At 36.6% G+C, this 72,089-nt stretch overlaps 2 pseudogenes; both read right to left on the reverse strand.

Moving 5' to 3' along the window:
* Positions 1 to 32,780: 32,780 nt before the first annotated feature.
* LOC108388506 (olfactory receptor 6F1-like) lies at positions 32,781 to 33,740 on the reverse strand (annotated as a pseudogene).
* Positions 33,741 to 44,042: 10,302 nt separating this feature from the next.
* LOC108385570 (olfactory receptor 2T8-like) lies at positions 44,043 to 44,993 on the reverse strand (annotated as a pseudogene).
* Between the last annotated feature and the right edge of the window lie 27,096 nt (positions 44,994 to 72,089).

The raw sequence follows: 72,089 nt of genomic DNA on the forward strand, positions 1-72,089 counted from the left end.
TAAAACCCCCCCCTTTTATGCACAATGCTAGACAATCGCATACCTTTCTCCCACTCCTTCCTGGTTATGCCCCAGTGTCCCATCCCTTTACTAGGATGGGACATCCTTTCTCTCCTCCACGTTTCCATAACTATATCCACTCCCACAGCCCCCAGTACTCACTTTCTGATGGCCCTCATAGCCGACGACCCCCTCTACCCAAATGAAAGCTCCAGTTCCGCCCTCATACACCCTGTAAATCACAAAGTTTGGGACATTACAAGCCCCTCCGTGGCCCTATGTCCCCCTGCCTCTATCAAATTACGTGACCCCTCTCAGTATATCTCTCAGGCCCAATACCCCCTAACCACTTCAGCCCTCATAGGCCTCCAACCCATCATTCAAGATCTCTTAAACAAAAATTATCTCAGACCCACTCACTCCCCATTTAATACCCCCATATTAGCTGTTAAAAAAACCAACGGATCTTTCCACCTTGTCCAAGACCTTCGCCTCATCAACATAGCCGTTGTCCCTATCCATCCCTTAGTTCCAAATCCATACCGCATTTTATCACAGATCCCTGCCTCGGCATCCCACTTCTCAGTCCCAGATCTCAAGGACCCATTTTTCTATCCCTCTGGACCCCTGCTCCCAAGATTTTTTCATCTTCACCTGGACGGTCCCATACACAAGACATTCTGAACAACTCACTTGGACAGTTTTGTCACAAAGCTTCCGAGATAGTACCCATATTTTTAGACAGGTCCTTGCTCATGACCTCAAACAGTTTCATCATGATCACTCCAAGTCCACCTTATTACAATACATGGACAATCTTCTACTCTGCAGTCCATTGTGGGAACAGTCTCAACTTGACACTGCCTCCCTACTTAACCTTCTTGCTTCCAGAGGTTACCGAGTATCCCCCGTAAAAGCTCAAATCTCTTCCCCTCCTGTCACTTACCTCAGATTTCTTCAATCTCAACAAAGAAAGTCCATTACCTTAGACAGAAAATGGCTCCTCTCTGACCTGCCCATTCCCAAAACCAAGACAGAAATCCTTTCCTTTCTAGGCCTGGCTAGATATTTTAGAGCGTAGATCCCTAACTTCTCCCTGCTCCCTGTTGGCAAGACCCCTATACGACCTCAGCAAGAGCCCCCCCCTAAAAAACCATTATCCTCCTCACCCCGACACTCCTTCATTAAGCTCTGTCAAGCCCTTGTAGAAGCCCCAGCTCTCCATCTTCCTCATTTGTCAAAGCCCTTCTCATTATACATTCATGAGAGATGCAGTCAAGCTCTAGGAGTCCTAAGCCAATATTATGGCCCATCCTTTGCCCCAGTAGCTTATCTCTCCAAGCAATTAGACCCCACAGTTTGGAGATGGGCTCCCTGCCTATGAGCATTAGCCGCTAGACAGCTCTTGCAGAAGACAGCTCATACATAGACTGACATTCAGGGCGCCCCTTAACATTCTGTTCCCACATCACCTAAAAGATCTCTTAACCTACAAAAGTTTACAGACTCTCCCTCCCTCCAGACTCCTGACCTTACTGTCTTCTTTCCTCCAAAATCCCATTCACCCCCTTTGCCATCCATACCCGAATCATGACATTTTCCTCCTTTACTGTGCTCTCGCTTTTTTTCTCCTCATTCCTACTGTCTTCCCCACCACCCCAGCCTCCTTCGTATGGCGATTCAAAGTCAGACAGACTTACACACAGCATCAAACAAAAGTTACTGCCCTCATTGCCACACCAGACTGCCCTCTGAATACCTGCTCTGAGCCTTTATACCTCCACTTTCCTCCCTCCACTGAAGTGTTCACTAGCAGCTACCCTTATTCTCCCTACCTCTGCTTCCTCTATGACTAAAAACAAGCCTATTACAGGCAATGGCCAGACACCTACAGGAGATGTTCCTACTAGTCTTGCGCCATTCACTACATGGGTAACTTCCAGTACCCACACTGTTACTCCTCCAACCGTTTCATGAAATATCCCAGTGGCTCATTCTCCTTATCAATCCCAGATCCCTGTGACTCTCAATGGGCTGCTGGAGTCACAGCCTCAGTTTACTATGGGGGGTCCTCGACCCCCCACGGTACCCTCAAAAGTATATCTCTCAAAAGTATGTTCCCTCTCATTCCCAGATCTCTCAAGTTGCATCAGATATCAGACATTCCGAAAAAGTCATTATCCAAACTCTTGACGGCGCCTCTTCATCTTCTTATCCCCGCCCCTCTTCTCATTTCTCCTACTCTTCATTACAGCTCATTCAGGACACCACCATCTTTCTCAACCACACCCTTAACACCGCCAATTGTTTCTTGTGTGCATCACTATTGCACCTACTGCTGGCCGCCATGCCCCTTAATATTTCCAACTACTCTTTCCATGCAGAAAGACAACCCCTCTGCCCCCTGGCAGGCATACCCCTATGGGAACCAGAATATGCAGATAATCTCACCATCCACCACTGTGTAGGCCCAACTCCACCCCCCTCCAGCGCACTTCACTGCCTCTCTATCTACACCCCTACCTCTGGCTCTAAGGCTTTTACGCAACCGGGACACTTCTTTTGGTGTAATGGCAGTCTTCTCAAATCACTGCCTCTCAGCTCCAATACACCCTGCATTCTCGTCACCGTAATCCCACAGCTTACACTTTACAGCATGGCAGAATTTCTTGAGCTCCAAGCTCCCTTGCCCTTGTGCACAAAAAGAGCTGCTTTCCTTCCCATCATGGTCAGTATCTCTTTGATCACCTCAGCCATTGGGGCACGGTTTTCGGGAGAAGCCTTAGGTCACTCTCTATGGGCAGTTAGAGATCTCAATGCCAAACTTGAGGGAGCCCTGACATCCACTGCCAATTCCCTAGCCTCTCTCCAAAGACAGGTCACTTTGCTAGCTAAAGTCACCATTCAAAACCGGCGGGTCCTAGATCTGCTTACAGCCGAGAAGGGCGGCACCTGCGTCTTCCTCCGGGAAGAGTGCTGCTATTACATCAATGAATCCGGCATTGTAGAAACGGACATAACCAAACTCACCGACCTTGCCTCCAGTCTCCACTCTGCTTCCAATTCCAACCCATTCTCATCAATACTAACAAACCCGCTCCTCACCTGGCTCTGGCCCATTGCAGGCCCCATAATAATCATTCTTCTTGCCTGTCTCTTCTTACCCTGTATAATAAAGTTAATCTAATGCCAAGTCGGAAAAATCTCTAATCAAGCTTTCAACCAGCTTTTACTCAGGAACTACCAGCTTCTGGCCACAGAAGATCCCTCACCCTCACGTGACCTCCTTGCCACACACTGAGATGGACCCGTCTCTCCACTGGAAACTGTTCCTGGAAACAATGGCTGCAGACGCCTGGCTCCTGACACCCATATCCTCTTGGCACCATTGGAATCAACAGGTCCTCAACCTAAGGTTACAAGGAACCTTTATTGATTTCCAAACCTGAAGAAGTCCACATCTACTCATCCTTACTATGGGGAGTCCTATAAAACCTTTCCTCCCAATCCTCAAGCCCTCACTCCCTTCTCCACCCCTGTTCAGCAGGAAGCAGCCAGAGAGAAAGCAATGTCCACAACCCCATAGAGGAGAAAGGGGGGAATGAAGATCCCCCACCAGTAAGATGGCAAACTTCCTGCTTCTCTTCGGGGGCTCCTCGGTTACCTTCGGTGCCACCTGAAGCCCAATCACCTCTCGCTCCCCTCCCAATTCCAGTACCTAGCCAACAGTCAACAGCCCCGTAGAAGTGACACCTCAATCAATTCATGCCCCTTCCTATATAACCCAGCACCTTTCTCTAATAAAGCGGAATTCTCCAGTGAATTGCTGCTGTGTGTTGCTCCTTTCCTTTCACACCCCACCCCATTATGCATGCTAATCTTAATACTACCTTCATCTCCATCCCCCTTATCCCTCCCTACCCACCCCTCCTCCCCAATCCCTTTCCCTTTGGTACTCTTTGGTAAGAGTCCATTCTTGGGCTCTGTGATTCTGCTGCTGTTTTGTTCATTCAGTTTTTCCTTTGTTCTTATACTACACAGATGAGTCAAATCATTTGGTATTTCTCTTTCTCCACTTGGCTTATATCACTGAGAATAATACCCTCTAGCTCCATCCATGTTGTTGCAAATGGTAGGATTTGTTTTCTTCTTATGGCTGAGTAATATTCCATTGTGTATATGTACCACATCTTTATCTAATCATCTCTGATGGACACTTAGGTTGTTTCCAATTCTTGGCTATTGTAAATATTTATGTGATAAACATAGGGGTGCATCTGTTTTTTTCAAACTTGAGTGCTGCGTTCTTAGGGAAGATTCCTAGGAGTGGAATTCCTGGGTCAAATGGTAAGTATATTTTGAGCATTTTGAGGAACCTCCATACTGCTTTCCACAATGGTGAACTAATTTACATTCCCTCCAGCACTATAGGAGGGTGCCCCTTTCTCCACAACCTCGCCAACATTTGTTGTTTGTCTTTTGGATGGTAGCCATCCTTACTGGTGTGAGGTGATACCTCATTGTAATTTTAATTTGCATTTATCTGATAATTAGCGATGTGGAGCATCTTTTCATGTGTCTGTTGGCCATCTGTATTTCTTTTTTGGAGAACTGTCTGTTCAGTTCCTCTGCCCATTTTTTAATTGGATTGTTTGTTTTTTGTTTGTTGAGGTGGGTGAGCTCTTTATATATTTTGGATGTCAAGCCTTTATCAGATCTATCATTTTCAAATATATTCTCCCATACTGTAGGGGACCTTTTTGTTCTATTGATGGTGTCTTTTGCTGTACAGATGCTTTTCAGCTTAATATACTCCCACTTGTTCATTTTTACTGTTGCTTCCATTGCCTGGGGAGATATGATCAAGAAGAGGTCATTCATGTTTATGTCTAAAAGGTTTTTGCCTATGTTTTTTCTAAGAGTTTTATGTTTTCATGACTTACATTCAGGTCTTTGATCCATTTTGAATTTACTTTGTATATGGGGTTAGACAATGGTCCAGTTTCATTCTCCTACATGTAGCTGTCAAGTTTTGCCAGCATCATCTGTTGAAGAGACTGTCATTTCCCCATTGTATGTCCATGGCTCCTTTATCAAATATTAATTGACCATATATGTTTGGGTTAATGTCTGGAGACTCTAATCGGTTCCACTGGTCTGTGGCTCTGTTCTTGTGCCAGTACCAAATTGTCTTGATTACTATGGCTTTGTAGTAGGGCTTGAAGTTGGGGAGTGAGATCACCCCTACTTTATTCTTCTTTCTCAGAATTGTTTGGGCTAATCCGGCTCTTTGGTGTTTTCAGATGAATTTTTGAATTATTTGTTCCAATTCATTGAAGAATGTTGCTGGTAATTTGATAGGGATTGCATCAAATTGGTATATTGCTTTCCGCAGGATGGCCATTTTGACGATATTATTTCCTCCTAGCCAGTAGGATGGGATGAGTTTCCATTTGTTAGTGTCCCCTTTAATTTCTCTTAAGAGTGACTTGTATTTATCAGGGTAGAAGTCTTTCACTTCTTTGGTTAGGTTTATTCCTAGGTATTTTATTGTTTTTGATGCAATTGTGAATGGAATTGTTGTCGTGATTTCTCTTTCTATTGGTTCATTGTTAGTGTGTAGAAAAGCTGCAGATTTCTGTGTGTTAATTTTGTATCCTGCAACTGTGCTGTATTCTGCTATCAGTTCTAGTAGTTTTGGAGTGGAGTCTTTAGGGTTTTCTATATACAATATCATATCATCTGCAAATAGTTACAGTTTAACTTCTTCTTTACCAATCTGGATTCCTTGTATTTCTTTGATTGTCTGATTGCCCTGGCTACGACCTCCAGTGTTATTTTAAATAACAGGGGGGAGAGTGGGCATCCCTGTCTTGTTCCCAATCTCAGAGGAATAGCTTTCAGCTTCTCGCTGTTCAGTATAATGTTGGCTGTGGGTTTATCATATATGGCCTTTATTATGTTGAGATACTTGCCCTCAATTCCCATTGTAAGTGAAAGTTTTTTTCATGAATGGATGCTGAATTTTGTCAAATGCTTTTTCAGCATCTATAGAGATGATCATGTGGTTTTTATCTTTCTTTTTGTTGATGTGGTGGATGATGTTGATGGATTTTCAAATATTGTACCATCTTTGCATCCCTGTGATCAATCCCACTTGGTCATGGTGTACGATCCTTTTGATATACTTTTGAATTCTGTTTGCTAATATTTTATTGAGTATTTTAGCATCTACATTCATCACGGATATTGTCTGTAATTTTCTTTTTTTGATGGGGTCTTTGCCTTGTTTTGGTATTAAGTAATGTTGGCTTCATAGAATGAGTTTGGGAGTATTATCTCCTTTTCTGTTTTTTGGAAAACTTTAAGGAGAATTGGTATTATATCTTCTCTGTATGCACGATAAAATTCTGAGGTAAATCCATCTGTCCCGGGTGTCTTTTTCTTGGGTAGTTTTCTGATCACAGCTTCAATTACTTTGCTGGTAATTGGTTTGTTTAGATTTTGTGTTTCTTCCTTGGTCATTCGTGGAAGGTTGTATTTTTTTGAAGGATGTCCATTTCTTGTAGGTTTTCCAACTTGTTGGCATATAGGTTTTCATAGTAGTCTTTAATAATTCTTTGTATTTCTATGGAGTCTGTCGTGATTTTTCCTTTCTCATTTCTGATTCTATGATTTGTGTTGATTCTCTTTTTCTCTTAATAAGGTTGGCTAGGGTCTTATCTATTTTGTTTATTTTCTCAAAGAACCAGCTCGTGGTTTCATTGATTTGTGCTATTTTTTTGTTCTTCTCAGTTTTGTTTATTTCTTCTCTGATCTTTATTATGTCCCTCCTTCTGCTGACCTTAGGCATCATTTGTTCTTCTTTTTCCAGTTTCGATAATTGTGATGTTGTACTATTCATTTGTGATTGTTCTTCCTTCTTCAAGTGTGCCTGAAATGCTATATACTTTCCTCTTAAGACTGCTTTCACTGGTCCCACAGAAGTGGGTCTTTGTGTTTTTTGTTGTCATTTGTTTCCATATATTCCTTGATTTCTATTTTAATTTGTTCATTGACCCATTGATTATTTAGGAGCATGTTGTGAAGCCTCCATGTGTTTGTGAGCCTTTTTGTTTTCTTTCTAGAATTTATTTCTATTTTTATACCTTTGTGTTCTGAAAAATTAGTTGGTTGAATTTCAATATTTTCAAATTTCTGAGGTTCTTTTTGTGGGCTAGTATGTGGTCTATTCTGGAGAATGTTCCATGTGCACTTGAGAAGAATGTATATCCTGCAGCTTTTGGATGTAGAGTTCTATGGATGTCTATTTGGTCCATCTGTTCTAGTGTATTGTTCAGTGCCTCTTTGTCCTTACTTATTTTCTGCCTGGTGGATCTATTCTTTGGGGTGAGTGGTGTGTTGAAGTCTCCTAAAATGAATGCATTGCAGTCTATTTCCCCCTTTAGTTCTGTTAGCATTTTTTTCACTTACGCTGGTCCTCCTGTGTTGGGTGCATATATATTTAGAATGGTTATATCCTTTTGTTGTCCTGAGCCCTTTATCATTATGTAGTGTCCTTGTTTTTCTCTTGTTACTTTCTTTGATTTGAAATCTATTTTGTCTGATATTAGTACTCCAACCCCTGCTTTCTTATTGCTGTTGTTTGCCTGAAATATGTTCTTCCATTCCTTGACTTTTAGTCTGTGCATGTCTTTGGGTTTGAGGTGAGTTTCTTGTAAGCAGCATATAGATGGGTCTTACTTTTTTATCCATTTTATTTCTATGTGTCTTTTGATTGGTGCATTAAGTCCATTTACATTTAGGGTGACTATTGAGAGATATGTACTTATTGCCATTGCAGTCTTTAAATTCGTGGTTACCAAAGGTTCAAGGTTAGCCTTTTTAGTATCTTACTGCCTAACTTAGCTCTCTTATTGAGCTTTTATGTTCACTATCTGGAGATTATATTCTTCACTCCCTTCTTATTCCTCCTCCTCCATTCTTCATACGTTGGGTGTTTTGTTCTGTGCTCTTTGTAGGAGTGCTCCCATCTAGAGCAGTCCCTGTAGGATGTTCTGTAGAGGTGGTTTATGGGAAGGAAATTCCCTCAGCTTTTGCTTGTCTGGGAATTGTTTAATCTTGCCATCATATTTAAATGATAGTCGTCCTGAATACAGTATCCTTGTTTCAAGGCTCTTCTGTTTCATTGCATTAAATATATCATGCCATTCTTTTCTGGCCTGTAGGGATTCTGTCGAGAGGTCAGATGATAGCCTGATTGGTTTTCCTTAATAGGTGACCTTTTTCTCTCTAGCTGCCTGTAAAACTCTTTCCTTTTCCATGATCTTTGCCATTTTAATTATTATGTGTCTTGGTTGTCCTCCTTGGATCCTTTCTGTTGGGGGTTCTGTGTATTTCTGTCATCTGTTTGATTATTTTCTACCCCAGTTTGTGAAAATTATCAGCAATTATTTCTTCAGAGACACTTTCCATCCCTTTTCCTCTCTCTTCTTCTTCTGGTACCCCTTTAATACGGATATTGTTCCTTTTGGATTTGTCACACAGTTCTCAATATTGTTTCATTCCTGGAGATCCTTTTATCTCTCTCTATGTCAGCTTCTATGCGTCCTGTTCTCTGGTTTCTATTCCATCAATGGCCTCTTGCATCTTATCCATTCTGCTTATAAATCCTTCTAGAGTTTGTTTCACTTCAGTAATCTCCTTCCTGACATGTGTGATCTCCCTCCAGACTTCATCCCTTAGCTCTTGCATATTTCTCTGTATCTCTGTCAGCATGTTTATGATTTTTATTTTGAATTGTTTTTCAGGAAGACTGATTAGGTCTTCTCTGGCATTGCCTCTGTGATCTTAGTTTGCCTGTAATTTTGCCTTTTCATGGTGATAGAAATAGTTTGCAGAGCTGGAAAGAGTGATGGCTGGAAGAACTTCCCTTCTTGTTCGTTTGTGGCCTTCTCTCCTAGGAGAACAGCGACCTCTATTGGCTTGTTCTGGGCAGCTGCATGGAGACAGGGCTTCTGCTTCCTGCCCAGATGCTATGGATTTTATCTCCCCTGTTGGTGTGGGCATGACCTGGCTCAGGCTGCTACTCCAAAATGGTGGATCCGCATTGGAGGGGGAGCGGCCAGGAGGCTATTTATCTCTGTAAGGGGCTTCCGTGCTCGCTGCTGCCCAGAGGTTCCCATATTCCATACCTCTGGACTATGTGTCCCACCCTGCCCTTTTAAAACTTCCTAAAAGCACTCACCAAAACAAAACAATAACAAAATAATCAAATAAATAATTTAAAAAGAAAAAAAATTAAATAAATAATTAAGAAAATAAAAACCGCTCACTTTTCTTTGTCCTCAGATGCCAGCCTCAGGCACCCACTCACCAGTCTTGCTGCCCTGTTTCCCTACTATTGGGGTCCCTGTCCCTTTAAGACTTCCAAAAAGCACTCACCAAAAAAAAAAAATAGGCTGCTCGCTTTTCTTTATTCTCCATTGCCAGCCACCAGTACCCACTCCCTTGTCTTGCTGCCCTGTTTCCCTAGTATCCAGGACCCCACGCATGTATTTTGTCTGTGCTCTGGTCCAGATGACTGGGGCCTGGTGTTCAGCAGTCCTGGGCTCCCTCTCCCTCCCAGCTCTGACCCCACTTCTCACACTGGGAGCTGGAGGGAGGGGCGCTCGCATCCTGCAGGGCTGGGGCTTGTATCTTACCCCCTTCGCAAGGCACCAGGTTCTCGCAGGTGTGGATGTGGTCTGGATGTTGTCCTATGTCCTCTGGTCTCTATTCTAGGAAGAGTTGTCTTTGTTATATTTTCATAGATATATGTGGTTTGGGGAGGAGATTTCTGCTGCTCTACTCACGCCACCATCTTGGCTCCACTCTCCTAGACTGTTTTTTAAAGCAGTTTCGGTTCACAATAAAACTGTGCAGAAGATACAGAGATTTCCATCTACCTTCGGCTCCGACACATACATAGCCTCCCCCATTGTCAACATCCCCCATAAAAGAGGTGTGTTTGTTCCAAATGATGAAACTACATTAACACATAATTATCATCCAAAGTCCAAAGTTCACATTGTAAGTATCCTTTTATCATTTGACTTCAATGAATGTCCATGATAAATCATCAGCCTGCACATTTCTGTGTTATGTTTAATATATAGCTTAAGAAACATATCATCTGTGGTACCTACAGTCCATCATTTCCAAGGGAATTTTTTTGTCAGTATAGTTATATTTTTGACAAAGACTATGTATCTCACATCTTCAGAGACCATTTTTAGAATAAAAATTAATCACCTAAAGTAAATCTAGAACCAGAAACATTCAGTATATGATATAAGAAGAGATGTTTTATATGGGGGAAAAATAATGCTAGGAATATTGAGACATACCAGAGCTATTTCAGTGATGTATTCATTAGCAACTTTGAAAAAATACATAAATTATGACTTACCAAAAATTCCTGAGAACAGAGGTAAGAAGCTTATCTTCCTTAACAGGTATATTTATTTTGTGCAGTTGGAAGACAGTTGACTATTTGTGATTGTGCCTCTTTCTTCAATGAGTAAAATTCAAGTAGCAAATGTTCAGAGATGTTCACACTTATAAATCATGCAAACAATTCTGCTTCTGCATTATTTGTATGCGTGGTTATCCTTTAAGAAGCAAATATCAGAGTCATACCTCTGGCGAGCCCTGGGGAATACAGAATTTTAGCCCTCAAGGAGGCCAGCCTTCTTCAAATTCCTGGCTGTTAAATATTCTTTGACCACACCATTTTAGATCAATTAAATATGTAAAAGTGTTTCTTGGCAATGAAATTCTTATTTTTCTATGAGTGTGTGACACTTAAAAAGAGAATTATTTAAAAGTGTTTCCTAGGTCACTTGAGATCCAGTATATTTTCAAGTTGATGAATAATTAGAAAAGTTATTTATATACATTACAGGAAATCCATAAACTACATAACTCCTAATATAATTATATTTTCTTAAGGTTTTGGCTTTAAATTATGGCATAAGAAACCATATTCAATTAAAATTATTAAAAAAGGCATCAACATATTTACCTTAATTTAAAGAAACCTAAGTAACCATTCTCAATGGAATTTCAAAAGAAGGCAAGTACAAGAAAAATAAACCATGGCACCTATTGGGACGCATCTAACCAAATATGCTGGGAGCAGATTCTCACACAAGCAATACACGAGCCAGTAATAGCTCCCCTCAGAAGGCAGACACCACGCCTCAGAAGCGGTTCTTAAGAAAGAGTCCAATTTGTCAAAATTCAAATGGTCCTTATTAATAGCTGCCTTATGGAGAAAAGCAAAATGAAGTAAAGTTGGAGAAGCTACAATGAAATGAAGACTGAAGTAACACACTCTCTATTCCCCTACCACACAATGTGGACACAGCTGAGAAAATCCACAGAGATTCCCCAAAATTTATTGAGCATCAATAAAACTTAAGCCTGTTAGCAAAAATCCCTCTGATGCTACACATTTAGGCATCTCCAGAATAGGGAGCCTATAACTAGGGTGTCACAGAACTGTAGCAGACCATCATCTACCCTCCACCACTGCTGCTTGTGCTCAGTCTATGTCTGTGTATATTTGGGCAGAAAGCAGCACACTGGCGGCTTGTGCAACTTGATTATTTTATAAACTGTCCCTGAAATGTCAGTGGCAACTCATATGGTGTCACAGTGCAGAGGTGAACGAGGCTTTGATTTTGCTGATTCATGGTTTTGTAACATAAGGTTTTGACCACTTGAAATACATTGGCTCACAGAGTGGTATAAATCTTACAAACATTACATATTTCATTGTACAATGCCAGAATAAATCGCTGTTTTAAATATCACTTCTAATCTTATTAGGAAGGTCTTCACTCATTACAAAAATGTCAAGCTCATGTGGAGAATGTATTTTTATGTTCTTATTTCAAAATTCTAATTTTGACTTTAAGCTCAAATTTTATCATGAGCAGCTCAATTTATAAATTATTTTCACTTCACTTTTGAGACAATATAAAGCACAAAAGTCTGATTACTTGTATGCCTGTCAGGAACAACCCCTATTTTTACTAATATACCTATTTTTTTCCAAACTTTTTAAAGATATATTTAACATGCAACATTGGATAAATTTAAATTGTGCAATACGATAATTCAATGCATGTGCATATCATGAAATAATTACAATAAGGTTAATTAGCATATCCATCAACACATATTTACTGTAAATTTTTGTGGTAAAAACATTTAAGATCTGTTTCTTAGCAACTTTCAGTTATACAATGCAGTACTTAACTATGGTCCATGCTGTACATTAGATTCCCAGATCCTTAATTCATCTTGAAATTGGGAGCATATAATTTCTTTCTATCTCCTTTTCAATTAGTTTCTTAAAGAGAGTTTTGTCTACCTCAGCTGCTCCATTTTATCCGTAGTGCACAAAGCCAAGTGGAGATTTGGCGAATATTCGGTTAATAGGATAACAATAACAAGATGTTCCTTCAATAGTTACTTAACTTTTCTCCAGATTTCTTGGGATATAATTGACATAGATCACTGTATAAGTTTAAGGTGTACAGCATAATGGTTTGAGTTATATATATTGTGAAATTTCTACTAAAATGATTTTAGCTAGCATCCATTATCTCATACAGATAGAACAAAAAGGAAAAGCAAAGAAAAATTTCCTTGTCATGAAAACTGTAAGAATCTGCTCTCTTAATATATATGTGTGTATTATATAGTAGGGTTAAGTATAGTCATTATGTTGTACATTATATTATGTTTACATATTGCGCTTATTTATTTTGTAACTGGAAATTTGTGCCTTTTAATCATCTACTACCAGTTCCCTCTCTCTCCATCCCTTACCTCTGGTAAATCACAAATGTCGTAAATCTGATCGTTGTCTCTATGAGGGTTTCTCATTTTTTAGTTCCCACAATTAAGGGCAATCAAACATAATTTTCATTTGTCTGATTTTCTTCACTCAGCATAATGCTTTCAAGATCCATCAATGTTGTTGCAAATGTCAGGACTCCTCAATTTTATGACTGAAAATCTTATCTTGATCCTTTCATCTGTTTATGGTACTAGGATTTCTTTCTTATTTCCTGGTTACTGTAAAGAATGCTGCTATGAGCATGGGGTAAAGGTACCTGTTAAAGTCAGGGTGACTGTATCCATCAGTTACATGCCCAGAAGTGCAGTACCTGATTCAAAGTGCGGTTCTACTTTTAAGTTTTTGAGGATCCTCCACACTGTTTTCAAAGTGATTGTACCAATTTATAAGCCCAGCAACAGTGCACAAAATTTCTCTTTTCTCTGTATCCTCACTAGAATATTTTTTTGTAATTGATGATGACCATCCTAAAATGTTTGAGGTGATATTGTAATTTTGTTTTGCAGTTGCCTCACGACTAGTGCTGTTGGGTGTCGTTTCAGGTACCTGTTGGCCATTTATATATCTTCTTTAGAATGTCAATTCAGGTCTTATGCCTACTGAGATTGGACTATTTTTTTCTGCTACTCAGTTTGATGAGTGTCTTATGTATTTTTCATATTAATGCATTCTCAGATATCTGCATTGCAAATAGTGTCCCATGATATAGGCTATCTTTTCACTTTTGCTTGTTTCTTTTGCAGTGCATGAGCATTTTAATTTGATGTGTTTCCACTTGTTTACTTTTTATTTTTGTGCTTGTGCTTTAGGTGTCATAGGAAATCATTCTGTAGACATATCAAGGAATTTTTTTCCCACAGTTTTCCTCTAGTAACTTTATGGATTCAGGTCTTCCATTTAAATATTTAAAGCATCTTTTATTGAAGAATAGTTGACTTACAATATTATAAAAAGTGCAGGTGTATAGTAAAGAGATTTAGCAATTATCTGCATTGCAATATGCTCATCATGATAAGAGTAGATACCATGTGTCACCTTACAAACTTATTACAATATTATTGACTACTTATTTTTTCTTTTTTTTACTGTGGTATCATTGATATACAGTCACATGAGCAACATTGTGGTTACTACATTCCCCCCATTATCAAGTCCCCACCACATACCCCATTGTAGTCATTGTCCATAAGAGTAGTAAGATGCTACAGAGTCACTACTTGTCTTCTCTGTGCTATACTGCCTTCCACCTGTCCCCTTCTACATTAGGTGTGCTAATCATAATGCCCCTTATTCCACTTCTCCGTCCCTTACCATCAATCCTCCCCAGTCCCTTTCCCTTTGGTAACTGTTAGTCCATTCTTAGGTTCTGTGAGTCTGCTGCTGTTTTGTTCCTATAGACAAGTGAAGTTATTTGGTACATGTCTTTCTCCACCTGGCTTATTTCACTGAGCATAGTACCCTCTAACTTCATCCATGTTGTTGCAAATGGTAGGATTTGTTTTCTTCTCATGGCTGAATAGTATCCCATTGTGTATATGTACCACAACTTCCTTATCCATTCATCTTATCATGTACACTTAGGTTGCTTTCATATCTTGGCTATTGCAAGTAGTGCTCTGATAAACACAGGGGTTCACATGTCTTTTGGAATCTGAGATCTTGTTTCCTTTGCATAAATTCCTAGGAGTGGAATTCCTGGGGCAAATGGTATTTATATATTTAGTTTTTGAGGAACCTCCATATTGCTTTCCACAATGGTTGAACTAATTTACATTCCCACCAGCAGTATAGGAGGGTTCCCCTTTCTCCACATCCTCGCCAGCATTTGTTCTTTCTTGTTCAAGGCAATTCTTATCAAATTACCAACTGCATTTTTCAATGAACTAGTGCAAATAATGTTAAAATTCATATGGAAACAAAAAATAACCCAAATAGTCAAAGAAATATTTAGAAAGAGGAACAAAACTCGATATTATGCCTCCTGGCTTCAAGCTATACTGCAAAGTTATAGTAGTCAAAACAGTATAGTAGTGACACAAGGACCAGTTCATAGATCAATGGAAGAAAAGAGAAAGCGCCGAAATAAACCCAAACATATATAGTAAATAAATATATGATAAATGAAGGAAGAACAAACAACGGGGAAAAGAGAGTTTTTAAGTCTGTAAGTTCTTAATTAAGTTTTTAATTAAGAGCACTACTTGCAATAGCCAAAAGTGGACAACAACATGCAAGACAAGGAATCTGAATCACTCTCTAATCCCATACAAAAGTACAATCAAAATGGATTAAAGCTCTAAATATGACATGAATCCATAAAACTCTTAGAATAATAAATATGCAGAATGTTATTGAGTGCTAGCGTGAGTAACTTTTTTCTGGATATGTCTTCCTGGGCAAAGTAAAAAAATAGAAAACAAATAAGTGAGACTATATCAAACTAAAATTCTTATGCACAGCCAAGGAATCCATCAACAAAATAAATACACAACCCACAGTGTGGAATAATGTGTTTTTAAATGAAATATTCAATAAGGAGCTAACACCCAAAAATACATTGAGAACCCATATACCTCAACACCAAAAAATTAACCCAATTAAAAAATGAACAGAGGATGTGTGCAGATATTTTTCAAAAGAAATCATACAGATGGACAACAGACAGATGAAATGATTCTCCACATCACAAATCATCAGAGGAAGGCAAACAAAATGACAATGAGGTAACACCTCACAGTAGTTAGAATGGCCACTATCCAAAAGTCTAAAAACAAACAAAAGTGAATGGTTGTAGACTCATAGACACTGAGAAATGACAGGGGAGGGAGGGGTTAGGGTGGGTGGGTGAAATAAATGAAGGGGATAAAGAGGCTAAAATCTCAATCATAATATATATAAATTAGTCACAGGGATGAAAGTATAGAAACAGTAGCCAACAGTTCCATAACATTTGTCTTCATTGAGAGATAGTAACTATACAGTCTTTGGGGTGAGCACTTAATAAGGTATATAATGCTGAAGTGCTGTTGTATAATTGAAAACCAATATAATATTGTATGTCAACATTACTTCAATAAAAAGTTTAATTGAATAAAAACACACAAATATGCCTATTCTACTTGTTAGGTACTTGTTTAGATATTCAATTGATGTTGCTTTTTATTGCTCCACATCTAGGCATCCAGTAAGTGTTTGTTGGATCAGTGACTTCTAACTAAAGTTTTGAAAATCATTAAAAAACATCTTATTACACAACTTTCCTGTATATTAAACAAAATGGGCAAAGTAAAATTTAACCTGCTGTGCTTTTTGTCAAACTGAGGGGGAATTTATATGAAAATAATTGGCCAAAACGGCGTTTTTGCTTTTCTAACAAAATGCTCCTAAACATCAAAGGAACCATTTCCTTTTTTTAGAATTCTTGATTTATTTTGCACATTTTAATAATCATTTTAATGAAATACATTTTCTATACAATATTATATTGGTTTCAGACAAACAACACAGTGATTCAGCAATTAAATATATCAGTGATGCTCACCATGATCAGTGTAGTTGCCATCGGTCACTTAACAAGGATATTAAAATATTATGAGCTATGTCCCCTATGCTGTACTATTACCCCTGTGAACTATTATTTTATATGTGTATCTCTTCATCCCCCTCACTTATATCACACATCATCCCTCCCCCATGGTAATCAACCACCTGTTCTATGTGTTTATGAGTCGATTTCTGTTTGCATCCATCAGTAGATGAATGGATAAAGATGCGGTACACACATGCAATGGAATGTTCTTCAGTCATAGAAAAGAAAGAAGTCTTGCCATTTGTGACAAAATGGGGATAGACCTAGAGGATATGATGTTGAATGAAAAAGGTCAGTCAGAGAAAGATGAATACCATATAATTTCATTTGTATGAGGAATCTTAAAAAAAAACAAAATGTCTCACACATCTCTTTTGTAATGGCTTTATTAATATATAATTTATATACAAAGAATGATGTATATTTTAATGTGGGCAGTACGATGACTTTGGGCATATGTATGTGCCTGGTGAAACTATCATGACAATTAAAGTAATATATGTATCTGACACCCACCTTGTTTCACTCTATTTCTGGGGGTTAAAAACTCTTAATATCTACCCTCTAAACAAATTTTGAGGTAAACACAACTGCAATATTAAAATTAGCACTATATTGCACATCAGATCTCTGTCTTCCGTTATATATTAATACAGCATAGTTGAAACTTCATATCCTTTGAATAGAAACTCCCTAATTCTTCCACACACCAAGGCCCCAGCAACAACTATTCTATTTTCTGCTTCTATGAGCTTGATTGTCTTAGAAACTCCATATAAGTGTAATCATTCAGTAGGCGTACATCTATGACTGACTTGTTTCACTTAACACAATGTCCTCCAGATTAATTCACATTTGTATATATGCATGATTTTTTGCCTTTTCAAGGCTAAGCCATATTACATTGTGTATATAAACCACACTCTTTTCATCCATTCATCAGTCCATGGACACATGAGTTGTTTACAAATCTTGGCTACTGTGAATAATGCTGCAATAAACATGGGAGTATAGATATCTTTTCAGGATCCTGATTTTAGTATGACCTCCTCAATACAATACTATGCCCTCTGCATCTTAGATATTTCTCAGATAAAATCATGTTATGACTTAGCCCATCCTTTGTCTAAGACTGAAGACAAAGAGGTGATTTGACAAAGCAACAGTAGGTCTCCAATACCAACTGCTCAATATGTTCTCACAGCTTGGCAGTGTGCACCACCCTGAAGTTCTCTCAGAGAACAGCTATTGTTAATGTAGTAATAAACAAGGCGTGGCCTTCTCAGTAGGATGCCTTCTTTTGTTTAGCTAGAAACATAACATTTGTCCACAATAGTTCGGCAATGTGGGTCAGGCTTCTAATATTTCAAGAACTATGAACAAATTATACAAAACAGTATTGATCAAGAAATACAAAGACAGATTTGTAGCTTACTATCACAAAAAAAGACAACAATATATGTAGACAAACATAACTAACTAATGGGGATATATTAAAATATAAGAATATATATAAAATATAAATTTTTATAAATATAAATATAAATGCCAGCATCAATGTTGGCTTCTAACCAGGAAGTCAGGATAGGAAAAATAGATAAATTACCTTGAAATTAAATGAAAATATATATTTCTCTGGATTTTCTTTCCCAACTCTGCTGAGATAACATTAATTTAGACATTTGTAGGGTCAGAGAATCTAAGCGCATAACATATTAACAGTAAGATACATTCTCCCCAATGTTTACTTATTGAGTACATAACAGTATTATGTAAAGGCTTTAAAAATTCTTCCTAGATATATCCATGATTTTGTATATCACTTTTTAAGCATCACATAGTTGTCCTAGACATGTTTTAAGAGGAGTTTGATATTGATGTTTGAAACTTGCAGTTTTACTCATTCTCTCCAAGCACCAGGAATCAAAATGTCTTTTAATGAATCCTCTTCTGTGAGTAGCTGCTCTAGAGTTTCTCTCACAAATTTTTGAATGATAGATCTCCTCTGAAATGTTTCTAACACAAATGAGAAAAGATAAGTAATGCCAAATTTCTTTCACTGCAGTTTCTCAACAGAACTAGTATGTGAACCGTTTCTTTCTTCCTTAACAACACATAGTCCATAGTAGGTGTGGTTCAATTCATATTTGATTGATTCTGTTTTCCTCTTAGCAAGCATTTAGTCATTTCTCTTGCTGTACTCTACTTCACCTCTGCACCTGCACATTTTATCTCAGAAAAGCATCCTCCCTGAAATTATTCCTTCAACAAGCACCCCTCTTTCTGTGTAGCATGCATTCCAGTGTTTGATGTATTGCTAACTTTCTATGCCGTCCTCCCCACCTGCTTACATAGCTTTTGCTGAAATCTCCTAATTCTAAAGTAACTATTTTAAATTCATTTCAGTTACTTGTGCTTGCCTTGAGCATTTCAAATCATAAAGAAATCTCATTTATATCTTAATTGCTTTTAAATAATAATGTTAGTTAATAGTGGTGCAATTACAATATTATTTAATATTCATCTGTGAAAAATCTAAAGAATTATATCATTAAAAATGTCAGTGTTTGCATTTCTGTATCTTATTTATGTGTAATTCATGTCATAAATATTTTATAATTTTATTGTCATATTTTGGGAATAATATTGATAATATTGTAAACAGTAATAATTATATGCCTGCACTAGTGGCATTTATATGACCTTTCCAGTGCTTTAACAAATTATTTTATGTTAGTTTTTTCTATAACAACTCTCTGAATTATATGTGGTTTCTTTTATTAGTTTCATTTATCTAATGAAAAGAAAGTCCTTTCAGCAGAGAATGTCATCTTCCAAAACAACACTCATTGATTTAGTTGATACTATAGATTTATATTTTTAGTTATTGAAGGAAATCAGGCTAACAGCTAATTAATTAATTAATTAATTTTTATTAAGATATTATTGATATACTCTCTTAGGAACGTTTCACATGAAAAAACAATGTGGTTACTACAATCACCCCTGTTATTGTGTTCCACCCCACACCCCATTGCAGTCACTGCCCATCAGTGTAGTAAGATGTTACAGAGTCACTATTTGCCTTCTCTGGGCTACACTATCTTCCCCCTGGTCCCCCCACCCCATACCATGCATGTCAATCTTAATGCACCGCTAACAGCTATTTTCAACTGACTTCACTTAAAAAAAAACCAAATTTTAGCTGTAGGTCATTAGAAGTTTCATTTCCATCACCCTGTCTTCAGTTGCATCTTCTTTTTCCTCTATCTAAAATTCTCATGTTTCCCTCCGGCAACTTTGCCTTACATCTCGTGTCTCAGAGTGTATCTGCTGGCCTTCTGAATAGTCTTGTTCAGTAGAGAATGTTAAGGAAGTTTTCCCTTCTTATTATCTCAATTACATTTATAAATTATGTAGTTCACAAAACTTTCAAATGTGGACAACTGAAACAGTAGAACTGCTAAGTTCCCACAAATAATTACGCAGAGGAAATTAAATGACATACTAAAATAATTACTAGAACCATTTTAAGGGCTCATAAAATAAAACTGTCATCAAAAATTGATCATACTTATAAACATACAAGATGTTTAACATTTTATATTTTGTATTATAATATTTTGCTTATGTGGTTCAATTTCTATGAAACATTATTGCAACTCTTTTTGGCTGGTTGATTTTTTAGTTATTTTAAATTCAGATCAAGTGATATTTAACTCATGGGGCCTGCATTTCAATGGGCAGAGACTTTTTCTCTCACCTGTGTTTCAATACTTTGATATGTATCAAGCACAGATATTCAGACTATTTTAAATTAATCATTTAAAATAAACACTAGAATCAGAACCTTTTATCCTATTTTATAACAATACATAAATCATATAAAGCATAAACAATTAAATATGCTTAAGACACTCAAAGGTATCTTGGCTATGTCAGGGAATTATTCATTAGTAATTTTAAATAAACACATAAATTAATACATACAAAATACCTGAGAAGTGAATTCATAACTTTATCTTCCCTATCATGAATAATTACTTTAACACAATTTAAAGAAACAGCATAATCTTAGACCCTACCGCCATTGTGATTAATTAAATTTGTAAGAGCATTTCTTAGCAATAAAATGACAAAGTTTTTTGTGATGCTTAACAAATGAGAAGTACTCAATAAAGTTTCTGGTCCACTGAAGAGTCAGTTAAATTTCAAGTTCATGTCTGATTACAAAGGCAATTTATTTACTATTATAGTAACTTCATAAATATGTGCAAGTCCTATACAATTATATTTTCTTAAGGTCTGGACTCCAATATGGCATGAAAGAAATCAAATACAACTTGAAATTAATTTTAAAAATCTTTTACAAGCCAAATCAACAAGCAGATATTAAATTAAAGAAAAGTGGATATTTTAGAATGAATTATTAAAAGAAAGCAAGTAAACAGAAAAGTAATTCTGGCATGGAGTGGCATTCCTACTCACCCAAACTGACTGGAATACACCTTTGCACAGGAGACACAGCCAAAATTGTGATTATCATTGAGGTGTAAAGTATTATACATTAAAAGCAGTTATTAGAAAAAAAGGCCTTTTGTCAACATTATAAATGTTCTTAAGAGCCACCAATTAGGAAAGAAGAATAATGAAGGGGTGGTTATCAAGTTACAAGGAAATTCTGGGACATGAGCGCTCAAAATTCAAAGTTTCAGAAATAGACTCATAAATACAGAGAACAGACTTCTGTATGCCATAGAAAGGAGTGGTGGGGAGAAGAGTGAAGTAGGTGAGGGGGATAAAGAAGTACAAAATTCCAATGATAAGGTAAATTAGTCATCGCTATGGAAGTACAATGTATGGTATATTGTCGGCAATATTTTAATATCTTTGCCTGCTGACAGATGGCAACTACACTTACTGGGCAGAGTATAATTGCCAAATCACTACATTATATACCTGAAGCCAATATAATATTGTATATCTGCTATACTCAATTTAAAATATTGAAGTTTTTATTTCTCCAGTACACAATGTCACTACAGTCAGAAAAATCCAGAGGAAATCCTGCAAAGTGTGTTGAGAAGTCTCTAGAAGCAGGAATTGCCCTTGACTACATACAGGACATTTTCTACTTCAACAGAAAGGGGATTAGATCCCTCACCCAGAGTTTCAAAGTATCACAGGTCTTATCATTATTTCTTGTTCTCACACTATCCATGTGTGCATCTGGACAGAAAGCCGCTTTCTGAAGGATAACTCAGACTGATACAGTTTGCAAATTCTCTCTCGAATGCAATGACTGTATCAGGCTAGTTACATAACTGGGTAAGATTGGCAGTCTGAGATAAGAGGAAAATGACAACTTTTAACCTATAGTATTTCATGGCAACCAATAAGTTATGGTATTTTTATTTTCATGGAAACAGAGTACTCTGAAGAGAATAATGGTAGGAAAATTACCAAGTTTTCGTACAAAAGGTAAGAGCCACAAATAATATGGCATTTTAAAGAACACAATTGAAAATAACATGAAAATATGCCGCACACATATCACAAATATATAATGACAACTCTGGAGACATTTTTAAATTTATTGGAAGATATTTAAAAACCAAATGGAGCAATAGAGTATACTCATGGATTATAACACTCAGTATTATAAAGATGTCAATTATATTTATTTATCCTATGAAACCTAATTTTTGAATCTTGGTAATATTTTTTTTCTGTAGAAAATGTCATGTGCTCTAAAATAACCTAAACAGTTAGACTCAAGTAGTCTAAATAATTCTAAGGAATAAAAGGTTACAAGAACTGGATTATTAGGTCTTGAACTAAAACAATAGTAATCGAGTAGTGTGATTTGGGAGCATAATAAGCAAATCCTACAACAGGGCAGAACACAGTTACAGAGTTTTGCATAAAGGGAAACTCAGCAAATGGCAGGAACACTTTGACTCTGTGAACAACATGTGTACCTCAATAGTTTGTTCCAGGAAAACTGAGTAAGAAATATGGGACAAAGTGAATGGAATTGCTTTTTCCTGATCCGCTCTCATCAATTCTAAATAAATTAAATAATGAAATATGAAAACCAATATTACAATATTTTGGAATATGTATTCAGACCCTCAAAGTAGGATGTCATTTTAAAAAGCAGAGAAGGAATAAGAGAGGGGCTCAGAGAAGGCACAGGAGGAGAAGAGAGAAGAGCTGGGAAAAAACCACCAAATTCCCACAGTGGAAACATACCCCTGAATATAATTTCATTCCAATTAATATTTTTTTCTCAAGAGTCACCAGGTGAGTTCCAAAATGCACATTACAAATCAAAGCAAGTAAGTGCCACTCACAAAGCCCAAAAAGGAATTTCAGAGAAGAGGAGGAACAAATACATCGTTAACACATGGGAGTGTGTTGTGCACTATTTGTATTGAATTAAAATTAAAAATAAATCTCAGTGAGGTCTCACTGTATATCAGTAGATTGAAAATATAAAGTCTGAAAACACCAACTCTTGACTAGCATGCAGAGCAAAGGTAACACTTATGTAGTTAGTGTTAGTGAGTGCGCGAGTTGCTGTACCTGCTTTGGGAAACAGTGGGACATCCTGTCAGCCAATGAAGTTTAGGTGATGTGTTGGTACCAATTTAATTGAAATCCTGGTGACCAGTGCAACAAAGATTATTTCGCACTTATGCCCCTGAGTGTGGGCTATGGCTTTGGGGCTCAGCACCCACACTCTGGCAGGTATCAGAACAGCTTCTATGGGGGATGTTGCCAGGATGAAAAGAAATAGATGAAGAGGATATGTGGGTACAAAATTTAAATTATAAAATGTTTTAGTTACAGTGATAGAGGTATATCATAAGTAATATAGCTCAGAATATTGTAATATGTTTGTAGGGTGACCAATGGCAGCTATACTTAATTATGGAGAGCATTTATTTATATAATTGTTGAATCACTAAGCTGTTTATCTAAAACCAAAATAATATTGTGTATCAACTATATTTAAATTCAAATGAATGAAAAAGTTATTTTACTGTCTATTCCAAAATTTTGCAAAATATAAAATAAAAATAAAAATAATAAATTCAAAACACAATGCCTAATATTCTATGGGGGATAAAGTCATTCCATAGGGGTAAGGATTAAATGATTTATAATTGTTGTCATAAACAAAACTATAAATATAGAATAAGTCACTTAAATGAATTTTATTCCAGAACTCTAAATTGTTTCAATATAAAAATAGTGGAAGTACAGTGACTGCACAAAAGGAAGTCCATGCATTGTAGGAATGATTCAATATCTTCATTAAACTGATCATGAGTCTAACAATGGTGCACTTTACAAACATTATTGTGTAAGTCTTACACATAAATGCAAAATATGAGACAGGGAAATGTATTATTTCTATACTATATATAAAATAATGTAAATGTTAGTATATAAATAACTGTGTTTTATATTTCAATATTGTCAAATATGAAATGAAATTATCAGATAATCAGAACTTTTTTTAAAAACACCTATACATTGTAAAGAAGATGTGGTACATATACACAATGGAATATTACTCAGCCATAAGAAAAAACAGATCCTACCATTCACAACAACATGGATGGAGCTAGAGGGTATTATGCTCAGTGAAATAAGCCAGGCGGAGAAAAACAAGTACCAAATGATTTCACTCATATGTGGAGTATAAGAACAAAGGAAAAGTGAAGGAACAAAAGAGCAGAAGAATCACAGAACCCAAGAATGGACTAATAGCTACCAAAGGGAAAGAGACTGGGGAGGATGGGAGGGAAGGGAGGGATAAGGGCGGGGAAAAAGAAAGAGGGCATTATGATTAGCATGTATAGTGTGTGGGGGTCACAGGGAGGGCTGTGCAACACAGAGAAGACAAGTATTGATTTTACAGCATATTACTATGCAGATGGACAGTGACTGTGAAGGCGTATGTGGAGAGACTTGGTATAGGGGAGAGCCTAGTAAACATAATATTCTTCATGTAATTGTAGAATAATTATACCAAAATAAATAAAAAGCACCTATACATTGTTTATCAGAGAACCTTTTAATTGCTTCAGATGTTCCAATTTGTATTAGTCTAATATTACATGAGTTTCACTTTAAGGGTGTCAAAAATTTGTAATCCTAATTTATGAGGTTGCATATTTACGGTGCTTGGGAAACAGGTCTACACCCTGAAGATTTTCAAGCAGGATCTGGCTTGTTTTCAAAATTTGGTGTAGGGTGATGTTACACTCAATTTTTAGAAAACTTAATTTTTAACACTGATTTCTTAAAAAAATTCATATTTTACTTTGGATGAGGACTCAAATCACACATACGAAGCAATATTTTACATTAAAGGATGGTTTATGGAGGGTAGAAACACTACTGCTTTTATTTCACAGCATGTAGAAATTGAGCTTGAAATTTGCTGTTGAGTGTATATGAATTACGAAGACCTATATATCTTAAAGTTCCATCATTTACTTATTTATATTGAGGTACATAAATAAAATCCACAAATATTAGTGTATAGCCTGATGAATTTTGACATGTAAACACACTCATGAAACTTGCCATGACCAAGACGCCAATATTTGTTTTTAAGAGAAAGAAGGGACAACATTGTAGAAAACTCCTAAATCACCTTGGAGAAAACGTAATATATGTCATGTTGGCAGACTGATGCCAGAAATCCAACTGTGAGACTGCTTCTAGGTGAGTTTAGGTGGAAGTGGAATATGTTATTGGGTCCTGGAGTTAGTAGGCTCCATGGTATGCAGTCAAATAACTCTTAGTTAAATTGTGTCCTACAGTTTTGTGGGAAGCAGGACTCAGACATGTAAACTTGGATATTTCACTAAGGATATTTCCAAGGAATGGGTCGGACCTGCACCTAGGGTCCTCTCTTCTTATAATAAACTGGGGAAGTCATAAAATGAGAGAATTAAGGTTTAATAAAAGAACTAGAATTTGATTACATGAGAAATAGTCATGCTGTACCATACCCAGACAAAGAAAAAGAAGCGAAAATTCTGAAATATCTGCTGAAAGCATTGTCCAGAAAAAAGACTTAGTGGGTGGCTTTACTACATTCTTCTGAAAGCTTGGGAAGATAGAAACAGAGTATTTACTCTCAGAAGAGGAAGGGTACTCCCCACAAATCTTTACAAACTAGAGGCCATGTAGGGTAATTAAGAGCTTGTTACTCAGCCATTTCAACAAAAGCCAAACATAGGGAGGAATTATAGCAATTCTTTGTGTATCAATTTTATATCAATTTGGCTTTTGTGCAGAATATCCATGAAATTTATGTAATCTTCACTTTGTTCTTGACAATTTTGAATTAGGAAAAACTGCCTGCTAAGCTTGAACTGAAAGAGAGAAAGACTATTCTGGAGGCACATGAAATTTATACATATGCAAATTATGCTCTCTGTAGGCAAGATGGTAGAAAAATTCATTTTCAGTTCTTTATGAACATTTCAGAAAAAATAAGATAAATCTTGGTGGAGCCCAGAGGGCAGAACTATGAGCATAAAGTATAAAACCAAGAGCTCAAAGACAGAACTGAAAATGGAAGATTTTTAACAATACATGAAATCAAATTAAGAGATTTTTAATATTTCTAAATAAAGTTTACAAAAACAAAAACATAAATAATTTGTTCTAGTTACAGTTAATTTCAAAGCTAACAAACAGGTTTTCACTCAGCCTAACAATTTAAAGGACTAATAATAACCATCCCAAGTATCTATCTAAAGCTAGTCTCATGCCTACAGTTTGAAAGCCAAACTGATATAACATATTTGAAAGGCAGTTAAATTGTATCTTTAAGATACAAGGGGTGAATAATGAAATCACCTATTTTGATAATTCTACTATTTAATTCACTTAAAAATTTTTAAGGTTGTAGATTCACATGAATCTGTAGATTTATATAATACCACATACCCTTTCTGCACATCAAATAACATTTAACAAAACTGTAGTGCAGTGTCACAACCAACATATTGACATTGAAGATGCAGAACATTCCCAAGCCACAAGTATTCTTCATGTTGCCATTTAATAGCTACACCACCACCTAAATCCTGGCTAACACTAACATCTTCTATGTATCTATAATTTTGTCATTTTAAGAACGTTTTATGAATGGGATCATATAATATATAAACTTCTGAGACTGACCTTTTTCTATTCAGCATAATGCTCCCGATCAACCCAGGTTATTGCATGTATTGACAGTTTGTTGTTTTGTGTTGTGGAGTATTTCATATTATTCATATATCATTGTATTTTATTTCAATTATTTACCTGTACCAGGGCAAACGAGCTCTTCCCAGGTTTTGGTTGTTACAAATAAAGCTCCTATAAGTCTTCTTGATGAGATTTTTCTGTGAGCAAATGTAATTTCTCTAGGGTGAATGTCCCAGATGAAATTGCAGGATTGTGTGATAGTTGCTTGTTTATTTTATGGGACTTGCCAAACTACTCTCCAGGTTGACTGTCCCATTTTATTTTCACATCAACAACATGTAAGTTACTCGGTAACTCTGAATCATTGGCAATATTTGGGGTTGACATTCTTTTTATTTTAACCAGTCTGATAGATGTTTACTGATACTACGTTGTAGTTTAATTTTCTTCACATTTGATTATTTTAGGGCAATAGGCATTTCATAATATGGTTGACATAAAAAATAAAGAAGAAATTATAATTATTTGAATTCAAAATAAGAATGGGGTTCATATACAGTTTTGACATTATAGTGATCACAGATGGAAATTCTGTAACATTTTTGTATATTTGGAAAAACAATTAGCAGTTTAGTAATGCCATTCATACAAAACTATCTGAATTTAAAAAAGTGGAAGTAACTTTGGGGACACTATAAAATCAGACTGCATATGCAATACTCTGATTGAACAAACACAGCTAATAAGCAGTCCATGAAAATATATTTTCATCACTAAGAGTCAACTGGTCCTTTTAAAGTTTCTGCTTCTATAACCTGCCATCTTGGGTACGAGGCTGCCATGTGATCTCTATATATTCAGGTCCCTGCTGTGATCACAGATTGTGACTTACAAGTGCAGCTCTTCTTCAATAAGCTATAAATTTAACTTAATGAGCAGAAAACTAAAGTTGTTTTAAATGCCTCCTTTGGTACTTCATATGGAGGGTTATTAATTGTCTAAGGGACTGAATATCTCTTCTTAATACCTACTTGTGGCATGTATGATTATTTCATTGGTCATTTACAGTAGTAGGATTTACATCAGTGGGTCTCCATAATGGCTTTAGGGGATAATTTTATCCCCAGGGTACATTTCACAAGGTCAGAAGAGATTTTTCATTATTGTGACTGAAGGGAGAGGAGGATGACTAGAATCTAGTAGGTAGAGGATGGAATGGTGCTAAACATCCTAGAATATACTGGACATGCCCTCCACAGTGAAGAATTATACAACCAAAATATCAATAGCACTATGGCTGAGAAGCCCTGAAATCAACACATTGTGATTCTAATTTGCATTTCCTTACTGGGTAATAAATGAAATTTTTAAATCAATTTCTCATTGCCATGCGTACGTCTTCAGTGAAATAACACTTCATGTATTTTCCTTATGTCTTAATTGAATTTTTTTTGCTTTCTTATCGAGTTTAGATATTTATGCTAAAATACTCTGTTGACTACATGTTTTGCAATTGTTTTATACATTTGGTAGCTACTCATTTCATGCTCCTACCATTCCCTTTTAAAGAACATAAAATTTTGATGATTATCAAATTGGAGTGTATTTTCATGTGCCTGTTAGATATCTGTATTTCTTCTTTGAAAATGTCTGTTCATGACAGTCAAATCCACAATGAGTTATCACCTCACGCCAGTCAGAATAGTCACTCTCCAAGAGACAAGAAGTAACAAGTGTTGGCAGGGATGTGCAGAAATGGAAACCCTCCTGCACTTTAGGTGTTAGTGTAAATTAGTGCAGGTACGGTGAAAAGATGCATGGAGGTTCCTCAAAACACTAAAAATAGAAGTGTTCTATGAACCCTTATTTCTACTTCTAAGAATTTACCTGAAGAAAACAAAACCCTCTGATTCAAAAATATATGCACTCCTATGTTTATTTTCAGATTAACTGCAGTAGCCAAGATGTGGAAACAAAAAGTGTCCATCAATACATGAATGGATAATGATGCAGCCCATAAACACAGTGGAATATTACTCAGCCATAAAAACAGAAAGAATACTTGCTATTTTCATGGATATGGAAAGACCTTGAGAGTATTATTCTAAGTGAAATTAGGCAAAGAAATACATATTACATATGATTTCACTAATATGTGGAATCTAAAAAAAATGAGCAGAACAGAAGTAGTCTCATTCACACAGAGGTGACTGGTGGTTATTGTGGGGAAGGGGTCAGGGTGGGTCAGTGAAATAGGTGAAGTGGGTAAAGCACAAAATCTCAATTATAAATTAGTCATGGAAATGAAAGTGCATCGTATATAATGTTGTCAGTAACTCTAACATCTTATGATGACATAATAAACTCACTAGTTAGGTGAGCATTTAATACTATGTAGAGCTGTTGAATCACTATATTGTGTACTTGAAACCAATAAAATATTGTATGCCATTTATACTTAAATGAAAATGAATTAGTAAAATGTTTTTTTTAAGTGCATATGACCTTTTGATTCCACTTGCTTCTCTGGGTCTTCATTTTCCTTTAGAAAATTTCTATGTGGACATGAAAATATTTAATATAGCTAACATGCCATTTTCCTGTTAATATGTCTAGTGACTGCTTAATACTAAGGCTCATTCCCAATACCCAAAAAGGATGAAAGCCTTTTTTTCCCTCCCCTACAGTGGGATGGCATACAGAAGTAACTGTGCTGATACAGAATGTTTTGCTCATGTTGTGAACGTCTATATATAATCTTTCATATGCTGATAGAAATGGAAGATTTAGCAAAAAATATTGATTATGACTTCTTTCACATTTACATGTAAATGTAATTTTGACAAGTTTCCATGCACGCATACTGCTTTAAAAATGAAAAGTAATTAGGCATTCAGAAAATAACACAATTCTAATTTATACCAGAAAATAAGAGTTCAGATATAAACAAAGACATATTTAAACATTGCCATGTGAAGCAAGTTCTTTGTTTTTACATTAAATTTTTTGTTGTATATGCAATAAAATTCAAAATTTTAGTGTACAGCTTGAAGAATTTTGACATGCATATCCAATCATGTAAGCATCATCCAGATGAAGATACCAAATTTTTCTCCCTAATTTTTCCCCTTTCACATATTTTACCCATTCCCCCATCCCCCTCCACTATGGCATCTACCAGTCTATTCTATGATTTCTTTATATTCTCTTCCCATTAAAATTTAATTGTTTAGAATCTTGGGTGTTTAAAATAGTGTTTTTTGGGGGGAGGGCATCTCTCATATTTATTGATCAAATGGTTGTTAACAACAATAAAATTCTGCAAAGGGGACTCAATGCACAATCATTAATCCACCCCAAGCCTAATTCTCAACAGTCTCCAAACTTCTGAAGCATAACGAACAAGTTCTTACCTGGTGAACAAGTTCTTACATAGTGAATAAGTTCTTACATGGTGAACAGTGCAAAGGCAGCCATATCACAGAAACTTTAGGTTTTGATCATGCATCATGAACTATAAACAATCAGGTCAAATACGATTATTAATTTGATTTTTATACTTGATTTATATGTGAATCCCACATTTCTCCCTTTTTATTATTATTATTATTTTTTAAATAAAATGCTGAAGTGGTAGGTAGATGCAAGATAAAAGTAGAAAACATAATTTAGTGCTGTAAGAGAGCAAATGTAGATGATCAGGTCTGTGCCTATAGACTAAGTATTAATCCAAGCTAGACAAGGGAAACAAAACATCCACGGATGCAGAAGATTTCTCTCAAAACAGGGGGGTGAGGTTCGTTGATCCCCTATTTCTCTTCTGATGGCCCCCCTGTGACTGTGCCTGTCTTAGGTTGTTCCTTCCTTGAGGAATATTACCCATCTATGGCTAACCAGTCATCTTCCAGGGCCATGCAGGGAAATGTAAAGTTGGTAAGTGAGAGAGAAGCAGTATTGTTTGAAAAGGTTAACTTTTTACTTCTTTGCAGATTTATGCCCTGTGGCTTCTATGCCCAGCATTTGTCTTGAGATATCTTTACCACTTGGAAGAATTATGATACTCGGTAATTTCGATATGAGGCATGAATTCTACTTAAGGGTTATAATTAGGAAGGAAGAAGAAAAGCTATAGAAGTAGCAGACGGAAGAAAACATGGGAAGATTGATTTTTTCTTTGACATATCTTCTTGTAGAGTAACATAAGTGTGTATAGGTTTTATACTACTAATTAGATTGCACACACACATTAACATAATAGGAATACCGCTACATAACCAAAGCAGACCCATAATTACCAGCCATCTCCAGTGAAACCAAGAAAACCATTTAGGCACCTTAGCCTTTGTGAAAACTTATCAATGATATGATGGATATTGTCTAACTGAATTTGAATGGTTTGAGAAAAATCAGACAATTTGAAACACATTCCTGGGAACTGTTCACATCCCATATGTTCTTTTAACAGTAGATAGTCTGTATCTCAAGATTTTGGAGCACTGCAACTTCCACTTCTCCTAATTCTGGGTTGAGTTCCAACAGTATAGATCCAGTCAAAGGTGTTTTTTACTGTATGCACAGGCCAGTTTGGATATCTCCTTCTTCATTCCAATGGCAAGTCCAGGAACTGGTCGGATGAATGCAGCTATAACTGCAACAGCGTCAGGATCTTTGTTGAAGTTTTTTGATGTTCATCTTCTGGAATGACTCTTCCAAAGGATGTTGATTTTGGAATTTCTTCTGCATATCGTATCTTAATTTGTTTTCTGGCAAGCCTAATTAGGCTTTGATCCTCTGTATAAACACAAACAAACCCTTTGCTCACCCTTTGATATGCCCTTTATATCATTGTGAAGAACTTATGGGAGATCACCACACAGGAACTGCTTTTTTTTTTCTTTAGAGAAAGGAATATTATCAGATAAATGTACTTCCATAGCTGATCATCTGACACCCTTTAAATGATCTAAATTAAGGATATTTAAAGCATGCATTAATCGTTGATTAACAGTTAGTTTTATCCTATCAGGGAGTAATCCCTCTTTAAAGTAGTATTTTTTTCATGATTTTATATGCATATCAAATCAATCAACTCCGTATCTTGTAACTATGTAAATTCTCATTCTCTAAACTTCCTAGATTATTCTGATTGTGCTCATCGACTGGCCATATGTTGAATAGGGAGACTTTGTGAGGCACTCTAGTGGAAAATTCATACTTAAAAAGCTTTGATGATACCTTTTCTTCCATCACCTTTACCATACCTGTAGATTCTCAACTGTACTGTAAATTATAGAACTTGTTTATTCACATGGGAGAGTGGTACACAATAATGGAAAAGTACTTGTCTATATTTTTTGTGCCTGTTACTCTGAATTGAATTAGTATATAGTAAAATGAGTGTCTTTGACTATTATATTAAAATCTAAGAGAGTTGATGCATGCTTTTCCATGTTAGATATCCAATTCTTGTACTGTCCAGTTCAAACTTTTCCCATTTTCTCCCCCTCGAATTATTGACCTTGTTACATTTACTAATATTCTCAAATTCAGTTACATTACTCAGAAAAATTGTAATTAGAGAGTAATTTCTAGTTTCTAATTTAATTTTTATGTTTATATTCATAATTAAATGTCAATCAATGCCTTGGAATAATACTGAATCATCATGTGTTTTTTAATATACATACTGACAAATTTATATTAATCCATTTACCAGATGGAATTAAAACACTTCTTTCTTTAACAGGGACAATTTTGACCCATAGTTACTGTTAAGGTACATATTATTGGAACATTTAACTGAAATATTATATGGCTCTGAACCAGCCTTCTTACCTATTCTGAATGATTTATGGACTGGAAACTTTTAACTTTGGCATTAAGCTAAAACATTCTTAAATACATTAATTATAGGATAACTATTTCAGAAAATACAAATCAATATGAAAAGTGAGAGAAGTGTCTGTAATAGGTGGTATCAGTTTCCTAATGTACTTTTCAATACTTACTGTTTGCAAATGTGGTATGGGAATCCATTCTAAACTACTTATTTTAGTTGGTCTCCCAAATTCCCTGCATGGGCAATCTATTTTGTACTAGAAACTTTCTGAAGGCTTTCTTCACATCTTTGTTTCTCAGAGTGTATATGAGAGGATTTACCAATGGGGTGACCACACAGTAGAACACAGAGACCACTTTACCAATGGTGAAGTTGTACTTGGAAGGGGAGTGGACATAGGCAAAGATGATGGTGCCATAATAGATGCTGACCACAGTGAGGTGGGAGGCACAGGTGGAAAAAGCTTTTCTCCAAGCTTCCTGGGAAGACATTCTGACTACTGTAACCACAATGTGTCCATAGGAAGACATGGTGAGAAAAAAAGGACTGAGAATCACAACAGAGCTACATGTGTAGCTCAAGGCCTCCACCAAGAATGTATCTGAGCAAGAGAGTTTAAAAATGGGGTCTGAGTCACAAAAGAAATGGTTGATCTTCTGGGGGCCACAGAAGTTCAGATGAGAGATAAGTATGGTAGATAGAAGAGGGGCAATGAAGCCCCCAATCCAAGATCCAGCAGAGAACTGCAGGCACACTGGGATCCTCATGAGCACTGAGTATCATAGAGGGTTGCAGATGGCCAGTTACCGGTCATAGGCCATCACTGCCAGGAGGGTGCACTCGGTAGCTCCCATGGAGAAAAAGAAGTAGTACTGGGATACACAGCCAGACACAGAGACGGTGACACCCCGTGACAGGCAGGTGGCTAGCAGTTTGGGTACTGTGACTGTGGTGTACCAGATCTCCAGGAAGGACAGATTTCCTAAGAAAATGTACATGGGCGTCTGGAGTGTGGGCTCCATTACAACAGTGAATATGATGAGGGTGTTTGCCATGAGGGACAGCAGATACACAGTGAGAAACATCACAAACAATGTGAGTCTCAGGTAGAGTATACCAGGAAACCCGAGAAAAATGAACTCAGTCACTGTGGTCTGGTCTGTCACCTCCATAGCTCATCCTCTCCGATATGGAACCAACAAAGCTCGGATAATAGATGAGCAAGAATGGGATACATTTGTAATCATTTTTTTAATGATGATCATAGACGTCTAGTATTAGTAAAAATTAAAATTTACACATGGATTAGCTCACTCAATTTAGAAAAGAAACCTTAATGGCAAATATTCAAATAATATAAAACTTCAAATGAAGAAACTGTGGGAGTGATATTCCTACACTCATGTCACTTTAAATGGCGGGGCAGGTTTTGAACTCATCAGGTTGATTTTAATGGTGAGTCCACACCAATAAATAAAATATGTTTCTGTTATTGTCCCATCACTGAGGAATTTACTTCCTGGAGACTAGAGGATGGTGATGAAATATGTAGACAACTCATTTCCGAAGCCAGAAGAGCATGGGAGTTGTTGTGCCTCACAGAATGGAGATTCTAGGACATACTTATTTGCTAATCAACACAGAATGTTTTTTACAATTTTATCTTCAAGATCCCTAATTTATTCCATCAATTATGGTTTGGTGGGAGATTGGGACATGAGCAAACACTGTCTCCAGAAAACAGTAGCACAGAGTAGGATTTAAAATCTATATGGAAAATATTTTGTTTATAAATATTAACATTCCTAATCTTTGGTTTGTTTGCTTTTAGAATCATTGCATTCATCTCTTTTCCTACATTTAGGAGAAATAGTCAAACAAATAAACTTTCACAGACAGTGAGGCGGTTTCTATATCTTGGTTACTGTGAAAGAACAGAACATAAGATCTACCCACTTTCCAAATATTTAAGTGTTTATAATATATTAACTTTATAATATTGCAAACTGTTGTTCTGTTCAGTTACCACAATAATAAATAATTAGAAATCTTGTACTTAAAGAGAAAAGGATTCCAATGGGTACAATCAGGTATACATGTGCTTTAGTGCCAAGTATCAAGATGATAAATGCAAATTATAGCAGAAAAAAATTCTTAAGGCTCATAATAAAAGCTTTCTTGTATATGTAAAATATAATTTTAATATTTCAAAAAATTATTTGACATAAAGATACTGACTTGATATATCCTATATCACAATAAAAATATGTTGAGTGATATGTAGAGACAATTGTGTTCATATATATGTATTTCTGTGAGCAAAACTTTATGGGAATTTTGAACCATAAAACTCTATTTAAAAATACTTATATGTTTTAAGTCACAGTGTTAATGGTACAATGTAGTGTACTGCTGATACAGAAGAGAAATTTTCAAGATATATATGTCTTAAAAATTATTAGATGTGGTTAAAGTAACATCAGTATGATCAGGAGACATTTTATTTGCTCCACTACATCAACCTGCAGATTTTAATTTCCTAAAAATGCTACTTTTGGTGTTTACTCTAACATAATATAACATGCACTTTTTTTCAGGGTTTATAACTATTCAAAGTATTTTTAAAAATATTATGACTAGCGAACACATAGAATTTATCAATTTAAGAAAACTATTTGTATGAAAGAATTGAGAGCAATATTTAAAAACATATTTCCTGATTCCATAAGACAAATATTACAATTCATATTGTCACTTTACTATAAATGTTTCAAGGTTTCTACATTGCTTTTATGAAAAGGGTATTGCATGGCTCTCTTTCTGCTGGCAGTACCAAAGCAAATTCAGCAATTTGAAAAAAAATAGCAGTAGATTTTTGGCAACAATCAGGTCAACATCATGTCAAAGAGAACATTTATTTTTCTTAAAGATATTATGTCTAATTCTGCCTTTAGCAAAAATAAGGTTCTACCCTCTTTAAATATATATTAACTTTGAAGGGAACTGGACATGCCAAAGGTATATTACATGTGATTACAGAAGGATCCAAATTATAAAAGTACTATCACGTAGCTCCATTATTTTCTACCCAGGTAGAAACATGGATTATATCCCCCAGATATACCCACAGCCTGTACTCTCTTTGGTTATTTTTCAGGAATGGAATGTTATTAAATTTTCTTTAAGCTTTCCTCTCAGAAGGTTACAGTATTAAAGGACACTACATTCAATTGGACCATAAAGAGAAGAAACAAATCATCTCTTCACTGCTATGTCATTGGCTCTCGCCGACCATCTGTGTTATAGATAAACATGAATTCCACTTCTTTTTTTAAAAAAGCTTTTTTCCTTGTGAGCAGGATGTAAAGAAAGTCCAGGTATGAGATCCCCCTTGTGGGAATTACTGTTATGTGTTCAGCAAGGGGCCTTGGTGACTTGCCTTTCAACGTGGGGCATCCACAAAGTTTCCCTGAAGATTTTCCTGAGATGAGAGTCATAGTAGTCTCACATTAGCAATAAAGAAAGAACAAAGGAAGTGTGGGAAGCAGCAGAAATGTTTCTACAGGAACTGAAGGAATAGTCTCCTAATTGGCTTTATAATGCCACTGCCCATGGCAATCACCTGTCATTCATGTATACAAATCGCACCCTTCAATATTTCATCCATAAGAAGCATACCCAGAAGATCACACTGCCTAGCATACAAAGCACACACTGGATCAGTACTTAAAACACATCCTTTATAGTGACAGCACTACTAAACATGCAAAACAAAACAATGCTCGTGTGACATTCTCTTCATACCAAAAACCTCAACTCTCAATATTTACCAAGAATATGTGGAAAACAACACTGCTCAACTGAGTAGATACCAAAGTTAAGTCATTTCACACACACACACACACACACACACACACACACACACACACACAATTGTTATAGCAGCATAGTAAATATGCATAGAGGGTATGAAAGACTGACAATCTACAAGAACAAAAGAAGGAAAAAATGGAAATGTATGTGTCTGAATAAGATAAATCTAAATTATTCCTACATATGAATGGCAAAAAGAGAACTTAGAATATAAGTGTGAGCTTGTTCACATTAAGTTCATGTTGCCAAGGAAAATATTTTCTTAAATACATGGTTTGTGAAAATTAGCCCATATGTAAATATTTTAAAAATAAATCCTTATGAATAAAAGTCAAGCAGATCAAACATTTAAGCATTAAAGAAATAAACTATAAATCAATTGTTAACACTGAGAAAGTAGGAAGTACCAGGAGGTATTTATCTGAAACTACACAGAGGTAGCTTGTTGAAAGTAACATGGGATATTGGTGGCATGATTTAATATGAGCATGAAGAATGCTAATTATTTAGAGTTGTCAAATGCCCTACCAAAGGTATTAATAGTGGTCCCACTAAGAATCACTATCTTAAGACAATAGAAGATAATTTTTAAAATGAACTTTTTGAGCTATAACTGCATACTCTAAGATACAGTTGTTATAAGAATAGAGTTTGAGTTTTGATAAATGTATTCAAATGTAACCACAATTGCAATCAAGAAATGGAGCTCTCAGAACGTGTCCTCTTGACCCATGCATTCAATTATTTTCTCCACTTAGACACAAGAAATTGCTGCTTTCTGTTTTGTCACTGTAACTCTGGGGGGGAAATATGTTCCCAGCACAGAACAAATTACATTTGATGGCAAAATCAGTCAAAGGGAAAAATAATGTGGGATAAACCTGTTTATTGCTTACAAGTGGTAGTCCACTTCTGGTCACCAGTGTCTCTCCCAACAGGGCTGCAACTGACCCAACTCAAACTCTCCAGTAAAGATGTGGCCTCACTCTTGTGATCACTTATTGGTATGGAGATAATCTACTTCTCTCCACAGCCTGGAAACACCTATTGATATGGAGATGCACTAATGCCAGGCCAGAGAGTCTGGAAATATTGAAATTTTACCCACAGCCCACCCCTCCAGAAATCTCACCTCACAATATACTCGATCCTCATCTTCCACAATGGCCCCTGTGTGAGAAAACTGGAGGACTGTAACCAGACTCATAACATGCAATAACAACAGCAATAAAATCATGAAAATCCTCAAGCAGGAGGATTCAGCTAGGTTCAAAGTCCTATGCAGATTAAGTCCATAGCTCATCCATACTACAGGCGCCAGTAGCTAAAGGAGTTCAGAGCAATCATCATGTAGCAACTGCAGCCAATGGGCACATCCAGTCAAGGGGAATGCAGAAGAAAATAACCTTAAGGGCAATAAGATACATGTTTTAATGACACCAGCATAGGCAAATCTTGTCCATCTGTTAGGATGTATGCAAGAGAGTGGTCCTGTGAGAGGACACTGGCAGGAATGGGATCTCATCCTGGTCTGGTACACCAGACTTTCACCCCCTCCCTGTGGGAGTTACAGATGGGTCATTATATGGGGCTACAGGAGGTACATGCCCTGATCATAAAGATAAAACAAAACTTCTGGGTAAGTAGCTCTTACTCCCCAGACACTTTGGGTATACTACCATGATCTTTGGGGTCCACTCTCCTGTTACTCCTGGTACATTCACAAGGCCAGCTTCCAGGGCTTTTCCCCAAGTTGCCAGAAGGGCCAGCCATCACTGGTCTGTGTGTTGGAATGTGCAGGGCCATGTCCACTCAACAGAGTCTCCAGGGTTTAAACCAGTTGGGGCTGGAAGCAGGATGGTGCTCTGCTGGTCATATCCTGGCTTCAGTTATTCCTCTTTGGTTTGCACATACATGTGTAGGAGAGGCATCACTGTGTGTTAGCACATCCACAGGGTTCGAGGCTCTTTTCTGGGGCTTTTCATTCAAATGTCGTATCATCATCCATAAGTGAACTGACCAGCCTTGTAGACTATTAGTGCCCAACTTCAGGCCAGATTTCAACAAAAAATTGTACCTCTCTATCATTCCTGCCCCAGTAGGGTTATATGGTACCTGAAACTTCAGTTTTATTCCTAATTGCTATACTCATTCTTGTAATGCATGTGGAAGAATGTGGATACCTTAATCGCTCTCAATCACCTGTGGCCTGCCATAGGCTGCAAAGAGATGCTCTGGGTCCCTCTTGTTGGTTTGCTGATCTGTACAACATGCAGGAAAAGCAACAGGAGTCCAGTAGCTGTGTCCACACAAGTCATGGTATACCGATATCTTTCTCGTATGTGCAGATGCCCAGTATAGTCTATCTGTCACCTCACAAGGGGTATTGGCCCCCTTGCTATTGTCCCATGTTGCTGCAGGACTCAGCATAAGTCCCTCTTAGTACACACAAGGCACTCCTTCCAGGCTCTTCTGACTTCTTCAAATGTCAATGTTAAGCCCTACTGACAGGCCACAGCCCACCTTGTCTTTTGCCTCATGTGCAATAACACTGATGTAACCATTTGGGCTCCATCAGAGGCAGGCTTTCCTTCTAGCCTGTTCTCCTGGACCAATGTGATTGCTTCATAATTCTCTGGAATGTAAAAGGCAAATGGCCAGTCACATGATATGTGGTAATTGTCTTAGTCTGAGCAAAGACCCGTAGGGTTTTGCCACAGCCGTTGCCCCCAAAAGGGCGATTGACCAACCATTCAGTGGCATGGTATCATGTTGGTAGGCACAGGGTCAAGCCCCAATAGATGCCCAGCTGTCAGTGCAGACAACTATAGGGGAAGGCTCCTGGGTGATCATGAGCCATACTGCCTGCAACTCAGCCCATTGTCTGCTCTTCCCCTCTCCATCCCCCATCCATATTGTCTCAGTCTTAGGAAGGAAAGCCATGGCCCTCCACTTTCGTGACTGCCCGCAACTGGAGCTGTCTGTATACTAAGCATCTTCAGATATAGGGGCTTTTCCCTCCTGATAAGCACTCTTGGCTACCAATGGCTCAAAAGCAAGCTCTTCCTGCTTTTCCACTGGTAAACATCACTGGCCACAATAATCATTGGAGTTCTCCACTTAAGGGGCTATTGGAAAGTATGTTAATCTATTGTGAATATATGTCCCATTTTGCTAGTGTAAGCATCTGTGCCACACCACTCCATGGCCTTTGGGTCCAGTCTTACACCCACCCTGCAATGGGATAGGTGGTTTTTACCTAGGTCAGAGTTGTTCTGGTGATGGGCTCCACAGTCAAAAAGGCATGGTACCCAGCATCCAGTTGCTTCACTGTCAAAGTATACCAGATTTCTGCTCCTTTCCATCATTGTGTCCAGAATGCAATAGGTTGGCAGATTAGTTCAAGCTGCTACCAAAGGTCCCATCCATAACCATCTTCATTTACATGAACATCTAGCTCATAGGGCCTTGATGAGTCCATTACACTCAAGGCATGTATGGCAATACCCAATCATCATCCTGTGGTGGTGAGGGTCCAGGCAGAGCCTTAGTACTCTCCCCTTGGAAGTCCTGCAGGGACACAGTCCGAGCATGGGTCTTTGCCTCTCACTTCCACGTCTTGGACCTCAGTGGGTGGAACTGTTGCTCTGGCTTAGTTTTTCCCACAGTTATGATATCATCTTATTGGGATGCCCATCAAGTTTTTCTTTCACTATCCCAGACTTTATCAAATCAACCCACATCTGAGTTTGAGATATTCACGGGGCCCTTTGCACCTCTCCTTTCAGTTGTAGCCTGTACTTCCTTCCATTTGTTATTGTTTCAACCTCCCCCAGATATGCTAAAGTATGAGTAGCCTCATTTATGGGTTGCTTTATGTGGAGGGCAAGAATAGTCACTAGGGACCCAAGGAGAGATGGGGGAGCTATATGGAGCACCGTATTTCTCATTCCCACAGTGAACAAATCTTCACTGGGGCGCTGAGTGTCCATATTATAGATGATATTTTTCATGCCCATCTCCCATAACACCTGCTGTAGCTGCGCATACATTTTCCAGTCAGTGGGTGAATATTGTAAATCACACTGATTAGGTCAAAATGCCCTGATGGCTACTGCCAGTCAATCCAGAAGTGCCTGATTCCCTGAGGTGTGATGGGCACTTTACAACTGTTGCCAGAAGGAAGGATGTGTTGTCAGGGAAGCCAGTCTACTCATCTCAGTACCTGACATAACAATGTTTTCCACCTGCATATCCCAGAGATGTAAAAGCCATGTAGGCAGAGATTCCAATGGCTTCTGCCTATACCAGATGCTCATGACCACCAGCTCATCCTGGGTATAGGGGTGGAGCATGGAGAGCTCCACATCCTGGGGAGGAGGCAGCCCCTCCCCCTGAAGGGCCCACAGTTGTGTTTTTATTTTTTTAAGTAAAACCCACAGAACTTTAATATCGGAGAGGTTGGTGCCTTGGGCCGTGACCTCAGCAACAGATCAGCCCCTCGCCCTATCCCCTCTTCCCCTTCTGATGACTCCTCTGCCATCTCCAGGGGTGAAGACACCACTCTTACCTCTAAATGTTTAGATTGTTTCCCATTTGGAGTTATTAAGGATGAAACTACACTGAACCTTGCACATAAAAATCCTTGTATGAAGATATGCTTGCTAATGCTTGAATAAATAGCTGAGATCATAATTTGTATGTATAGTGTTAAGTATTAAACTTAGTAAGAAATTATTACCAAAATAGCCAGGTTTTTTGGAACACTTTATATTCCATTGAGGAGTGACAAGTGCCACACTGTCCATGTATACACCAACACTTAATACTGTTCCTCTTTAATTTAAGCTATTCTGATGGGTATGTATTGTATTTAATGTCTCAGTTTGTGCTTTTCTTACAACTAATGACAGTGCGCATGTTTTCATGTGTTCACTGGCCAATCTTATGACATTTTTTGTCAAGTGTTCAAATGCTGGCATTTTAAATTGGATAGTTTATTCTCATATATTTATTTTTTATTATATGTGTGTGTGTATTTTTATCCCAATTTTTTACTTGATTTTCCCTAGACTTAGCAATGATTTCTAAACAGTAAGAGTTTAAATTTCACTGAGATTTATCTCTATTATCATTTGTATTTTTCATATTTCATGGTTTATGATTTTTGGCATGTGTCATATAAGACTTCTTATACTGTTCCAATTTTTTAAGACAGTTTTCTCTGTTTTCTTCAGTAAAATGTAGTTTTACATCTTATATTTAGGTCTATCATCTTTTTCTAGTGAGTTTGTGTATGTCATGAAATAACATGAGATTCTATATTTTTCCTATACTGTTTTTCTACACCATTTTATAATCCTTTCCTTATTAAATTTTCGTAGCCCATTAGAAAAAGTTCAGTGTAAGTCTATGTAACTATTTCTAAAGTCCTATCTGATTAATTTGTTTATATTTATGCTAATAACAGTTCTGGTTAACATACCTGTAGAGTCATTCTGAAAATCAGGTGATAAAATAGGACAATATGTTTTCCTATTTCCAAAATTGTTGATTTTCTAAACATGTGGACTCCATGTACATTTCAGAAAGAGTTAATAAACTTATACACACACACACATATCCTTCTGAAAACTTAGATGTGGAATCTAAATGAGACAAAATGAATAAAACAGCAGTGGACTCATAGACAGATATAACGGGTGGTTAACATGAGAAGGGGAAAAAGAGGCAGAAAATCTCAATCATAATATAAATTAGTTACAAGGATTAAAGTACAGCCTAGAGAATGTAGTCAGTATCTCTTTAATATGTTTCTATGCTGATAGATAGTAACTGCACTATTTGTAGTACATATTTAGTAATGTATATAACTGTTGAATCACTATGTTGTATGTTGAAATAAATATAATATATCCACTATAATTAAAATATATAAAAAGAAAAAAGATGTCTCATCAATTAAACATCCATAGTGAAAATGTATCTTTAACATAGCTAACGCCATAGATATCAGCTGCATTGTAATTCTAAATTTGAAATATAAATTACTAAATATTTTAGAAGAAAACACATGTGAGCATAGGTGTATGTAACACTTGTCTGTTTGATGCAACATTCATATTTGACCTTTTTGCTACCAGCTTAAAACTCTTCCGTGGGTTTCCATTTTTTGTTATTATATAGAATATTATGAGTAATATAGATAGACAGTACTTATCCACTATCTATCCTGGACCATCTGTTCCATACTCATCAATCTTGACGCCTTTGCAATCTCATCACTGGGATATGAGACCCTTAGTGTTAGTACAACTATGATGGACACTTTATTTCTCGAGATTACAGGTATTTTGCAGTGAGGGTTGCAGAGTGGGTATGACACTATGAAGATCAAGTTTTAGGCATGTCTTGTCAGAATTCAGCCAATACTATTAAGCACAATTTATTCCTGTTGCATACATATGTGCACGGATGTGAAACGAGCATATTTGGTACAACCCAACCAGCATATTTTGGAGTAAGAAGTGCCTTATCCTCAAATGTATGAAAGCCATAGATCAAGGGAGAAAAGTTACATGACCACATTTTTAGACATTGAAAGGTATATGACATATTTAACACCTATTTCTGACCACTGTCCTTTTTTAAACCAAGTAAATACACATACACAACACAGATGCACACATAAACCAAAGGAAAATGGAAATTAGATTAATATATATAAGAGAGAGAGAGAGAGAGAGAGAGAGAGAGAGAGAGAGAGAGAGAGAGAGAGAGAGAGAAAATAGGAAATAATATATGGATACTTTATATAAAATAATATATATACAAAATAAGTAGAAAATAAATTTTATATATGTAAAATAAAGTAATTTGTTTTTTCAATTTCAATCAGCTTTAATTTCTTCTCACAGGTGGTGTTACAGAAAGACTGCAGCTTGCACGCAGGCAAAATAAAATAATTTTATACATTATTTTATATATAAATAATAGGGGGAAGATGATTCTAGTCCATGCTTTCTCTTCCATGGATGGAAGTTACACCCCACCATAAATTTCAAATTTATTTGTATTTCAGGAAGTCGCAAGGTAAACTCCATATAATAGTTGTTATATATATAATAATATGATTTCTTTGTTTATAGTATTTCATAAAGAATGGAGTATATCAGAGAAGAAGTTATTATAGGTAGAAAGGAACATTAGTTTGATAATCACTGATATAAAGATGGTGGCACAATAAAATACCTACTTTGTGGTAACACATGCCTTGCTGAATTTCTTTTATAAACAAAATTTTGGCAATAATTTAAACATATATCAAATACATAGCTCCAGTAGAACCATTCAGTAAGAGCATAAGACAGCCAGCTAGGCAAAAGCAGCCAAGTTAATTCATTGAATAAATTTGTGAGGTGTAGTGTGGAAACACTGTAATAAAGATTTGTGATCAGCAGACTTTAACATCCACAATTTATTCTTGATGACAATGTAATAGACAATCCCAATATATGCAGGTCCATCTGCATTTCAAAGAAAAAGAGAAATAACCATTATAGAAATAATGCGTACATAACTTCTCATTAGGAATCTTGCCCTCAGTCATTGTTTAAGGCAGGACACTGGCCCATAAACCTCGTCAGGGCTCCCTTGACCTCATTGTTCCTCAGACTGTAGGTTAGGGGGTACAACACAGGGCTTAAGAGAGTAAGAAATGCTGACACAACCTTGTCATGGTTAGCTGACCTATAGGATCTGGATCTCATGTAAGTAAAAATGCCTGCTCCATACAACAGTCCCACCACAGCCAAATGTGAGAAGCAGGTGGCAAAAGCTTTTTTGTGGGCTTCAGTAGAATGCATCTGGAGAAGAGCAGCCAGGGTGAGACTATAGGAAACCTGAATGAGGGAAGGTGGGACCAGGAGCATTAACACATAGCAGGTGTACACGTCGGCACAAGCCAAACGCACCAGAGTGAGCACATCACCGAAGAAATGTTCAATCTCTTGAGCCCTGCAAAACAGGAAGCTCAGGGTGGCAGCAGCCTGCATGAGCCCATCAGCTGCTCCCAGGAACCACGACCCCCAGGTCATTAGCAGGCATAGTCTTCAGTTTATGAGGATGGGGTATCTCAGGAGGTGGCAAATAGCCACATAGCGGTCGTAGGACATGGCCACCAGGAGGAAGCATCCACCTCCTCCCAATGTGAGGAAGAAGATCTGCTCCCCACAGCCAGTGGGGGAGAAGGACTTTCTCCCTCTCACGTAGTGAGCAGTCATCTTGGGCACAGTGGTGCAGACCAGCACCCGGTCCTTGAGGGAGAGCTGGCTCAGCAGGAAGTACATGGGCGTGTGCAGCCGGGGGTCCCGGTGAATCAGCAGGATCATGAGGGCCTTGCCCACGAGGGAGGGGAAGGCAACTGTCGGAGCCATCGCAAAGAGAAACGGGTGGGCTTGTGAGTGGTTAAAGAGTCCTAGAAGAATTAACTCTGAGGTAGTGTCCCCACTTTCCATGATTTCAACAGGATTAACACTGAAAACGGCGAAATAGATGAGTTTCATCAGATACAGTGCTCCATTTCAATTATATTTTTCATGAAAATAACTGAAAATAACAAAACTTATTTCAAACACTTGATCTGCCATTTGAAAAATCTTTTAACTAGAGCATAAAATTAATTTCACTATTTTCTTGTTTTCAAGGTTTTAATTTTAACTACTTCTCAGTTTAGTTTTTTTAATAGACACAATAAATGAGAATTCTTCGTAAATCCAATTTGCTTTGTAAGCGTATCTTTATGCTCTATGATGGCAACACAAATGGACAAGGTATTAATTATACAATTTATAAAATATTTGTCTAGCCTTGTATCAAGCACAGTATTATTCTTGGAAGCAGAATTAAATCGATGCATTTAACTGTGTAAAAGCTAAGTACTAGATAATGGAGTTATACCTATGTAACATTTCAAAACTTATTGAAACTTAACCAAAATCAGACAATTTTTCCTGGTGTTGAGTAATCTTAGGAGGCATTCTTTCCTTTCCAAACAAGACAGCTTATTTCCTCTGGTCTAGGAACTGACAGACCTGAGTCTGCAAATGGAAACATAACTACTTGGAATTGACAGTTCCTTTAGCTTGAATGTATCACGTTATACACTGAAAACAAGAATGACCTTCTTTGAATGCTTTCACACAAAGCAAGACTGTACTGCTTAGTGTGCTCTGATTTACTGTATAAAGGCACTCGTGTAATGACACTGTTTCCCCTCAAATTCACAGAAATATAGTATCTTCTGATAAAGAAGAAAAAATAAAAAGTCATTCGTTTCTCACCGAACAGAGATAAATTACTTTCCTCCTCGGTGCCAAGAGAACATACATATTTAAGGGCAATTTCATTTCTTATCTGCTGTTACTGGAACTATTTATTCTTTTTGAATAAATATGACCAGAGATGGGGATGGTAAATCAGTCTCAAGGATCTGATGTCATTCAGTGAAGTGACATGGTGGCAGAAGTCCCCATCCTCCATCGTCATTCCTTCTCCCCACTGCACACAGCCCTCCCATACTGGAAGGCCAATGAAGGCAGACAAAGGCAGTGCCAGGCCTCACTCAGTCCCCAGCCTCACTGCGGGAGCATCGTGGTTGTACGGGCGGCATTCTGCTGGAGGGTTTTAGTTGGTTGACTCAGAGTTAGAAGTCACAGAGCCCACTTCCTCTTTGCATTTTCCAAAACTTTTTCTATATGCAAGGCCCTATATTTGTGACTGGCACTCTGAACACCTAGTAACTAATCCTACTGACTCATTTCTTTGATTGGAAGACTTCTTATTTTCTATTATTCTCATCTCTTCTTCTTGAATGTTGACAAAACTTCAAACTTGTTTAAAAATCAATGCATAAAAAGTAAATGGTGCCTTTGTGTTTGCATGTGTGTGCATGTGTGTGTGTGTGTGTGTGTGTGTGTGTGTGTGTGAAGTAAGAGAGCACTTGTGAAAGAGAAAGAAGATTTTTAAGAGGTGCGAAGTCTGAATGCCACTTACTATTTAGTTTTTTAAAAACAACAATAAAAAATAAGGCAAATAAGTGTTAAAAAATCTGTAGTTTAGTTATTGTAGGGTGTTGGGTAATTTTCTTAAAATAGTTTTTGCTATTATTCTACCTACTTTTAAGTATTCTGTAGTACAGTGACATGCATATTTGCATTTTTTTCTGCAACTGTCACCAATATCCATTGCCAGGACTCTATGCATATTCTCAAACTAAAAATACGTGCCCTTTAAACAGTGACCCTCTAAACCTCCTGCCCCCAGAAACTGTCAGGCATCTTACTACTATTCTGTCTCTTTAAATTTGACTCTTATGGGATCATCAGATAAGTGGAATTATACAAAATTTGACCTTTTGTGCCTGGCTTATTTCATTTAACATAACATCCTCAACCCTCATCCATGCTGCAAATGTATCAGAATTTCATTCCTTCCTGAGGTGAATAATATATTCCTTTGTATGTATAATGTTTTCCTTATTAATTCCTTCCATCTATGGACATTTGGGTTGATTGATGCTGCATTAATATTCCTAACTCTACTTTCACACTATGTGAAATAGTCAGTTTTCCACTGACTTAAGTATCTGTAAACCTACACAAATGAGATATTAAGAGATAATTCCTAACTAAATTGCCAATGCATAAAAATTGTGGTTGGAAACAAAAATGAAGAATTAGCTCATCTTGCAAGTAAAGAATAGTGGCACTAAGTGAAGAATGGTAGTTCAACGTTGACTAGTGCAGGAACAGGAAGATTTACTAATCTAAAAAATAAGTATTTATCTTTCTTTTTTCACTATGGCTTCAGAAATCTTTTTTCTCTCTGTTCCCAGACTTTTGCTTAGAATATTTCTAAAACTTCTAGTTCTTTGTGTTCAGTCTGAGAATCATCTCTTTGACAATGCTAATAGAAGGCACAATGATACACACTTCCTATTATAGAGTTATCACAGAAAATTTAGAATAGTGTCTATAATTTTTCTTCTACATTTTTCTGATCCTTGTTGCCCTAACATTAAAACTGAACACTTTTTCTTTAGGATGCTGAGATGATTAACCAACCTATGCTCTAAAAACTAAAATAGTAACGTCAAATCATTCACTGGACAGAATTGACAGGTTATTATTATAGTTTTTACCTGATGACTGTGTCAGCTTGCATACATTTCAGTTCTCCAGATTGTAGGACAGACAAATAGAGGCTTTTATCTGTGAATCTATATGGTGTAAACAGCAGAACTATGGATTTTCTGTGGTTCAAAAGTCATTCTATGGAAAGGGATGATATATTTGCCAACCACATGTATTATAAGGGCTTAATATCCAAAATATATTAAAGAAACATACGCAGCTCAGTATCACAAGAGCAAATAATCTAAATAGAAAATGAAAACAGGACCTGAGTATAATTTTTCCAAAGTGCATATGCAAAAGGCCACAAGGTATTGAAAAGGTGCCTCAACATCACTAATGGATAGAGAACTAGAAGTCAAAACCATAACCAGGTATCACCTCATATATCTCACCATGGCTGTTGTCAGACAGAAAACAAATATAAACAAGATATGGGAAAAGGTATCTCTCAGACACTGTTGATGTAAATGTGAAATGGAGTAGTCTATGTATCGAATACAGTACAGTGGTGACTCAGAAACTTAAAACATAAACCCCATTTGATCCAATGATACCACTACTGGGTTGTACCTGAAAGAACGGAAATCAGTATATCAAAGAGTATCTTCACTCCCATGTTCATTGCTGCATTATTGAAAAAAGCCAAGCTATAGAAACAACCTAAAATATCTTTGATGGATAAGTGCTCAAATAAAATTATACACACATACATCCATGGTATATCATTCATAGATAAGAATGAGGAAAGTCTTGCCATTGGTGACCAAATGGGGGAATCCGGAAGGCATTATTCTAAGTGAGGTCAGCCAGACAGAAAGACAAATACTGTATGGCCTAACTTACATGTGGAATCTAAAAATCAAGCAAACAAACAACTTTGTATTTACAGAGAATAAGATGGTAGCTGCCTCAGGCTTCAGTGAGGGGAAAAAGGAGCGATGGATGTCAAAAGGTAAAACTTTTTAGTTAGAAGGAAAAGTTAAGAGGATGTTATGTAGAGCTTGATGACTATAGTTAATAATATGGTATTCTATACTTAATAGTTGCTTAAAATAAATCTTATAAATTATCACTAACCCTCAATGAGTTAATTCTGTGAACTATGTGATTTGATGATGCATTAACTATACTCATCTTGGTAATGATTCAACTATATATATACTTATATATAAATATATATGTATATAAAATTTTCACATTGTATACTTTATTTTTATTTATTATTAGGATATACAATATATTTGTTTCAGATGTACAACATACTGAGTCAATAAATATACACACAAATACAAGTATATTTGTCAATCATCCCACAAATAAGAAGGTTTTAAAAAGAAAAATCAGTCACATAAAATCAAGAACAAAAACAGAGTTAGAGGACTGATACTGCCCAAAGTCAGGACTTAGTTGGAAGCTACAATAATCAAGATAGTGAGGTAATGACCAAAAAGCATAAAATAGGTCAATGCAATAGAATAGAAAGCTCAGAAATAGACCTCTGTAAACATAATCAACTCATATTCGACAAAGGAGCAGATTGCCTATTCAACTGATAATGTTGCTGGAAAAACTTAGCATGAAAAAATAGTCCAGATATATACTATACACACTTTAGAGAATTTGATTCAAAATGGATCTTAGACATGAATGCAAAGCATTGCAGTATAAAACCCTGCTAGACAGCCTAAGAGAAAGTCTAGATAACCTTAGTTGTATGATGCCATTTTAGATACAACATCAAAGGCAGGATTCATGAAAGCAAATGTTGGTAACCTGGACTACAGTAAAATTAAAAACTCCTGTTCTGAGAAAGAAAATATCAAGAGAAGGAGAAGACAAGCAACAGGTTGGGAGAAATAATTCGTGGAAGACATATAGGATAAAAGACCCTTATTCAAATTATGCAAAGAACAAATAAAATTCAACAATAAGGAAACAAACACTCCCACTGAAAATTGGGCACTTCACTGACGAAGACAGACAGATGTCAAATAAAGATTTGAAAAGATGCTCCATGTCATATGTCATCATGAAAATAAAAATAAAATCAATGAGATACCACTGCACACAATTTGAATGGCCAGTTCCAGACATTCATAGAAATGCTGCTGAGAAGGTGCAGCACCAGGAAGTCGTACATATTAGTTACAGGAATTCAAAATGGTACAGCCACTTGGAAGCCAGTTTTGGTGGGTTTTTTACAAACCATACATACTTTTATCATGTGGTCCAGCAAACATGTTCCTTGGTATTTACCCAAAGAAGGTGAAAACTTATGTACACAAATGAAAATGCAAAAGAATATCCATAACAGCTTTATTTTTAGTTGCTAAAACTTGAAATAAGCCAAGATAGCATTCAGCAGGTGGAAAGGTAAATGAATGTGGGGCATGCAGAAAATGGGATATTATTCATAAATAAAAGGAAACAAGCCGTCTAGCTATAAAAAGACATGGGGAAACTTACATGCCCATTATTAAGTAAAAGAAGCTAATTTCAAAATGTTCTTTATTGCATGATTCTAACTATACCACATTCTACAAAAGCCAAAACTATGGAGAATGGAAGAATTCAGTGGCTGCCAGAAGCTGATGGAAGTAAGGGAGAAAAATGGGCAAAGCACAGAAGATTTGGGGGGTAGTGAAATGCTCTGTGTGGTATTATAGTCGTGAGTAAATATCATTCTACATTTATACAACTCACAGAATGCAAAACACTAATATGGAAACCCTAATGTAAACTATGGATGTTGAGTAATTATGAGATGTCAACGTTACATTCTTGGTTTAAAAGAAGTATGACTCTAGTTAGTATATTGCTCTTGTGGGAGGCTATGCATTTGTGGGTATAAGGGTTATGTGGAAAATCTCTATACATCACAATCATTTTTGTTACAAGCGTAAAAATCTTCTAAAATGAGTCTTCAAAGGATTTTAAGTAAAAATATTACAAAATAATGGACGTAAAATTATTGATGATAATTGTTATTGAAATAAAAGATGGAATACCTAATGATTTTGGGTGAGTAGTCCCTTCAGCAACATTCCCAGAGACATTTTTATGGTATTATTTCTTAGACTACATATCATGGGATTAAAGGTTGGGGGCACCATGGTGTAGAACACAGAAATGACAAGGTCAAAAATGGGAGGGGCCTGTGAAATAGGCCTCAGATAAGCAGAGAAACCAGTGGAAAGAAATAACACAATCACAATCAGATGTGGAAGGCAAGTGGAGAGGCTTTTGACCGACCTTCTGTTGATGGCATTTTCTTGACAGTGGAGAAGATGTAGGCATAGGAAACAATGATGAAAGTAAAACAGCAGATATCCAATACCACACTAATGAGGATAGGTACAATCTCTCTTATTATGTTTTCTGAGCAATAAATAGCCAATAACTGTGGGATATCATTAAAAAAATGATGGACTACATTAGAACCATAGTAGGATAAGGAGAAGGTACCGGCTGTGTGCATTATGGCGATCAGACCCCCACCCAGCCAGGACACAGCTGTCAACTCAACTCACTTATTCACATTCATGATGATGATGGAAGTAAGGGAGAAAATGATAGTGCAGGGGGTGGCATATGGCAGCATAGTGGTCAAAGCACATCACGGTGAGGAGATTCAGCTCTGCAGTTGCCAAAAACACAAGCAGAAAGACCTGGGCTACACAGCCAGGAAATGAGATGGAGTCACTGCGAGTCAAGGAGTTGGCAATGGATTTGGGGATTGTGAATGTAACTAGGCAGAGATCCAAGACGGACAAATTCTTCAGGAAGAAGTACATGGGATGCAGAGACGCTTGTCCAAAGTTATGATCATGATAATGAGGACGTTTTCCATTAGGGCCAAGAAGTATATCAAGGTGAAGAGCACTGAGTGCAACATGTGCATATTTTCATTGGTAGAAAATCCAGTGAGGATAAATTCTGTCACAGTTTTGAGATTTGTTGTGCTTGGAGACATAAATCTGTATTAAGAAAAAGGAGAAATGAAATGTCATTTTCAAGTCTTTCCATATTCAACTTACAATATAGTTATATATTCATATAGTCATCACACAATCTATTTAATAAAAATGTTACTCCTATCTTGTGGGTTGATCACCAACAGTACCTGAATAACATTGCTTTACTGAACCACTTTATACTCAGTGCACATGCACGTGCCATTTTTTTTAACCCAAATATGTTCTTTGAAAGATGCTAAAGGACTGAAAGTTTGAACCGACCTTAACGTAAGTGTTCTGATGAAAAGCACTCTCCCCATGTCTATAAATGGATCCTGAGAAACAAACCGATAACTGCTAAATTGTGTCCTAATCTTAATGTCCTTATATCCTATCCCATGACTAACAACATTTGTTTCAGCACATCTTCTAAGAAATTGAACACTAAACAGTTCTTTAAAAAAATGAATTACAGACCATCCTCAGTCCTGTAAACTATCTAACCTATATTCTCTCTACAAAATACTCAATCTGGAGATGTTCTTATATTTAACATTTTTATATAGAGATCGATCTGTGTTTTTCTCATTCATAATACTCAAATTATTTATCATAAACGTAGGTGGTTTTATGCATGTATGCATTACAGTTCTATATGACACATATCCTGATTACCGTAGGTATCAAATCCTACAGGGTATGACTTATGATTGTTGGCCTTATATTCATCAGTTTATCACTTCCTCTTATTATTTCCCAATTTATCTGCCTTTTTCCCCATATCTAATAAGTTAAAAAGTATTTCTCCATAATCTTTTTACTTTTTCATCATCTCTGTACTTCCAGTCCTACAATACATGAACTTGTAAGTATGATATTTTCCATGTTCACGTATTCCCCATCTATTTTCCTGTCTCCTTCTATCCCTAACATAAGATTAATGCAAATACGTGGTGAGAGAGAAGTGACCATTTATACAGGTGGAGCTAAATTCAGTCTTGGTCTGCCGAGTGTAATTTTCCTCTTTTTGCAGTAACACATTGATACCTTCTGTTTGTACAGATTTTGTTCATCCACCTTCATGCAAATGTGGTAAAATATTAAGCCTTTACTATACAATATTCTATGACACACACTCTTCTTATTCTAATTCTCTCAAATGTTATGTTCCCATGGTGCTGGACAATGTGAACATCTTCAGTAAATATTGAATGTTAGGTTTGGGAAAGTAATAATATAAAGCAATTTTAATATATTAGTGGAAATAATTCCACATATTTTAATGAAAACAAAATAAAGTTTAGAATGTATTCCAGTCAAAGATGTAAAAATATGGGGGTTACTCAAAATACATGTTCGTAATGATAAAATTAGATTTGATATACATGTGCTAATGTCCCTGTTAAAATATTGTGAATTCTTCAGTTTACAAGATCAGTAGCAGCCTCTCAGTGACAGACTAAGAAAAACCCAGGTGTTCATCATGATAAATAGATGTCCATATCTGTCCATCAGTTCTACTGTGACATATTAAATGATTAAGAAATAATGCTTAATAGTGTCCCTGAAGATACAATCTGACTCATATATGTCAGTAATATTTTAGGTATTGAAAAATATAACATGCCTTTTTTGAAGACTCAACATTATTATTATTTTAGTTTCATCTTGAGGCCCTTCATTATTTACTGTCTACTTCTCATTAATTGTTATTTCATTTAACATTTTATACACTTCCATCTTAGTATTCTAAATGCTAAATTCAACACTAACAGATAGGAATGCAATACTGTAATAAAACCACTAAAAGTCATAATCAGTGGAGCACCTTTAATTTAATAAAAATAATATTTTCTCCCACTGAAACTCACCTCAAAAAAGCTGATATTGTTAATTGAACAATTTGTGTACCACACAATAAATTGATTCATCTAGATATTTTTTTAGTGTTCATTCTTGTAAAATTAGTATTTTAACTACTGTTACTTTTTTCAAATATAAAATGAAATTTTAAATCTAGAATACTTTAAATTTAAAATGATATTTCCACAAAAATTATTTAATAGTATACCTCCAAATCCTGGTACATAAAAGTTCCAGTTGTCTACTTAAGCTTCTTTTCTAGTGAAATTCACTGCCATCACAAGGACAGAATGATACACATCTCAACTGAGTAGAGATGATTAGCTTTGTTGGTTCCTCTGAAAAGTTGTATGATTCTCAACTTTGGCTTCATCAATAACTCAAAGAAAAACAGGAGACCTGAAGAGCTTGACCACGTTACCTCTCCTGCTGATCTCTTGTGTGTTTAAACATAGTTCAAGAGTTGTAATTTATGAAGCTGTTTTATTCCAAAGGGAATACAGTGTTATTGTTTTCTCCATTAACCTGCTCAGTCAGTATCAGCCTGTACTAAATCTCACTCAATTATTAGTGCGATCAGTGTGCCATATTTTAACTTTGTTAGTGGTTTACATATCTTTGACAGGACTGCAGTTAATCTAGCATGCAATCTTTCAGTCATTTATTGAGTGCCTACTATGGGTTAGACTCGGTAGACTGCAATATGTCATTAAAAGCAGTGCAGTGAGTCAAAGTCCAAAGGTGAGCGTGAATGTACTGCCTCTCACCCGGAGATGGAGGCCTTGGAGAGAGACTGGAGGAAGAGAATACAGTGCAGTCCCAAAAGAAGGGCCACTAACAGCAGGTTAGTTAAGAGCACAAGCAGAGGTGTGACAGGTGAGCCTGGCGATCTCCGGAGAGCAGGGAAACAAGAGACTAGAATATGAGTGAACAAAAAGATTTCATGATCAGGAATACTGCACTTCATGTGAGGATGTTAATTTTTACTGTGAGAGGAAAGACACAGGTGGTTCTGAGTAGGAGAGAAGCATGTCATGTTATACATACCTTGATCACTCTCTGGTAAGTGTAGACGGTAGAGAAAGTAGATTGGGAGGAGGACTGGATGCAAATACATGGAAAGGAAATACGTCCACAGATTATAAGAATTACTATTGTTAATACACTATACTACACCAAACCATCTACAGAATCAGTTTAATCCCTATCAAAATTAGAATGCCATTTTTCACAGAAATAGAAACTATCATAAATTAGAATGAAATAAAAAAATACTCTGACTAGCAAAAGCAACCTTGAAAAGAGGGACAAAGTTGGAAGCTCTCACTCTCATTTCAAGCATTATGAAAAAACTGCAGTAATCAAAATAGTATAGTACTGGTATAAAAATACATACATAGATCAATGGAATATGTGGGCTACCCAGAAATTAGTACACTTATATATATTCAAGTAATATTCGTCAAGGGAGCCAAGAACATGAAATGAAAAATGGTATCCTCTTCAATTAACAGTGTGCGAAAGTGGATAACTACATGAATAAAAATACAATGGTCACCTATTTTACAACACTCACAAAAACTAACTCAAGGTGGATCAACAACTTACACATAAGATCTGATACCAGAACACTACTAGAAACCATACCCAAGAGCCACCTTGACATTGGTCTTGGCAGGGTTTATTGGATACTACACCAAAAGCATAAGCATCAAGGCAAAAATAAACAAGTAGGAATGCCCTGAACTACAGTGCTTCTGCAGAGCAGAGAAACAGTAAAACAAAAAGCAACACATGGAAAGGGAAAAATTTTTTGCAGACCATCTACCTGGCAAGGAATGAATACCTAAAATACATACATACAATGTAATAGCAAAAACTAAGCAAAAAAAAATAAAAGATTGTTTAAAAATAGATATCTGCAACAAAATGCAAATAAAGTGAGGTATCAATTTATGATCTGTTAGAGGGCTATTCCCAATAAAATGAGACACTATGTGTTGGCAAGGATGTGTGGAGAAAAGGGAACCCTTCATGGGAATGTTAATTGGCACAGCCAGTGTGTAAGACACTGTGGACGTCACTCAAAAAATAAAACTACCATACGATTCATCAATCCCACTTCTGTCTATATACCTGAAAGAAATGCGAATATTGTATTCATTTCAGTACTACACCCATAACCAAGAAAGATGTGGAAACATCCAGATCAGATGTGGAAATCCTAAGAGTCCTTCAATGAATGGTGGAAAAATTGTGAGTTCATATACATAACATATATATATATGTATGTATGTATGGCATATATATATATATGTAATGAAATGTTATGCAGTTCTATAAAAAGAAATTTTGCCTTTCTCAATAATTTGGATAGACCTTGGAGGCATTATACTGAGTGAAACAAGTGAGACATACAAAGAATAACACTATGGATTTATTTACATGAGGAGTCTAAAGAAGCTGAGCTTATAGAAATAGAGCATCAAATGTTGATTGCTGGGTCTCCAATGAGGGAGAAATTTGGAGTAGTTGGTCAAATGGAACAAATGCCCAGCTGTAAGACAAATAAAAGCCGCGACATTTTATCTATAGCATATTGACTATAATTAACAATACTCTGTATATACTTGGGGGTTATTAAGAAAGAAGGTCATGTTATCACTACACACACACAAATCATAATTATGTGAGGAGTTAAAGGTGTTAAATAACCTTACATTAGGACAATTTTTCAATACATTTGTGTCTAATTATAACATTATACACCTTAAGCCTACTTATGTTTTGATTCAATAATACCTACATAAATCTAGGGGAAAATAATGCAAGAACAAAAGGAGACAAACTATGACAATTTCACTGCTATTGATACTAATTTTGATCACTTAGTTGAGATGGTGTCTGCCAACTTCTCCAGGAGTAATGATCAGTACTAGGTGGGCAGATACCTTGATACTAGTCCTCTTGTTAGACTGAAAGTTATCATTCCATTTTTAATCCCTTTAGTTATTTATATGCTATACACTCTCCTGAAATTCTGTGCAATGTGCTTAGTGGGTGTTTTTTTAGTGAAAAACACATTGTTTTATTAAGTTATCATTGATATACACTCTTATGAAGGTTTCACATGAAAAACATTGTGGTTACTACATTCACCCATATTATAATGTACCCCCCATACCCCATTGCAGTCACAGCCCATCAGTGTAGTAAGATGCCACAGAGTCACTACTTGTCTTCTCTGGGCTAACATGTCTTCCCTGTGACCTCACATACACCATGTATACTGATCATAATACCCCTTAATCCCCTCTCTCTCCATTTCCACCCACCCTCCCTCTCCCCTCACCTCCCCTTTGGTAACCACTAGTCCCTTCTTGGAGTCCGTGAGTCTGCTGCTGTTTTGTTCCTTCAGTTTTGCTTTGTTGTTATACTCCAGAAATGAGAGAAATCACTTGGTATTTGTCTTTCTCCATCTGGCTAATTTCACTGAGCATAATACCTTCTAACTCCATCCATGTTGTTGCAAATGGTAGGATTTGTTTTCTTCTCATGGCTGAATAGTATCCCATTGTATATATGTACCACAACTTCTTTATCTATTCATCTACTGATGTACACTTAGGTTGCTTCCATAACTTGGCTATTGAAAATAGTGCTGGGATAAACATAGGGGTGCATGTGCCTTTTTGAATCTGTTATCTTGCTTTCTTTAGGTAAGTTCCTAGATGTGGAGTTACTGGATCATATGGTATTTTTTTTTTAGAGGGCATCTCTCATATTTATTGATCAAATGGTTGTTAGCAGTTAACAACAATAAAATTCTGTACAGGAGACTCAATGCACAATCATTAATCCACCCCAAGCCTAATTCTCATCACTCTCTGATGTTCTGAAGCACAACTAACAAGTCCTTACATGGTGAACAAATTCTTACATAGTAAATAACTTCTTACATGGTGAATAGTACAAGGGCAGTCATCACAGAAACTTTCGGTTTTGATCACGCATTATGAACTACAATCAATCTGGCCAAATATGAATATACTTTTGATTTTTATACTTGATTTATATGTGGATCCCACATTTCTCCCTTATTATTATTATTAATTATTATTATTATTATTATTATTATTATTATTATTATTATTGTAATAAAATGTTGAAGTTGTAGGTAGATGCAAGATAAAGTTAGAAAACAGTTTAGTGTTCTAAGAAAGCAAATGTAGATAATCAGGTGTGTGCCTATAGGCTAAGTATTAATCCAAGCTAGACAAGGGCAATAAAACATCCATGGATGCAGAAGATTTCTCTCAAAACAGGGGGTTGAGGTTCTAAGGCTAACCTCTGTTGATTCCCCAAATTCTCACCTGAAGGCCACCCTGTGACTGTGCCTATCTTAGGTTGTTCCTCCACTGAGGAATATTACCCATCTATGGCTAACCAGTCATCTTCCGGGGCCATACAGGGAAATGAAATGTTGGTAAGTGAGAGAGAGTCAAAATTCTTTGAAAAGTTTAGCTTTTTACTTCTTTGCAGATTTATGCCCTGTGGCTTTTATACCCAGTATTTGTCTTGAGGTATCTTTACCACTTGGAAGAATTATGATACTCGAGAAATTCAATATGAGGCATGAATTCTATGTAAGAGTTGTAATTAGGAAGGAAGAAGAAAAGCTATAGAAGTAGCAGACGGAAGAAAACATGGGAAGATTGATTATTTCTTTGACATATCTTCTTGTAGAGTAACTTAAGAGTGTATAGGTTTTAAACTATTAATTAAATTGTGCACACACATTTCCATAATAGGAATGCAGTTACATATCCAATGCAGACCTACAATTACCAGCCATCTCCAGTGAAACCAAGAAAATCAGTTAGGCACCCCAAGCATTTGTGAAAACTTATCTATGATATGATGGATATTGTCTAACTGAATTTGAATGGTGTGAGAAAAATCAGACAATTTGAAACACATTCCTGGGAACTGTTCACATCCCATATGTTCTTTTAACAGTAGATAGTCTGTATCTCAAGATTTTGGAGCACTGCAGCTTGCACTTCTCCTAATTCTTGGTTGAGTTCCAACAGCATAGATCCAGTCAAATTTGTTATTTTACTGTATGCACAGACCAGCTTAGATATCTCCTTCTCCATTCCAATGGCAATTCCAGGAACCAGTGGGATGAATGCAGCTACAACTGTAACAGCACCAGGATCTTTGTTGATGTTTTTTGATGATCATCTTCTGGAATGACTCTTCCAGAGTATGTTGATCTTGGAACTTCTTCTTCATATCATATCTTATTTCGTATTCTGGGCAGCCAAATTGGGCTTTGGTCCTCTATATAAACACAAACAGACCCTTTGCCCACACTTTGATATGAACTTTATACCATTGTGCAGAAATTATTGGAGGTCACCGCACAGGAACTGCTTTTTTTTTAAGAGAAAGGAATATTACCAGAAAAATGTACTTCCATAGCTGATCATCTGACACCCTTTAAATGATCAAAATTAAGGTTATTAAAAGCATGCATTAATCATTGATTTACACTTAGTTTTATCCTATCAGGGAGTAATCCCACTTTCTTTTTTTTTTTTGTTATCATTAATCTACAATTACATGAAGAATATTATGTTTGCTAGGCTCTCCCCTATACCAGGTCCCCCCTATAAACCCCTTTAGAGTCACTGTCCATTAGCATAGCAAAATGCTGTAGAATCACTACTTGTCTTCTCTGTGTTGTACAGCCATCCCCTTTCTCCCACCCCCCCTTTATACTTGCTAATATTAATAATCCCTTCATTTCCTCCCCCCCTTATCCCGCCTATCCTCCCATCCTCCTCAGTCCCTTTCCCTTTGGTTCCTGTTAGTTCATTCCTGGGTTCTGTGATTCTGCTGCCATTTTTTTCTTTCAGTTTTTCCTTTTCTCTTCTACTCTAGAGATGAGTAAAATCATTTGGTATTTCTCTTTCTCTGCTTGGCTTATTTCACTGAGCATAATACCCTCAAGGTCCATCCACGTTGCTGCAGATGGTAGGATCTGTTTTCTTCTTATGGCTGAGTAATAGTTCATTGTGTATATGTACCACATTTTCTTTATCCAATCATCTACTGATGGACTCTTAGGTTGCTCTCAATTCTTGGCTATTGTAAATAGTGCTGCGATAAACATAGGGGTGCATCTGTCTTTTTCAAACTTGAGTGCTGCATTCTTAGGGTAAATTCCTAGGAATGGAATTCCTGGGTCAAATGGTAAGTTTATTTTGAGCATTTTGAGGAACCTCCATACTGCTTTCCACAATGGTTGAACTAACTTACATTCCCACCAGTAGTGTAGGAGGGTTCCCCTTTCTCCACAGCCTCGCCAACATTTGTTGTTGTTTCTCATTTGGATGGTGGCCATCCTTACTGGTGTGAGGTGATATCTCATTGTAATTTTAATTTGCATTTCTCTGATAATAAGCGATGTGAAATAGCTTTTCATGTGTCTGTTGGACATCTGTATTTCTTTTTTGGGGAACTGTCTGTTAAGTTCCTCTGCCCATCTTTTAAGTGGATTATTTGTTTTTTGTTTGTTGAGGTGGGTGAGCTCTATATATATTTTGAATGTCAAGCTTTTATCGGATCTGTCATTTACAAATATATTTTCCCATACTGTAGGGATCCTTTTTGTTCTATTGATGGTGTCTTTTGCTGTACAGAAGATTTCAGCTTAATATAGTCCCATTTGTGTATTTTTGTTCTTGTTTTCCTTGCCGGGGGGGATATGTTCAAGAAGAGGTGACTCATGTTTATGTCTAAAAGGTTTTTCCTATGTTTTTTTCTAAGAGATTTATGGTTTCATCACTTACATTCAGGTCTTTGATCCGTTTTGAATTTACTTTTATGTATGGGGTTAGACAATGGTCCAGTTTCATTTTCCTTCATGTAGCTGTCCAGTTTTACCAGCACCATCTGTTGAAGAGACTGTCGTTTTGCCATTGTATTTCCATGACTCCTTTATCAAATATTAATTGACTATATATGTTTGGGTTAATGTATGGAGTCTCTAATCTGTTCCACTGGTCTGTGGCTCTGTTCTTGTGACAGTACCAAATTGTCTTGATTACTATGGCTTTGTAGTAGCGCTTGAAGTTGGGGAGTGAGATCCACCCTACTTCATTCTTCTTTCTCAGGATTGATTTGGCTATTCAGTGTCTTTGGTGTTCCCATATGAATTTTTGAATTATTTGTTTCAGTTCATTGAAGAATGTTGCTTGTTATTTGAAAGGGATTGCATGAAATCTGTATACTGCTTTGGGCAGGATGGCCATTTTGATTATATTAATTCTTCCTAGCCATGAGCATGGGATGACTTTCCATTTGTTAGTGTCCTGTTTAGTTTCTCTTAAGAGTATCTTATAGTTTTCAGGGTATAGGTCTTTCAGTTCCTTGGTTAGGTTTATTCCTAGGTATTTTCTTCTTTTTGATGCAATTATGAATAGAATTGTTTTCCTGATTTCTCTATTTGTCTGTTGTTAGTGTATAGGAAAGCTACAGATTTCTGTGTTTTAATTTTGTATCCTGCAACTTTGCTGTATTCCGATATAAGTTCTATTAGCTTTGAAGTGGCGTCTATAGGGTTTTTTATATACAATATCATATCATCTGCAAATAATGACAGTTTAATTTCTTCTTTACCAGTCTGGATTTCTTGTATTTCTTTGTTTTGTCTAATTGCCATGGCTAGGACCTCCAGTAGTATGTTAAATAACATTGGGGAGGGTGGGCATCTCTGTCTTGTTTCCGATCTCAGAGGAAATGCTTTCATCTTCTCGCTGTTCAGTATAATGTTGGCTGTGGGTTTATCATATATGTCCTTTATTATGTTGAGGTACTTGCCCTCTATAGCCATTTTGCTGAGAGTTTTTATCATGAATGGATGTTGAATTTTGTCAAATGCTTTTTAAGCATCAATGGAGATAATCATGTGGATTTTGTCTTTCTTTTTGTTGATGTGGTGGATGATGTTGATGGATTTTCGAATGCTGTACCATCCTTGCATCCCTGGGATGAATCCCACTTGGTCATGGTGCATGATCCTTTTTATATATTTTTGAATTCTGTTTGCTAACATTTCATTGAGTATTTTTTTCATCTGCATTCATCAGGGATATTGGTATGTAATTTTCTTTTTTGGTGGGGTCATTGTCTGGTTTTGGTATTAGGGTAATGTTGGCTTCATAGAATGAGTTTGGGAGTATTCACTCCTCTTCTATTTTTGGAAAACTTTAAGGAGAATGGGTATTATGTCTTCTCTGTGTGTCTGATAAAATTCTGAGGTAAATCTGTCCAGCCCGGCGGTTTTGTTCTTGGGTAATTTTTTGATTACCTATTGAATTTCTTTGCTCATAATTAGTTTGTTTAACTTTTGTGTTTCTCCCTTGGTCATTCTTGGAAGGTTGTATTTTTCTAGGAAGTTGTCCATTTCTTCTAGATTTTCCAGCTTGTTGGCATATAGATTTTCATAGTAGTCTTTAATAATTCTTTGTATTTCTGTAGAGTCTGTCATGATTTTTCCATTCTCATTTCCGATTCTGTTCATGTGTGTTGATTCTCTTTTTCTCTTAATAAGTTTGGCTAGAGGCTTATCTATTTTGTTTATTTTCTCAAAGAACCAGCTGTTGGTTTCATTGATTTTTGCTATTGTTTTATTCTCAATTTTGTTTATTTCTTCTCTGATCTTTATTATGTCCCTCCTTCTGCTGACTTTAGGCCTCATTTGTTCTTCTTTTTCCAGTTTCGATAATTGTGATGTTGGACTATTCACTTGGGATTGTTCTTCCTTTTTCCAGTGTGCCTGGATCGCTATATACTTTCCTCTTAAGACTGCTTTCACTACGTCTCACAGTAGTTGGGGCTTTATGTTATTGTTGTCGTTTATTTCCATATATTGCTGGATCTGAATTTTAATTTGGTCATTGATCCATTGATTATTTAGGAGGATGTTGTTAAGCCTCCATGTGTTTATCAACCTTTTTGTTTTCTTTGTAGAATTTATTTCTAGTTTTATACCTTTGTGGTCTGAAAGGTTGGTTGGTAGAATTTCAATCTTTTCGAATTTACTGAGGCTCTTTTTGTGGGATAGTATGCGGTCTATTCTGGAGAGTGTTCCATGTGCACTTGAGAAGGATGTATATACTGTTGCTTTAGGATGTAGAGTTCTATAGATGTCTATTAGGTCCATCTGTTCTACTGTGTTTTTCAGTGCCTCCATGTGCTAACTTACATTCTGCCTGGTGAATCTATCCTTTGGGGTGAGTGGCATGTGAAAGTCTCCTATAATGAATGCATTGCAGTCTATTTCCTCCTTTAGTTCTGTTAGTATTTGTTTCACATATGCTGGTGCTCCTGTGTTGGGTGCATATATATTTAGAATGGTTATGTCTTCTTGTTGGACTGAGCCCTTTATCATTATGTAGTGTCCTTCTTTATCTCTTGTTACTTTCTTTGTTTGGAAGTCTATTTTGTCTGATATTAGTACTGCAACCCCTGCTTTCTTCTTTCTGTTGTTTGCCTGAAATATGATTTTCCATCCCTTTACTTTTAGTCTGTGCATGTATTTGGGTTTGAGGTGAGTTTCTTGTAAGCAGCAGATGGATGGGTCTTGCTTTTTTATCCATTCTATTACATTGCATCTTTTGATTGGTGCATTCAGTCCATTTACATTTAAGGCGACTATTGAAAGATATGTTCTTATTGCCTTTGAACACTTTAGGTTTGTGGTTTTCAAAGGTTCAAGGTTAGCCTATTTAGTATCTTACTGCCTATCTTAGCTCACTTATTGAGCTGTTATATACACTGTCTGGAGATTCTTTTCTTCTCTCCCTTCTTATTCCTCCTCCTCTATTCTTCATATGTTGGGTGTTTTGTTCTGTGCTCTTTCTAGTAGAGCTCCCATCTATAGCAGTCCCTATAAGATGCCCTGTAGACATGGTTTGTGGGAGGCAAATTCATTCCCTCAGCATTTGCTTGTCTGGGAATTGTTTAATCCCTCTTTCATATTTAAATGATAATGATGCCGGGTATAGTATCCTTTGTTTAAGGCTGTTCTGTTTCATTACATTAAATATATCATGCCGTTCTCTTCTGGCGTCTAAGGTTTCTGTCGAGAAGTCTGATGATAGCCTGATAGGTTTTCCTTTATTGGTGACCTTTTTCTCTCTAGCTGCCTTTAAAACTCTTTCCTTGTCCTTGATCTTTACCATTTTAATTATTATGTGTCTTGGTGTTGTGCTCTTTGGGTCCTTTCTGTTGGGAGTTCTGTGTATTTCCATGGTCTGTTCGATTATTTCCTCCCCCAGTTTGGGGAAGTTTTCAGCAATTATTACTTCAAACACACTTTCTATCAATTTTTCTCTCTCTTCTTCTCTGGTACCCTTATAATATAGATATTGTTCCTTTTGGAATGGTCACACAGTTCTCTTAATATTGTTTCATTCTTGGAGAAACTTTTATCTCTCTGTGTGTAAACTTCTATGCATTCCTATTCTCTGGTTTCTATTCCATCTATGGCCTCTTGCATCTTATCCATTCTGCTCATAAATCCTTCCAGAGTTTGTTTCACTTCTGTAATCTCTTTCCGGGTGTCTGTGATCTTCCTCTGCACTTCATCCCTTAGCTCTTATATATTTGTCTGCATCTCCATCAGCATGTTTATGATTTTTATTTTGAATTTTTTTTCAGGAAGACTGGTTAGGTCTGTCTCTTTCTCTGGTGTTGTCTGTGTGATCTTTGTATGCCTGATATTTTGCCTTTTCATGGTGATAGAGAGTTTGCAGAGCTGGCACAAGTGACGCCTGGAAGAACTTTCCTTCTTGTTGGTTTGTGGCCTTCCTCTCCTGGGAGAACAGCGTCCTCTAGTGGCTTGTTCTGGCAGCAGCTCACAGACAGGGCTTTGTATTCCTGCCCGGCTGCTGTGGAGTTTATCTCCACTGTTGCTGTGGGCGTCGTCTGTCTCGGGCTACTACTCCGATATGGTGGAGCTGCGTTGGAGGGGAGCGGCCAGGAGGCTATTTGTCTCCATTAGGGTCCTCTGTGATCCTTGCTGCCCAGGGGATTAGAGGGCCCAGAGATCCTCAGATTCCCTGCTTCCAGACTAAGTGTCTCAGGATGCTTCCATCCAGTTTTGGAGTCCCTGTCCCTTTAAGACTTCCAAAAATCACCCCTTCATGAGGCGCTGGGTTCTTGCAGGTGTGGATGTGGTCTGGATGTTGACCTGTGTCCTCTGGTCTCTATTCTAGGAAGAGTTGTCTTTGTTATATTTTCATAAATATATATGGTTTTAGGATGAGATTTCTGCTGCTCTACTCATGTCGCCATCTTGGCTCCCCACTATTTTTTTTAAACATATTTCTTCCCCTTTTCCTTATTCTTCTCCTTTGTGAATACTGATGATATGTAAAATGGGCTAGTTTTAGTTGTTTTTACATTTAAAAAACTCTTTTGTGTGTTTTATTCCCAATAGTTTCTCTAACTGTAATTTCAGTTTCATTCTTTTCTTCTGCAATGCCTAAAATGCCATTGTTCATAAATATATTTTAACTCTAAAACTCTGATTTGAATAAAAGATCTGGGTCTTTTAAAATGTAAACTAAACTACAGACCTCATGGCAGTTTCTTTGTTTTCCTTATTTTCTTTTTTTTTTGCTCTCATTTCAATCCAGCATCCAGTTATGAGATGGAATCAATGCGTTCAATCCACTATATTACATGGTATTTTGTGATCATGTTATCTATTGTCCTCATATCTGTGACCAATTCTCAGACTTCCCTGTGTTTCATGACCATTATTTCATATTTTTTGGAATATAGTGGTCAGTGATTTTACAGAATGCCTCTTATTTTATGTCTGATGTTTTCTCATGATTAGATTTGAGCTATAAATTTTGGTAAGAGCAACACAGAACTGAAGGTCCCTTCCCTTCCACTCTATCACTGTATATTTTAGATTGAGTTACATAACACTGAATATGTTAATACTGATATTTTCTTAAGGTACTGTCTGGTGTCACCACCACCATAAACATATTCTAGGCAAAAGGACCAGTGTATCTTAGCCCAGCACCTGGTCATGGAAATAAGAGCAATGATGCAGGTGTGAGAAAAATGGCCAAGGAATGGAACCTCCATGACTAAGAATCTCAAAACTTACCAGTAAATTTATAATGTACAACATTTGGCTTAAGAGAAATGGGGATATTACTATTGATGGGATGAATGTGAAAGTTTGGATAAAGTCTGGAATATATGAACAAACTTTATGTGAGTAGTTTTATTTGTCTGAATTTATTATGGAAACTAATATTATGTTTAATTGGTGAACACTTCTGTCTACTCTTGTGTAAAAAAAAAAGAGGTGGTAAATCCAACATTCTCCATGTACCAACTGAATAAGCCAAATGGGAATGTATAGAAATGTTAAGTGCCCCCAGATTGTTGTTTTGGAATAGATAAATATACCTGGTGGATAAAAAGTGTTTAACATTTTAATGCATAACATGTTAGAAGCCCAGTGTTTTTTTTGAATATTTTAGACTGCATATTCCACATCTGGGGATAATGCTGTCTCCTATCCATAAAACTACCAAAGTACATCTTTAAATGGTAAAATAAATAGTGGACAATCTGATATTAAAATAGTAGTCTTCCTCTAGATGCCCTGGTAACCAAAGATCTTCACTCATATTTAATTTTCGAAGTGCATGTAACACATCCTTGTGCAGGATGGAACTTGTGGAAAAGGCTGTGAGAAGCTTCTAACAGGGACTACTTGAATTTAGACCGTAGAATTTTCAGTGGAGATATACTAGCTAGATATTTCCCTTAATGATAGTGTAGTCTGGCTGAAGGACCGACAGTAATCATAAAAGCTAAGATAGCACATGTATTTGGTGGATATTGAATACTCTAATGGGGATGGTGGTGTCCAGAGGAGTTCAACAGTAAAGTGGAAATGGATTCTGCAAGAACATGCTACCAGGTAATGAAACCACTCACCTTATTCACAAGCTGAAAACATCTTTTTTCCAAGACTGACATTGGAACCACCTGAGGAACTTCTGAATCCTGTAAGCCTATGGAAGTCCTATGAACAGATTTATAACAAAAAAGAACTGCCTGGTTTATGTTTTTTCATTGCAACATGAACAGACAGCATGCTACAGGGGAGCTATCCACAGTGATAGAAAAGGAAAATCACATTAGCCTGGGGGGCTGAATTACATGTTTCTCCTTATCCTTGAGCTGTTACTGCTTCATGGCCAGTGATTAAAGGTCTGTTAAAAATAATATATTTTTCAGTAATGGAATACTTGTTCATTTATGGAAAACCCTTGTTGACTATGGACCTTGAAAATTACCATAGGAATTCAAGGCATCAGAAGACCCCTTCACAGCATTGGAAGTTGACTGGAATTGAAAAGAGGGCATCCTGATGCTTTCATGGAGGTGGCCACTGAGTTCATGAAACAGTAGGAAATGGAAGAGTTGTTATGATGGAGAGATAGTCTGATATTTTCCTTCCATCCTCTAATCACCAAATTCCATCTCCCACATAGCTGGAAGTTTGTAATGATGCATGTACACACAAGAGATTTCAAATGGGTCCTGACAGGAATGACAATAAACTCCTGAATGGGCTTGCATACACAGTTGTAGAAGCAACTGTTTAAAAAATCCTGAAATGGAATATATTGGGACAGTTATCACATCAAATGAGCCTACTATGTTGCATATCATTTTCAGAGTAATGGATTCCTAGACAATTGGAATGAGCAAATGAAATATTTGTTGACAGAAACTGGGAAGATACAGGCATTAAATGCTGTCTTATAACTATCATACATCTGAGAATCACACCCAATAAGAGGAAGAATAATGGATGGTCCCATCAATAGATTCCTCTCCTTTATTAGGATTTGTGGGAAGGAGGGAGGGGAAGATGCTGCTATAACTGTACAGTTCTTCAGTGCCTGACTTCAGCTTTATTTTTGTCCAAGATCAGCTCAACCTTTTATTTCAAACAACCAGGTTTTGTTGCCCCAGGACAACACTTCATCAGTGGGTGCTTGAAGACAGGATGTTTTCTAGAAAAGAAACCACAAGTATACTCTAAAATTTTTTGGTTAGTATTTTTAAGGGCCTGATGGAGTGGATTATGCATTTGCCTCATCTAGAAACACTGGAGTTTATAGAAAAATCTACATTGCTTAATCATTGAAAGGGCCTACAAGTTCTGTACTTATGAATCCCTACCCTATATGATAGGAATGGACCAAAGGTAATAGTAGCCCAGTATTATTTTCATGAAATGGACCATCACAACAGATTAACTAAACACCCCTTCTAAAGACAGAAGAGTTTACAATATATTTTATGTTACTTTTATCTCCAAAGTTTACCGAAATATCAGCCACTATTGTCTCATGTATTTAGGGACATAGGCACATACTATATCTGATAAAGTAAATATCATCAAACTCTTTTTGTCATGTTTCAAATCTCTATGTAGCTCTCCTCCATGACAAATCAGGTGGGCCATGCAGAAATCACTAGAAGAGATTTTTGGTCATCTAGCACTTAAGGTCTAGATGAATGATATTCAATTATAATAACATCTGTATGCTCTCAATATAAGTGTATGTACTAGTTCCTAAGTTAACTATGTAACTCCTTTAAGTATACCAAGTCACTCAAGATGAACTGATGCTGGACTTTATTAAATATAGAAATAACATTAGGAAAGAACTGTAAAAGTATTAGGCTGATAAAGTAATTCTAAAACTATTGGCATATCTAGCTTGATGTCTAGACAGCTACTTAGAGATGCACTGTGTGTCCTGGTGGTTAGGAACCTGGATTTACTGGTTTCATGATAGTGCTGATTGCAGTAGTGTGAGCAATTTGTACCATTTAATTAATTATTAACAGTGGAATAGTCTCATTTAAATGTTTGAAAGTATTTTATGCAAACCTGAGTCAAAATGTTTGTGTTGACTTTATGTTTTTAAGTCAAATCTATGACTTTAAAGAAAAAAACAGTTTACAGCATGAAAAGTATAAACTGGGGTAGTAATTTGTTAATTGTGAAAATATTTATTAAGACAGATACTTTATGAATTAATAATAATAGCATAAAAACTAGGAAAAAAACCTAGATAACCAAAATTAACCAGAAAGCAACAATCATTTCCCAGCTGAGAGAAAATCAGAGGGAAGAAACTTTGGACACAGTGTCAGCTTATGCTTGAGCAAAGAGATGTTCCCGGGGCAAGGAGACCACAGCAGGCCTTCTAAACACTGGGTGCTGCCATGATAAGGTCTGAAGTGATCCACAGGCATCATCCATTCTCCTGAAATTGCCACAAGAAACTTCTGAGGACATTTCAGCCCTAGGATATTTTGATAATGTGTTCATTCAATGTGCTTGTTAAATTGCTCAATAGTGAAAAGTATACTATATGTTTTTTAATCATTTCTGCCTTCTACACTCATTTATGTTTGATTACTATGTACCCCAAAGCTGGGTACTATTCTTAGTATATTTGTCTTGTTAATATGCCTCTTACTGGTGTCATGGTTATTAGAATATATAATTTTTAAGTTTTCTCCTAGGATTTACTAAAGATTTTTCTACTCATTCTTCATTACAGTTTCAGAATCACCTTAATACTTTGTCCATTTTTCTTTTCTCATTACAACCTTTGCATTAGCTTCTCATCAGGGGCTCATCGTAGCATAGGTAATAATTTACATTGTCATATATAATTGCCATTTTCATTTTTCATCCTGTGGCAGCCAATTTTCAATATTATAGCAGTAACTACATCACTTACAAGGGTGAATTTGTGTCTGCATCAGACACTTTTGCTTAGTTTAATTCAGATATTAAAGTTGAACACACCTTGTATTTTTTTTAATTGAAGTATTATTGATATATGATCTTATATTGGTTTCAAGTATAAAACACAGTGGTTGAACAGTTACACATATGATTAAATCCTCATCCCCACTAATGTGGTTGCTATCTGTCAACACAGAAAGATGTTACAGACCCATTGACTATATTCTCCATGTTGTATTACTATCCCTTTGATCAACTCACATTATGATTGAGAATTTTTTGTCCTCTTTGATCCCCCTCACCCTCCCAACCTATCCACGCCCATTACTCCCCCATGGTAACTACTAGTTACTTCTCAGTGTTTCAGAGTCTGCCGTTGTTTATTCTGTTTTGCTTTGCTTCACAAAAGAAGTTAAGACATATGGTATTTATTTGACTCTATTAGCACACATTTTATAAGTTTACTTATTTATTAAGCTACTATTGACCCATGAACCATTTGAGGATTTGTGCTTTCTCAAGTTTTATGAAACATGTTTCAAATATCATCTCTAAAAATGGACTTTTGCTGATTTAATTAATCTCAGTGGACTGGCCAAAATATCTGAAGAAAACAGGGTATTGAAGAGCATTTTGCATTTCAGAAAGGTGAAATTTCTAGTCTCCTGGGTCTTCCCAGGGTTACAAATAGAACGTGGCCTTTCAGAGAAAGATCACCTGGTAAAACAGAAGAGCCCCATACACATCATCTCATGTGGCTTAGAGTGAAAGTCCTCTCACCTTCAAGAAAGGACTCTCTGATGTGCCTGATGAAGTAAATTGAAGAGTATTGTCTTGGCCTTTACCGAAGCAAGTCTTTGTGAGAAGTACTGATATGTGGGAGAGAGACCTAATGTCTCCATCATCAGCATATCTGTGTTTACTCTTCATGCTCATTCCTTATTTGACTCTATTTTAATTTTTATACCCCATTGGACAAAACAGATTGTTTTAAAGGTATATAGACAGTATTTAATATTTTAGCTTTATTGTTTTTCTTATACCTTCATTATTTCATTTGATTAATTAATAAGCACTCTTCAAGGTAAAAGATTTGTATATGAGTTGTGCAAATTTAATTCAGTAAACCAATTTATACCACATATTTACAGCATATGACATAATTGTTCTCTCACCAATTTGTTTCTAGCATCATCTTATCCCATTGCAATTGACTACGGGTTTCTGAAGTATGTTAGCAGATATGGACAACCTCACCATTTTCACAGAATTCCTCCTGATGGATGTCTCAAGGTCCTGAGAGCTCCAAATCTTGCAAGGTTTGATATTCTTCTGGGTGCTCTGGCTGGAAATCTAGTGACACTTACCATCATTGTTATAGATCCACATCTTCACTTCCCAATGTACCTTTTTATAGGCAATTTATCGCTTGCTGATTTGGGATACATCTCAGTTACTGTTCCTAAATCCATCACAAATTATTTTATGGGTCAGAAAATGATTTCTCTTAGAGCATGTGCTGCTCAGATTTTCCTATATATTTTCTTTGGATCTGCAGAGTTCTTCTTCCTTGTGGTCATGTCCTATGACCGCTATGTTGCCATTTGCCACCCTCTGCACTATGGGTCCACTGTGAGTCCCCGTTTCTGCACACAGGCGTCATGTGGCTCATGGGCCAGTGGACTGGTCTATTCTGCTGTCCACACAGGGAACATGTTCAGTCATCCCTTCACAAAGTCCAATGGACTCACCAGTTTTTCTGTGATATACCTCAAATTATGAGCATTTCATCCCAGGCTGTGCAATTTTCTGCGTTTGTGGCCCTTGCTGTGAGTGCCTGCATTGTATTACTTGGCTTTGTCATTTTATTTGCCTCATATGTTCACATCTTTTCAACCATGCTGCACATGCATTCTGTGGAAGCCCAGAACAAAGCTTTGTCCACCTGCTCCTCCCAGATACCTACACTTACTCTATTTGTAATTTCTGGATTGTTTGCTTGCTTTGGCCATGTTTCAAACTCACCAAGCATTCAAACCCTCCTCACAGCTATGTTCTACTTCGTGGTGTCCCCCTTAATCAACCCCATCATCTTTATCCTGAGGAACAGGATGATTAATACTGCTGTGCATAGAATGTTAAAGAAAGCTTTCTAGTTCCATAGAAGTGATTTTATTCCTTAACCAGAAATTAATGTTGCTCTAATCAATGTGGAAAAATGTGTACAAAAATATTAACTTTCATTTTAAAGTTACATATTAGTAGTGTGGTCATTTCATAAAAGAGAGATGGATGTATTAATAAATTTGAAGTAAATCATGTGAACAAAATACCTGTTTGAATAAAATGAGCTTTTATTTCTTTTAGCCACTCTTTTTAAACACTAACTGTTATGCAGTATGTAGTGATATTTCATGTAGTTTCATCCCATGATTTTGCAAGTGAATAAAGATCTAAAATGATAAATTTATTTCCTCTCATGTGCACTGATTTTTCTGTAAAGCTGAGATAAAAAATCAGTTCTGTTTTTCTGTAAATTAATCCATACCTATAATTTTTCACCTTATCTCTTTATTTCAGTGTATTTTCACATTCCACGGATGAACATAAAGCATGTAATTTTATTAGATACCTATAGAAAATAATACTTGTATCCGTTAATATGCCCATACATATGCATAAACATGCACCACATAAATCCGTTTGCAGATTGTACAGCTCTTGAAGACTTAGTAAAGTAAA

The sequence above is a fragment of the Manis javanica genome, chromosome 14 (assembly GCF_040802235.1).
Source record: "Manis javanica isolate MJ-LG chromosome 14, MJ_LKY, whole genome shotgun sequence".
NCBI classification, from domain to species: Eukaryota; Metazoa; Chordata; class Mammalia; order Pholidota; family Manidae; genus Manis; species Manis javanica.